We start from the raw sequence: 72,089 nt of genomic DNA, 5'->3' as shown, positions 1-72,089 counted from the left end.
CTAAATCATACAGCCTCAGCTGACTGTAGACATATGAGTCAGCCCAGTCAAGATCAGACACACCCAGTCTAGATGAGAACTATGGACCTGTGAGAAGTAATGAATGAATTTTGTTTTAAGCAACTACATTTTAAGGTGACTTTTTATGCAGCATTATTGTGACAAGAGATCACTGATACACAAATTGATGCTGAGAAATCAGGTGCTGCCATAAACCAAACCTAAACTAAAGCTAACTCTAACATACATAGCTTTGACTTTGGGAATGGGAAGCAAGTAGAGTCTAAGAAAAGATGGCAAAGAAACTGCCACAGCAGGTTGGAAAATAAGGTGACCTATATTATGTCTGGTCTAATAATTGGTAAAATTGTTGTCTGAGGTAATTTGTAAGATGAAAGTACTTAATGAACTCATAGATTTGAGTAATGAGATTTCAGATAGAGTGTTGAAAGGGTCAGAGGGCTCTTACTAACTGAACTTGACGAAGTACTTGAGAGACGAGCTGAAAAGGAAATGACCAGTTTGTTAACAGAATTTAAGGGAATATTAAGGACTCAGAACTTGCTGGATTGGCAAAAATGACTGTTCATCTCCAGTTGCCTGAGCCAGTAAAAAATACTTAATGTGGCAGAGACTTGAGACTTCTACTGTGACATTGCTGTGGTTTGGATCTGAAATGTCCCCCAGAGACTCATGTGTTGAAGACTTGGTTCCAAATGTAGCAATGTTAAGTAAGGGATTTTGGGAAATGATTGGATCTTGAGGGTTCTGACCTCATTAATGGAGTAATTCATTCTTGAGTTCATAATTTGATAGGCTATTGGGAGGTGATGGAAACTTAGGAGGTAGAGCCTACTTGAAGGAGCAGGTCCTTAGTGGAGTGCCCTTGGGGCTGTATCTTATCCCTAGTCCCTTTCTCTTTTTCTCTCTTACTCTCTGCTTCTTGGCCACCATGAAGTAAGCAGTTCTGTCCCACTCTTCCCTCTGCCATGGTGCTCTGCCTGGCCACAGGCCCCAAAACAATGGAACTGAGTTAAGCAGCCATGGACCAAAGCCTCTGAAACCATGAGCCAAAATGTCTTTCCTGCTTTATGTTGCTTTTGTCACAGTGATGGAAAAGCTGACTACACAGGCATTAATGAAATAATAGGGACTGTATTTACCCTCTTATCACAAGCAATTAAAGGAATACAAAAATTTCCAGTATCAACCAGGTAAAGTTAGCAGTCTGGAAAACAATAAAAAATGAGACACAGAGTAACAGGAAAATACAATTACAATGTAGAAGAAAATCAATCAATGAAAATAGAGCTAGAAATTGCACAAGTGACAGAATTAGTAGGCAAGAATAGTAGTCTATTAGTTAACTAGTAAAGGCTATTTTAATTATATTTCATATGTTTAACAAGGTACAGAAAGACATGAACAAAATAAGAGAGACATGGAAAATGTAAAAAAAAAAAGTCCCAAATCTAGCTGCAATGCAATTACAATGTCTGAGATTAAAAAAATATACTGGATGAGATAAACAGCACAGTAGATATGCAGGAGATTAGTGACACTGAATACACAATAATATAAATCAACTAAAATAAAGCACAATACATCAAGGAAAAAAAAGACCAAAAAACAATAAGAAAAAGAGGGCAGAAGAAAGGAAGATGGAAAGGAAGAAAGGCAGAGAGAAAGATAAAAAAGAAGAGCTGGAGTAACTCAGTGTATGTGTGTAGACGCTCACTGACTTAGGGTGGCCTTGCATGCTGGTGTACTCAATATTATAAATCTAAAATGCATTGAATACCCTTCACCTGATGGCCATTATAACCTGACCTATCTTACCTGAAACATGCTCAGAACACTTTATTTTGCAGTATTAAGGCTTAAACCCAGGGCCTCTCTGCAAGCTCTTGTTTGTGATAGATTTTTTTTTTTTTTGAGATAGGATTTCATAAACTATTTGCCCAGGCTGGCTTTGAACCACGATCCTCCTGATCTCTGTCTCCTAAGTAGCTAGGATTACAGGTGTGAGCCAACAGTGCCTGGCTCAGAACACTTATATTACTTACAGTTGGTAAAATCATCGGATTCAAAGCCTATCTTATAATAAAGTGCTGAATATCTCATGTTGAATACTGTACTGAAAGTAAAAAGCAGAATGGTGGTCTGGGTACTCTTTTACACCATTGGAAAGTAAATAAAATCCTAAATTGACTCATAAGAGTCAAGTACTGTCTATAATTGGAATTCCAGAAGTAGATGGGAAGTGGGAGGAGTAAAATATTTTAAGAAATCATAGCCAGTATATGGGTGTATGAAAATATCAGTGAGCTCCCTTTGTACAATTAGTGCATGTTAGTGAAAATAATTTTTTAAAAAATCACAGCCAAAACTTTAAAAAATTCAATAAATACTACAAACCCACAGATTTGAGAAGCCCAATGATTCCCAAAGGCAAGAAATGTGATAAAAATAACACTAAGACACATCATACTTTTTTAAAGCTAGCGATAAAGAAGAAACCTTATCAGCAAGAGTATAAGGACACGCTATGTATAGAAGAAGAAAGATAAGAAGGACAGCAGGTTTAGTTTTGAATAATGCAAGCCAGAAGACAGTGGAGCAGCATATTTAAAGTTTTGAAATAAAGACATTGTTAGCCTAGAATTCTACACCCAGCAAAGATACCTTTCAAAAATGAAGACAATATAAAGACTTTTTCAGAGAAACCAAACCTGACAGAATTATCACCAACATACCTGAGCCGTAAGAATGCTTAAAATACGTCCTACAAAAGCAAAATTGCATGGGGAGATCTGAGTCCACACAAAGGAATCAAAAACTTCCAAAATGGTATTTGTGAAATTGTAAAATATTTTTTTAAAAAATCTATTTAAACTATAGCTGATTATTTAAGGCAAAAACAAAAACATAACAATGTATTACAGGATTTCTGTCATATGTAGAAGTAACATGTAGGACAGTTGAAGGATTTAGGACAGGCTACCTTGGCCATAGAGGAAACAGCCAAAGTAGGCCATAGAAACTAAAAAGAATTCCTCTTGCCTCTTCTCTCCTGAATTGGCCATAAAACGTAGCTGACTATCCCTTGAAAATAGATAAAAAGATTCCTGTTTTGGAGGGATCCTCCCTTTATGGGAAGGAAAAGAATGTCTGGTCACAAAGGGAATTGAGAAGAATCCACACAAGCAAGCAACGCTGTCTTCCTCCGTTTGTTACATGCTTTGATCATGCTTTTTTGTCCTCCAATCATACTTCTACATGACTGTCCATGAAAATAGTGTTCCTTGTTTCTTTAGGTTTTCATTTCTGAAGGCTCCCCATCTTGTAAAACTTACTTTAAATAAATTTGCATATTTTCTCTTGTTAATATGTCTTTTATTATTGACCCCTCAGACATGAGCAACCTTGCAATAGGTTGAAAAAAATCATCAATGAAACAATAGGCTAGAAAGCCAGGTATAGGGTGCATGTCTGTTATCACAGCACTAAGGAAGCTGAAGCAGGAGGATGACAAGTTCGAGGTCATCTTGGGCTACATAGTGAGACAAACAAACAAATAAACAAAGAACAAAAAACAAAACAACAAATAACCAAAGGTTACAAGAGAGGAAATGGTAGTATACAGTAATAAGCTTCTTATGCCAGGCACGAAGAGAAGTGATACCACTTGAAGGCAGATAAAGGTAAGTTAAAATGTGTGTTATAAATTCTAAAGCACTCACTAAAAATGTAAAGTTATACCTAATGAGCTAACAAAGGAGATAATGGAAACCATAAAAAATATAGAAGGAAAAAAAAGAACAAAGAGCATATTAGACAAACAGAAAATAAATAGCTTGATATCTAGTATTTAAACTTAATTGTTGAGGGGGTAGGGGAGGTGTCCCAAACAATGTATACACATGTGAGTAAATGTTAAAATGATAAAATAAAAAAAAATACATAAACTTAACTGTTATAGGCTGAGTTGTAACCCCCTCCCCCAATTAATATACCAAATTCCTAACTCCTAGTTCCTCAGAATGTGACTGTATTTGGAGGTAAGGTCTTTAATGAGGTCATTAAGTTGAAAGGTGGTCACTAGGATAGGCCCTCATGCTATGACTTGTCCCAGTCATATTTGGTCACAGGCACACACGGAAGACCATGTGAAGACATAGGAAGAAAATGGCCATCTGCAGACCATGGAGAGAGGCTTCAGAAGAAACCATAGTTGCTGACACCTTGACCTCAGACTTGAGAGCCTACAGAACTGTGAGAAAATTTCTGTTAAGCCACCCAATCTGTGGTACTTGGCTACGGCAGCTAGTACACTAACCTCATCAATAGTCATATCTAATATAAATATTCTTAACAACCCTCACCCTGCCACCACTGCCCCAGCCCAGCCAGGCCATAGCCAACTAATCTCTTTCTTTCTTCGATCTCTAGATCAAGGGCAGCCACATGTGAGATGTCCTGGTGCAGAACTCAAGGTCCTGGACTCCCAGCCTGATGCAGTCATTGGATGTGTCTTGGGATGAGGTATGCATATTTTGGATGTGTTTGTTACCTTTTCTGGTTGCTGAAAACTTGAGGAACAACTTATTTTAGCTACAGTTTCAGAGGTTTTGATCCATCATGGTTGGATCCATTGCTTTGGGGCCCACAATGAGGAAGAACTTCATGGAATGGCTGCATGTGGCAGAGGCTGTTGGCCTCAATGTGGACAGGAGCAAAAGCTGAGGAAGGGACAGGGAAGTAGGTATGACCTTCGAAGTCACACCCCCAGTGACCCACTTCTTTTAGCTAGGCCCCACCTCCTAAAGTTTACAGAACTTCCCAAAATAGTGCCACCAGCTGGGAGCAAGAGTCCAGCACATGAACCTGCTATGGGGAACATTTCACATTCAAACCACAATGGAGGGATGTAAATCATTGTGGCCAGAGGGAAGCCTGTGGTAAGATGATGTCATTAATGACTCCAATTTTCATGTGTCTCCATAAAGGTGTGCTCAAGTCCAAACCTCTGGTACCTGCGAAGGTAACTTTAAATAGAGCCTTTGGAGGTACAGTCAGGTGAAGATGAGGTCATACTGGATTGGGGGGGTCCTAATCTAACGTCTAAGTACAGTACAAGAGGCAGAAACAGACTCAGAGAAGAAAGTTGTCGTGTGAAGATGGAGGCAGATTGGAGTGATGCACCTGTATGCCAAAGGACACCAAGGACCAGTGGCCATCAGAGGAGGCAAGGAAGGACCCTTTGCTAGCTAGAATCTTTAGAGAGACAAAGCCCCTTGAGCTGGGGTTTCCTGCATCCAGAACCATAAGAGGAGAAATTTATGTTGGCTAAAGTCACCCAGATTATGGTGTTTTGTTGTGGCGGAGCCAGGAAACCCATGCATCTCCTCATCCCTCTGCTTTCACTTTTCCCTTCTCCTAGAATATTTGTCCCTTGCATGTTTAGCTGTACATTCCCTCCCTTTGAGATATCTGTTCACACAGCCCTTACCAGTGACACCTACCACAAACAGCAGTGGCTCCCCCTCCTGGCATTTCCCTTCCTTCACCCTGCATTACTGTTTTTCCTAGTGTTTCCACCACCTGAGAGTTCATGTATTGATCCACTTACTGCTTGTCTCCCTTCCCTGAAGTCTCTTTCAAGAATCTGGAAGTCAGCAACTTTTGTCTATTTTATTCATATCCATATTCATATTAAGACAATAGCACTTGGATTAAAGGGTTAGCTTGAGGATTTGTTGAATAAGCTCTTCAACCAATAAGTGGTTCAGTTTTCTTTGCATGACAATATATCCCTAGAATTAATAAATACCATCTATGTGTGTGCTGCTGTGCACTATGCAAGATGTGAGGCACACCCTCTCATCTTAGAGGCACTATAGCTTAGTGGGTGAGTGTCTGGCAGGTGGAATTGCTACCTGGCTACATGCTAACCAGCTGTATACCTTAGGCAAATGAATAAACCCCTCTGTGCTCGCTTGTGAAACGGGGATCATAATACTACGTAGTCATAGGATTTCTCTGAGGATTATTTAGTTAATCCATTTTTAATGTTTAGAATAGTATCTGTCAACTACTGAGTGCTGAAAAGATTCTAAAGACTATCACAGCCTTGAATCAAATAATGATGCTTTGGACCACATATATTAGGGTGGAGCTGTAAGATTCGAATGAAGCTGGTGTAACAAACCTCCTGCCTTGCCAGTCGTGTAGTACAATTACATATAGAACATCATACTTGGTAATGACAGTAAACAACTATGTTACTGGCTTATGCGTGTACTATACTGTATGTATTTTTTTGGTTACTGGGGTTTGAATTCAGGCCCTTGTGCTTGCTAGGCAGGCACTCTACTGCTTTACCCAGGCTCCTGACGCTTATACTGTACTTTTTATTATTATCTCAGCGTACTCTTTCCACTTATAAAAAAAGTTAATGTCAAACAGCATGCCATGTTACACTGGCAGCAGCCTCCTGCTCACGTTTACCACATCTCTTGATTGCATTGCAAGGCCACATGGAGTGATTGCTCTATATCAGCTAGATTTGTGTAAGTATACTCTACGATGTTTGCACAATGGTGAAATTGCCTAAAGGCACATTTCTCAGAACATATCTTTGTTGTTAAGCAAAGCATAGCTGTATTTCATGTAACTTAATCTTCTAAGTATTTCTGGGACAGTTCTTGGCATATGGTGCTCCAGGAATGCTAACTTCCCTCCCCTCATCCTCTTCTAGCCATCTGCAAAATTAAGTCCAGCCACTCTTTTATCACTTTCCTCCATGTTCTCAAATGAATTCCATCTTAAACAGTCTTGGCCCAGACCTCAGAGCACTCCTGTTACTTGTTTTTCTTTATTTGCAATGAAGTTCTTGTAAATGTTACCGAATAGGTGGTCTAAGTAGACCTTAGTCCAGAAGATCTCAGAAGCCCTGCATCTCTGGAACAGAGAGCTGGATAGAGTCACAAGTTGCAAAGCAGTAGCATAGCAAAGTGTTATTGAAAGAAAAGGAAAGAGTAGATACCATGAGAGAGAGAGAGAGAGAGAGAGAGAGAGAGAGAGAGAGAGAGAGAGAGAGTGGTGGGCCTTGGCCGGGTGGCATAGAAGCATTGAGTTTTTTCAAGGGCAATTTATAAGTTGTAAGGCAAAAAGCAGGAAAAATCTGGGCGGTCTTTGCAGGAGGGACTAGGGTGATGACAAGGTATTGTTATCCTGGGTATGTACTTATGCAGATTCCCAAACGATTAATTGTGTGTTTGAGATGTGACCAATATTCATAAGGTGTTAAGTACTGGGCTTTACATGAGAGATCAAATTGAGGACAGAGTTCCTTTTACGTGGTAAGCACCATTTTCCAGTCTTAATCTGGTAAAAGACTCCCTTGTCTTTTGGGGAATTTACATCTGCAAAGGGATTTTCTGTTGAAAAGGAATTTACAACTGAAGACATGTTCAAGGTAGTCCTGGGTGGAGAGAAGGAGGAATTTCAGCATGGGATGACCTTTTGCTGAAGAGGATAGAGTCCCATGGCCAGTTACTTTCCCTGTCACTAACCTGCCTCGTAAGAACAAGTCACCACTCCAGGCAAAAGAGTGGTCTTGCCTGGTTACTTTAGCCCCTCACTACCTGCCCAGATAGCTCCTGCCTCTTGTGAGGCAATATCCACACAGGGGTCTCATCCTCTGACAATTTCACTTCAATGGTCAATGGAGGGAAACACTTTTTGGCTACTCTCTCCTCGTCTCAATAATTACTAATACTCTTGGGGAGTTCACTTGTGAGTTAGCTTTCCTCAGGTATGATAAAAAAAAAAAAACAGAGAAAATTGACTGAAAGAGGGAACAATTTATTTTGACCCATGGTTTCAGAGGTTTCAGTTGATGGACAGGTGGCTCCATTGCTTCTGGATCTGTAGAGAGGTAGAACATCATTGAGGGGTGGGGTGGAGCATCTCATGGTGGAAAGGGGCAGGAGGGAGGGAGAGGGAAGAGGGAAAGAGGAAGGGCACACCTTTCAAGGGCATGCCCCCCAAGAGCCCACTTCCTCCAATTAGATGCTGCCTCCTAAAGTTTCTATTGCCACCAACAGTGCTACTAGCTGTAGACTAAGCATTTGCCATGCCTTTGGGGGACATTCCAGGTCCAAACTGTAACAATGTGTGTGAATTCTGTTACATGCTTTACCTCTGTTTTCCCTCCAACTGATAAATAGGTATGTGCCAGAACTCTCCTACGAAGCTAGCTCTAGATACAGCTGGTTAGTTATGGAGTGTCACCCTGCACTTTCATCCCTTCCTTCTGTCCATGTTTTTCTTAAAACTCTCCCTCCTCTGGCTTATATACACTGGTCCTCTTCAAGTGCCCCTTATTTCTTTTGAACCATCTCCTTTGTCCTCAGTGGGTTTCTTTTCTTTTCTTTTTTGCAGTACTGGGACTTGAACTCTGGGCCTATACCTTGAGCCACTCCACCAGCCCTTTTTCGTGATGGATTTTTTTCAAGATAGGGTCTCATGGACTGTTTGCTGGGGCTGGCTTTGAACCATGATTCTCCTGATCTCTGCCTCCTGAGTAACTAGGATTACAGCTGTGAGCTACTGGTGCCAGGCTAGGCTTCTTCTTTTGTCACCCTCTTTTATCAGGTAGCTATCTCTGCCCATGGCTTCCATCATCCCATGAAGGTGGAACTTTCATTAAAATTTTCTTAGGCCAGAGTGGTGGCTCATGCGTGCCATCCCAGCTATAAGGGAGGAGGGAGGTAGGAGGATCAAGGTGCAGGTCCCAAGAACAAAAAACAAAAGACATATATGAAAAAGTACAGCAAAAAAAGACTGGGATGTGGCTCGAGTGGTATAATGCCTGCCTAACAAGCATGAGATCCTGAGTTCAAATGCTCATACTGCCAAGAAACCTTTTTCTCTTAGCATTGAGACAAGTGTCTTTAAGTTTCTGATCCAAGACTTAGTAAACAAGCGTTTTTTTCTTTTAATCCATTGCACAGCTGCCATGTGCAAAGCGCTGTACCAGGCCTCTGGGGCCCTGGAGGAGCCTTTGTTTTATGTATACATTGTCTCTTCAGAGCGTAGCACAGGTCCAGGGGATGCGGCAGGTGCTCAGCATTTGTTGGATGACTGACTTAGTTGGGAGGAAAACTTGCACATTATTGCCTCTGATTCAAGGTTGAATGAAGAAAGAGTGTAATAAAGTTTCTGGCAAGTGCAGAGAGAAAGCCAAAGGAGTGGGCAAGCAAAGCGAAGGCTTCATGGAGGTGACATTGGCATGGAGCCCCAAAGTGTTTGTGAGAAATGTGCTCGCTTGTCCAAACTCAAAGAATGAACTCAGAGACGGGTGAAGTCCAGCAAAAGTGAGACTTTAATGACAGTCTTGCAAGACTGGGTGTCTGGTGAGCCAGGTACACCCACAGCGGTCACAATAGGCATTTTATCACTAGTGCGCAGGTAGGTCCCTTCCCTGGTTCTTCATTGGCTGAGGACTATAGGGTGGACAATCTACTCCCCACCCCGCCTTAAGCTTTATTATTTCCTATTGAGTTATTTTAAAATATGTCTCTCTTGGGATTGGTACAATTTTAGATGTGGACTTAAGTCTCCGCCTCCCTTTGTCTCTTTGTGGTGAGAAGGCCTTCCTGTGATAACTTACTTTCTGACAAGTACATAGTTTTTACCTATTTCCTCATGACCCCTCCCCAATATCTTGTTTGTGACTTTATGTCACCGGAGGATGGATGAGGAGGTTCCCACAACTTCCTAGTTTCCACACAAAATCTCAGGTCCTTGAGATCCACAAACATTGAAAAGCATTTCAAGGTGTCTCACAAGGTGAAAGTTTTGGCAAGGATTTATTTTAGTATAATGGGATAAAGCATAGACAAGGGGGGTGGGGAGAGAAACATTTCCTGTTCCCCACACAGTAAATGGGAGCAAAGACTCAAAATGGTGGTCCCCAACTCTTAGTTTTATAGTGGAGAGCTGGGGGAATACAGTGGTCAAGGATAATGGGTCCAGGTGACTGAGATGGCTGATGGGGAGGAGTCACCCTCCCAAATTTTACACCCTAAATCAGAGAATAGGATGCTTTAAAACTTCCTTTTCCTAGACTTGATTATTTCTCCATCCATCCAAGGATTCTAGCAGGTTTTTAACATCTCATAGAGGAAATCAGAAGCAGGTAGCTCCTCTTTGTCTCCCAGTTTTTATAATTTAGCATCTAAAAGATGGGAGGGAGCCAGCTTTTCTGGCTCTCCTTGTTCCAGTGTCAGAGTTTGGCCCTTTAAATATTGATTAAAATATAATTTCCCTGTCTCCTCATCTATCTATCCTGCCTCATTTCCAGGTGCATGCAAGTAATCTACCAGAAATTTTCCATTCATGGTTAAATAAATGCTTTGCCTTGAAAATGGACCACCACCGAATTTATTTCTAATATTGTTCAAGAAACAGCAAGTGGTATGGTGTGCTCAGGGGTAAGGCAGGAGGTAGTGAACAGTGTATGAAGTGACATAATCCAAACTGTGTTTTAGGAAGTCCAATGTAAAAAATAACTTTTCTGGTGAGCAAATGCAAATGGGAAGGACCAGTAAGATGACTTTTGCACCATCTGCAAGGGTGGTTGTCTGCCCAGATGAGGCCAATGGCAGAGCAAAAACAAAAGGATGACGATGGGTGCAAGGATACTGTGGGAGTGGAATCCATGAAGCTTAGCAGTCACCTAAAGAATGGGGTATAGGAAGAAGAAGGAAGAAGCAGGAACTTGAAGTGGTTTTGAAGTAACTTGCCTGGGCAACTCTATGTTGGTGGTAATGTTTCCTGAACAGGGAAGAGTGGAGAAGAGGCAAATTTGATAGGGACAATGGAAGAAACAAAGCTTTATTTTGAGGTCTTAAACTGTAGATGCTTGTGGAATATATAAGTGGAGACAGCAGAAGCAGATGATAAATCTGGGAACTTTCAGTGCCAGTGGAGGAAACTGGTGCTATGGAAGTGATGTGACTCATAGGACAGAATTTTCCTTGAAGCAGAGCAGAGGACTGATGGCTGTGGACACCTGTTGTATAGTTCCATGTTTTTGTCCTGTGGAAGTCACAAATTGAGAATGTCCAAAATAGAATTAATCATCTTCCTGTCAAACCCGTTTTTCTTCTTGACTTCTCTTGCTCTGCAGATGACACTGATAAGTCTGTCACTCTGGCGCAAACCCTCAGTTATTTTTGTCTCCTCCTTTAACTCTTAACACAATAAGTTTCACTTACAGAAAACTCTGGAAATCCATAAAAACAATAGATTGGAGACATAGGCACTTAACTTTGAATATTGTACAGTGTATCATTCTGGTCATATTCTCATGCAAGCACAGTTTTAATTTCTTTTGTGTATGAATAGAGCCAAACTCTACATTTTAGGCTAATCTTCATACTGAAATGTAACAATCATACAGAAATATATACAATCATAAATCAATAACTTTTCATGTCATTAAACATTCTTCCACAACATCAATTTTAAAAGGCTGTGAGTTATTTTAGCCAATAGACAAATTTAGTTAACCCCTATTCTAGCACTTCTGGCTTTTTCTAGTTAGGAGATAATGCTGTAGAGATGAATTTACCTGTACTTAACATTTTTGTGCCCATTTTCTTTCTTTCTTTTTTTCTTTTTTTTACTATTACAAAAGTTTATTTAACAAAAGGATAATAAAATGTACATGACCCAATTTTTACTTCATAGTAAAACAGGCCCTTTGGAGAGCAGACATGGATTTCTCTGCTGAACTGTCATTATTTAAACTTGTTCTAAAGCTTCTAACATGATGATACTATTTTCTTTTATTACTACCACTCCAGTATTGTTCTATTGCCCACTAGTTGCCATCCCCACACATTTCATCTATCACAAGGTTCATAAAGGGATCAAATCCCGGCAATATTTCTTGGACATGTCTGCCACCATTTAATTTCAGTGACAACTTCTTGTCCATAAATTTGTTTTTAGCTCTGGAGGGTGTGCTTTACTTATGGTGTCTTTTCAGCAGGCTAGGCGATGCTTTGAAATGGGCTTGTGCCCATTTTCAATTTTCCCTTAGAATAAAATTCTTAGAAGAAATCTGAGCCAAATGCCATATGCATTTTTTTTAAAAAAACCTTTTTATTTTTATTGAGTGGTACTGGGGTTTGAACTCAGGGCCTCAGTCTTGCTAGGCAGGCACTCTACCACTTGAGCCACTCCACCAGTCATTTTTGTGTGTGTATTGGGTGTTTTTGAGATAGGGTCCTCAAACTGTTTGCCCTGGCTGGCTTGGAACCATGATCTTCCTGATTTCTGCCTCCTGAGTAACTAGAATTACAGGTGTAAGTCACTGGCACCCAGTCAACCTTTTTATTTTAGAATAGTTTTAGGTTTACAGAAAAATCATGAAGAGTCTACAGTTTCTATATAACTCACCTACTTTCCCTTATTAACATCTTACATTAACATAGCACATTTGTCTTAACCAATTTGTAATACATTATTATGAACTAAAGTCCACTCATTATCCAGATTTAGTTTTTTCCTTAGGAGTGTTTTTCTATTTCTGTCTTCCACCCATTCTATCATATTACGTTTTGTTGCCATGACTTCTTAGGCTCTTGTAGGTGTGACAGTTTCTTAGACTTCCTTGTTTTTGATGATCTTAACAATTTTGAGAAATATCAGTCAAGCATTTTGTAGGCTGTTCCTCAATCCAGGCTTGTCTGATTTAAAAAAAAAAAGTTTGTTTTTTTTTTTCCATGTGATTAGGTTGAGGTTATGGGTTTTGGAAGGAAAGTACCATTAAAGTACCATTCTCATCATATATCAAGTTCACATACTATCAACATGATTTATCACTGTTGATGTCAACCTTGATCACTTGGCTGACATAGTGTTTGCCTGGTTTCTCCACTGTAGTTACTCATTTTCCCCTCTTTCCATACTGTATTCTCTAAGGAAGTCACTATGCACAGCTCATAGTTAAGGAAATGAGAGTTATGCTTCTAGTTGGACAATAGACATAAATTACTTGGGATTCTTCCGTGGGAGATTTATCTCTTCTTCCCCACTTATTAACTTTTCCATTCATATCAGTATTGGCTCATGAATATTTCTTTTATACTTTGAGTTATAATCCAATATTACTTTATTTGTTTTATTCCTCAGGGCATTTTTTTTTTTTTTGTGGTACTGGGGTTTGAACTCAGGGCCTACACCTTGAGCCACTCTACCACCTCTTTTTTGTGATGGGTTTTTCCAAGATAGGGTCTTGCAAACAATTTTCCCGAGCTGGCTTTGAACTGTGATCCTCCTGATCTTTGCCTTCTGAGTAGCTAGGATTACAGGTGAGAGCCACCGGGCCAGGCATGTGCATGCATATTTTTAATGCTCTGAGTAACTTATTGCAAAATTACCCCTTCCCAAAGATTGTGTCAATTCTTATGGTTATGAAGTGGAGATCCCTTTCTCCTCAACATCACAAATCCTCAGCGACCAGCTTTTAGACACCGGAAGGGAGGTCCTCATAGATGGACACCTGAGTCCTGACAAGCCTTTGCCCCGCCCCTACTCTCAGCTCTTCCTTTCTTCGGGCTCCATCTCCAGCTTCCCCAGGGCTCCGCCCACAGTGGGGCGGAAGTAGGCTCGCCGCGGGGCGGAAACACTGGGTTGGGGCGGTCCCCTGCGCAGTCAGCTCCTCCCACTCCACTGCCTCCCACTCCTCCGCCCCAGACCGGAAATGAGGTCAGAGAGGGAAACCCCGGCGGGGAGACTCGGCCCAAAAAGCGGCGCCCGTCGGAGGTGGCTGCGGCAGCCGGTGAGGGGCTGGAGTGGGTTGAGAGGGCAGGGGTCTAAGGCCAGCGCCAGAGGGGATCGGGGCTCTGGGCTGCGGCTGGCCGGCTATGGGCACCACGAGGCCGCGGAAGCCGGCGGGAGGAGCGTGGGTGGCGGGGCCTTGCTTCAAGGCCCATCTCCCCCATCCCGGATCATGAGGGTCGGGGCGTCTCTTGGGCGACATTCCCCTCCTTTCTGTCTCCTTTTGGCCTGTGACTACGTGAGTGCTTAAGTGTCCCGAGCTGTGGTCACCCTAGTCCTCGGGGATGGGCCGGGACAGCTGGAGTCTTTCGGAAGACGGCTTTTCTCACAATTGTGGCCCTGTTGCGACCCTGGATCGCAGAGGGAGCCCCAGTTGCCAGGACTTGATTTTAGGCAGTTTCTGACCTAGCAGGGCTGACCTCCTGCCCTGGGTTAGCTCAAACCAGAAGTTGCCTTCTGCCGCCCCACCTCCCACCCCTCCTACCCTGCGACTGGCTTTCTTACTTGCTGTCCACCAGCTTCCTCACAGCCTTACCTCTCCCCGGGCCTGCCTGGATCCGGGGTCCTCTCGCGGTGTGCACCCGAGCCAGACTGGAGGTGGGGAGATCCAGGGTTCTCCTGTCACCTCCGTTGGAATTGCATTCTTTGAAACAAGAAAGGATTCTGCATAAGCTTTCGACTATACCATTGGTAACTTCCTTCCACGTTTAAAGTTTGTGCAGTTCTGCTTGATTTTTTTTTTTTTTGTAGGACTGAGGTTTGAACTCAGGGCTTCGCACGTGCAAAGCCGGTGCTCTACCTCTTGAGCCACACCATCCAGAGATGGGGGCGGGGGTCTCCTGAACTATTGGCTCTGAGCCAGCCTCACACTTCCATCCTGCTGATCTCAAGCCTCCCAAGTAGGTAGGGTTACATGCTGCAGCCACCCAGTTCCTCACTCTACCTGAATTTTTAAGCAGTAGCTCCTTATTAGGGAATGAGATTTAGACATGTTGTTCACACTTGTTTATTTATTTTGGTCATAGGGACAGTTGTCTTCCAAATGCCAATCATGATGTTTCTAATTTTTTTGGTGGGACTGGTGTTTGAACTCAGGTCTTCATACTTGCAAAGCAGGTGCTCTACCACTTGAGCCACACACCTCCAGTCCATTTTTTTTTTTTTTCCTGGAGATGGGGTTTCAAAAACTGTTTGTGAGGGCTGGTCTTGAACCTTGATCCTCCTGATGTCATCCTCCCAAATAGCTAGGATTACAGTCGTGAGCCCCTGAGGCCTGGCATAAACTATTCTAATTGCTTAAAGGAATGTGGTCTTATTATGTGTGTGGCTCTTGACACTGAGTAGTTTTGCTTGGGTAGTAGTTTTAGAACTAGGTGTTCCATTGCTCCCACAGATGTGACACATAAGTCAGAAGACTCCGCTGCCTGTGAATTTGTTGACATAGGTCGAGTGTGAGGATAGGTTTTAGAAAGCCCTTTTGTAAAATGTAAACTGCACAAATGGAAGTATGGTCTGTGAGTGTTGCCACACAGCACTCTAAATTCTAATTATGGTCTTGAAATCCTTTTGGGATTAACAAGGGCTATAGAGAAAGTGCTAATTTAACAGGCATTTCATTAGGTGTCAGTCAGATTAATATATTACACATTTCCCTTTAAAAGAAAATTTTGAAAGTTGCCTCCACTATTGTCATTCCTTGAAAGGCTTACCTCTGAAATGTGATGGTTTGAAGAGAACAAGTAGAAACATTTTGTAGAAATGAATAGAAAATTTTGGAAAGCAATTAACCAGAAATCTTAGCGACTACATTCCATTCCTGTCATCTCAGTTTCTTTTTTATTTAATTAAATTAATTAATTAATTTTTTGTTCATTTATTCACGTGTTCATACATTGTTTGGGTCATTTCTCCACCCTGCCCCCCGCCCCCACCCTTCCCCGCTCAGTTTCAGTTACATCCTATTGTGTGATTGTTGGGCACTATGGCACATAATTAAGTTGATCAGGATGAGGAAAGTCTAAAAGTTGCTAATTATTCAAAAAGGACAGGCTGTGTAAGGTTCTATACCTAGTAGCTTTTAAATGATGGTAGGTACCAGGAAGATACCAAACTAAGGCTCTTTTTTCTGTTCCGAGTACAAACCTGGGTCAGTACAGATTCTTGGATCACCAGTACTGCAAGCAGTCTTCCTCCAAGCGTGTCACTCTTCTCTTTCAGTTCCCTGCCATGTGCATTCTCAGAGCACTGTGGTCTAGGATGGCTCAATACCGTAGTGTGACTGGATCCCACCCTGTGTTCTCCCAGTTCTGTGGTTTTGAAGTTGTGATTTTCTGTCCCTATCTGATGAGTCATTTTCTAATCTTTTTGAATCTCATCATTAGGTAATTTAACAATTTTAAGTCAAGAAAAGGGGAAAAGGGGAAGATGTATTTCCCTGAGTTTGTTTGTTTTTGTTTTTGCTCAAATTCCAATTGTTGAGGTTTTGTACTTAAGGACATTTTGACTTGAGGCATTATTTTAATAAGGACCAAACACCTATTTTTAGTGGCTTAAGGGAATATGGATGGTAGGAACAGAGTATTAAATGTAGTCAAATTAAAGTTGTCTTTATTTTCCATAGACAGGCAGGACCCTGCAGTGCCAAGAAAAACAACAGATCCTATTCAAGCTTTCTTTCTTGTTTTCTATTTTTTTATTTTTGAACTTGGTTTTTTTTGGCAGATGTGGCCTCATGGATGAGCTGGTACATGACTTAGCCTCAGCCTTGGAGCAGACATCTGAGCAGAATAAGCTTGGTGAGCTGTGGGAGGAGATGGCCCTGAGCCCTCGGCAGCAGAGGCGGCAGCTTCGCAAACGCCGTGGCCGGAAGCGCAGATCTGACTTCACACACCTGGCAGAGCATACCTGCTGCTACAGTGAGGCCTCTGAGTCAAGTCTGGATGAGACCATTAAGGACTGCCGAGAAGTGGCTCCAGTCACCAATTTCAGTGACTCTGATGACACAATGGTAGCCAAACGACACCCAGCTCTCAATGCCATTGTTAAGAGTAAGCAACATTCTTGGCACGAATCTGATTCCTTTACTGAAAACGCACCTTGTCGACCTCTCAGGCGCCGGCGGAAGGTAAAGCGGGTGACATCAGAGGTGGCTGCCAGCCTTCAGCAGAAACTGAAAGTATCAGATTGGAGCTATGAGAGAGGCTGCAGGTTCAAGTCTGCTAAGAAGCAGCGGTTGTCCCGCTGGAAGGAGAATACTCCCTGGACCTCATCAGGCCATGGATTGTGTGAATCAGCAGAAAATAGAACTTTCCTAAGCAAAACAGGAAGAAAAGAAAGGATGGAGTGTGAAGCAGATGAACAGAAACAGGGCTCTGATGAGAACATGTCAGAATGGTGAGATCTCCCTATCTTTGCCCTTTAAGAATTGTGGCTTTAAAAACTTGTGGGCTTTAATTCTGTTCTCTGCTACTTATTATTTTGACTATATTGAGTGCATTTTTTATGACAGACATTCAAGTGATCTGGACACATGGAGTGTTAAGTCCTATTAGTCTTACACCAGATATGATCAAGCCAGAGGAAATTGTCTCTAATGGGTGCATCTTTAAAAATGTTGGTGTGGTTTTTGCTAACTTTTAATTTAATTTGGTAAATTTTTAATTCTCCATCTCAAATAGTCCTACAAATAATATAGTATTATTGGTGTTAACCTGTGATCACTGTTTTTTAGTGAGAATGCTGTTGGTGTTTGGGACAGTTCTTTGTGGTACAAGCAGGACAGTTAGCATCTCTACCTTGTTCTTACCTTTTTTCTTTGTATCACCAGATGCCTCCAGGGGTGGCACCTAAGTGGGTTTGGAGTATTTCTGTATTTTATTATTATTAATATTGGTCAATATTAATTGTTAATATTAATTGCCAATATTGTTAATATTGGCAGGCACTGCTCCTCAGGCTTAATGGATATTCTTACTTAATGTCCAAAGTTCCACTGTGTGGTAGAATTCCACTGTTTGTAAAAGGAAACTGAGTTAAGAGAGTTTAGATAATTTGCCTAAGGACACCTAGTGCCAAAACTTAGAATCAAACCTGATTTCAAAGCTCATATTTCACCATGTTTTACTGCCCTTTGAGTTTGTCTTTTCCATGACCCTTTTTCTGTCTCACCTTCTGTGTCTGTAGAGCATAGGACCTTTCTTAGGACTTTTCTTCCTCTGAAGTTTATCTTAAAAACAAGGACATAAATCAATCTTAGGTGCTCTGAGGTGAGGCTTTGCCGGTACCAGGACAAGCTGTGTAGGTCTATATGCCTTCACTTTTTATGAATGGTTTTCAATACAGCTTTCAACCTTTTCTTACTAACTTTGTATTTGCCAGTCTGTTCACCTTTATTGGTAGGCTCACAATTTGGCTTTCCTAGTTTCCCTTTAAGCCTGATTCTTTCTAAGGCTTATTTACTCACCTCATATGTATTTTTTGGATTATAAAGGCATTTACCCCCCAGTCATGCTATGTTTAATCAAACAAGAATTGCTTAATCAACCTGTAGCCATTCATGATACTGAAAGCCTCTGCTGAGGCATTCAGGTTTTAATATCAAGCATATATACCTTGTAATCTTCTTACCATTCAGAATGTGATTTTAAAAGTAGCCTTTTGGAATGATAGCTTGTTTCTTCCCAAGAACCTCTAGGTAAACTACAGAATAATTGTGTGTGTTTAGAGACTGTTACCTCTGTTTTCCTTGAGATACAGCTCCAAATGCAGACCTGTGGTCTAGTAGTGTGATGCTTTAGTCTTTGTTCCTTCCTACTCCAGACCATCTTGTGGTCAGGCTGTAATAATACAAGTTCCAGTTTTCGGAGAGCCTGAAGAAATTGAAGTGGGCAGGAGTTCTTCTAAAACGCCTGCTCTTTTCATGTTGAGACCTTTTTGTCCCATTTGGATTATCACCCTGGGCTGTGACTTCAGAGTTCTTAGGGTATGGATACTAAAGTCCTTGTAGCTCTGAAGGAATAATGGGTGGAATGGTAGTAAATGTGGGATGAGAAAAATTCTTCTTTAAAGTCTTCTAATTATTTAGAAGTCCTAAATTCCACTTGACTTGTCCCCCTTTACCTAGTACAGATAGAAGTGCTTTGGTGGTACTGGGGTTTGAATTCAGGTCCTAATTCTTGAGCCACTCCACTAGCCCTTTTTTGTGATGGTTTTTTTTGAGATAGGATCTCTCTAACTATTTGCCTAGGGCTGGCTTCAAACCATGATCCTCCTGAGTGGCTAGGATTATAGGTGTGAACCATTGGCTTCCGCTTCTCATTTCTTTAAGTTCACTTTCTGTTCACTAAGCATGAAGTAGCTGTAAGCTTAATCAGTTTTGTTTTTTTTTTTCAGTACTGGGGCTTGAACTCAGGGCCTTCATCTTGAGCCACTCTGCCAGCCCTTTTTTGTGACGGGAATTTTTGAGTTAGGGTCTTGCGAACGGTTTACCTTAGCTGACTTCAAACCATGATCCTCCTGTTCTCTGCCTGCTGAGTAGCTAGGATTACAGGTGTGAGCCACCTGCGCCTGGCTAATCAGTATTTCTTTTTGCTTTTCTTTTTCTGTTCTTTTAATTCTATACCAACCAGTCTCTTACAAGTTATGAGGAAATGAAAGTGGATTTGATGTAAAAGCTTTTTATTTAATGCAGAACAAACTTATTTTAGATCTTTTTCTATGTGTGTGTACATTTGTGGATACTTTAAAATAGGACAACTCTTGTAAAATTACTTCCTACTAGTCTTTATTCAAATTTTTCTGTGTAGCAGCTATTAATTAGGTACCTACAACTTAATTTTGCTTTGTTCTTCACTAACATATCATTTGTTTGTTCACTTGACTATAATTTAGCTTCTTTTTCTTTTGTAAGTGAATTGGTTGGGTGATAGCCTGCAGTCACATTCAGAAGCCTTCCCAGGGTGATGTATTAGAGGCCAATCTCACAGGAAAGAAAATATTCCCTTTTCTTGGAAGGCAAGTGACAGAGATAGAGTGCTAAACTTACCCCTCCTTCTTCAGCCCAAGCTGACCTTCTGCGGCCCCTTGGTGCCTCTTGTTTTCTTATTTTTATAGAAAATCAATATCCCTTCTGACACAAACAATAGCTCAGAAGCAAGAATAAATGGGAGAAAGCTGAGATCTCTGTCCATCACCTCTCACTTTAACTCCCCCAAACTCTTTAATTATGAGTGTGCTTTGCTCCAGGTGTTTGTGACAGTGAAATTGCTAAATGAGGACCATTTTAACCAAAGATTGGGTGATCAATAACACTCTATAGCAGTAGCTTGTTGGATCAATAGCATTCATTATTTCATGGTTAAGGTAAGTAGCCTCCTTTGCAAGTGGAGGTCATTAATCAGGGGTTACTGGAGCTGTGGAAAAGAATACATGTGGCAGTTTGGGGATGTTCTGTTTTCTATTCTGTAAATAGAGATGCTGACCAAAATTACGAACATTGTTGTGATTGGTAGTATTCATTGGAGTGTATTGAGTAGCTAGCATAGTGTGCTTACATATATTTATTCAAAGTTCTGCTAGTATATCCTTTATATCCTGAAAAATACAACTTGGGAGGTGGATATGATATCTCTTGAAAAAAAGGTCTACCTCTTGAAAGAAATGTCAGGCTCCATAGAAAGGAACTAGGACTCAGATAGAAAGTGCAGAGTTAAATGTTGCCTTGGTATAAAATATAACATTCCAAAAATTAGTGCTCTGTAAAAATGAAGTGAATTGTTTCACCAGGTGATGAGTTTTAGATCACTGGAGGGATTCATGCATGAGCCTGACAACCACTTACCATTCCCACAGAGTTGAAAAGGATGAAGTAAAATACTTAATGATCCTTGCAACAGGATGCTTCTTTACAGTCAGAATGTCCTTCCCACTATTTTTTTTTCTTCTTACTTTAAAAGACATCTGAGAAGCAGCCTCAGCTACTTACTAGAATACTTAGGAAAAAAGTAAAACATTTGTACCCTCACATTACCACAGACTAGGTCTTAGAGTTGGCTTATTGCCAAGATTTCATCACACTGCAAGAAATCTGCATTGGCGATGCAGTCAGAGGCTGATGTTAGCAGTGCTGAGCCTGTTCTGAAGGTGTAAGGAAGACCTTGTGTCGTTTTCCCCAGACATCCTTTGGTTCAGAATCGCAAGGTCTGCTTCAGGCAGAAAATGGGGTACCTGCATTCTAGGTAGGATGCTGTTCCATCCCTCAGTTTCTCTTTTGGGGGCTGTGACTCCCAGAATACACTTGGATAGGGAAGTCTAGTGTTTTCTGTGTGTGTATTTATGTTTGGGTATAAGAGGTAGTCAAAGGCTATTGAGTCCTGGGATGTGGAGCCTCCAAGAATAAAGTTCACTACTAGTATGGCCAGAAAGGAAAACAATCCTCTTCATAGTGCATTATGGAGATTGTATTATTTTATGTGCCTCTGTTTACTGCAGAGTCCTGGGGTGGCATTAGAATCAGGCAGTGAGGATTAGGAGATGATCACATTTAAATTTAGCATACCTGTATGAGACAAAAGCCTGTGAGTAACACTGGGATTTAGGCTAGGGACTCTGCATTGCCCCTTGGCCAGCTGTAAATCTGAGAAGAGCATGCTACCCTTGTCCATGGGAGTACAGAATGGGACCAATAGTAATTAATTTGTGTATTCTCTCTGTTGGCAAATACCAGTAAGAGGCCTTTGAAGGCATTCTGCAGCATAAGGGAAAGAAAACATTGTTCTGAAAGTTGAGACAAAAACACATCTTTGAAGATGATTACCAGTGGGAACAAGAATAATTTAGAAAATCTTTGTCAGAATATAAAAAGATAACCTGGTGTGGTGGCATATGGATGGGTAGACTTCTGGCCCAGACCCCAGTTCACTGGCAGAGTCTTGAGGATCTCGGCAAAGTATAGCTGATAGTACTGTCACGTTGATGAACTTGTAAATTGAAAGGTTGCTGCCTTTGTTCATGGCACTGTCTGAGTAAAACTGAAAAACAAACTTCATTATCTGTTCTGCTAACTTACAGGAATAATGTTGGCATTGAAGTGAGAGATTTCTGAATGACCTCTTGGTTATGTGTACCACCAGGTTCAGAACTCCGATTACATTTGATTATAAAGGTTCTACCTCTACCCAGGAAAAAAAGATGGGGAAAACAAATATTAAGAGCAGAGATTTGGGCAATGGATGCAGGAGTGACATTTTTCTGAATTTTAAAGTTTTTAATTTTGTTAAAGGTACTATTAGTTAATAACGCAATTGAGCTAAAAATCCTTAGTCTTTAGTACAAAGACGTAAGAAATAAACTTCATCTAATTTATTTAAAAAACATATTTGATTAAAAAACAATTCTCAGTAAGATTCTTGGTTAATAAGATCTTTAATGGGGAGAAACGAAACAAGGTGGTAACTTTTTTTTATTATTTTATTATTGTGCTGGGGGTACATTGTGACATTTATAAAAGTTCTTAAATACATCATAGTTGAATTCACCCCCTCCATCATTCTACTTTATCCCCCCTCCTCCCATTCCTGGAATAGTTTCAACAGGTCTCATTTTTCCATTTACATACAAGCGTACACAATATTGGTGACCATGGTCACCCTCCTACACCCTCTCCCCGCATCCTTCCTTCCTCCCACTGGTACTGACCCCCCAGAGTGGTAACTTCCTAATACCAACTTCTGATTACAGGTGATAAATGGATTCTCTGCTTCGTTATTGAAATTGAGACAGGTATAAACTATTTTCTCAACTCTGAATGTGCAGTGTTCTCTGGTTAGGAATAGGAAAGGGTTAGTAAGCTCTCAAATCAGAGGAGGAGCCAACCTTTCTTTTTCCTCCCAGTTGTGGGAATTTGGAGAGAGTTGTCTTGTTGAAAGTAGAATATGCTATTTAGAAGTGGAAAGGAGGTGATTCTTTTTAGTAAAAGAGTTCAGAAAGACACTGTATTACCGATTGCTGAGGAATACGTGGTCTGAAAAGTATTAGCTCTAAACCACAGACATCACTGCCTTTCACTTCCTGAGGTCAGGAGTCTGGGAGTGGCTCGGCTGGGTGGTTTTGGTTCACAGTCTCACGAAGTTGCAGTCCCACTGTTGGTAGGGGCTGCAGTCCTCTGGAAGCTCTAGAGTGGCTGGAGGCTCTGCTCCAAGCTTGCTCACCTGGCTGTTGGCAGATCTTACTTCCTCACAAGGCTGTTGGGCTGAGACGTGGCACTGTCAAGTGTCCTCAAGACATAGTAGTTGGCTTCTCTTGAGGGAGTAATGTGAGAGAGGTGTGCGGGCAGTGCTGGGGAGTACAGTGTGCAAGCTGCAGAGTGTGTGTGTGTGTGTGTGTGTGTGTGTGTGTGTGTGTGTGTCTGTGTGTGTGTCTGTGTGTGTGTCTGTGTGCTGTGAATCAAACCCAGAGCCTGGCACATGTTAGGTAAGCACTTTACCACTGGGCTATCCCCTCAGCTCTGGAAGCCGCAATCTTACATCACGGAATCTCAGAGTTTTCATACTATAACTTCTGCCATGTGCTGATGCTGTTGGTTACACAGACCACCTCCAGCACAATGTGAGAAGGACTATACTAGGGTGTAAAATAGCAGGAGGCTGGAGTCTGGGAGTCTGGTTACCACAGATGGCTTACTGACTGACTGAAATTTTTTCCTGCCTAGTGTGATGCTAAATTCAGGAATAGAACAGTAGTTCTCGTTGTTCCCTCCCCACTCCCCCAATCTATGATGATACATTTTCCATGACCTGTAGTGGATGCCTGAAACCATGGATAATACTGAACATTAGACAGACAGACAGACACACTCATACACACAGAGTGTCTTTTCCTATACATTCATACTTACTATAAAGTTTTGTTGTTTTATTCATTACTCTAGGTCAGGTTCCTTGGGTCTCCTGACATCTTGTGTGAGATAATTCTATGTAGGATGTTTAGCAGCCTCCCTGGTCTCACCTCTCTGTATGCCAACTCTCCCTTCTCCCTTAAAGTCATGACTATCAAAAATGTTTCCTAGGGGTTTGGATGTAGACTTGTGGTAGACACTTGTGGAGCGTGTGTAAGGACCTGGGTTCGACTCCCAGAACTGCAGGAAAAAAAGTTTCCAGACATTGCCACATGACCCCAAGAGGACTATGCAAAATTGCCTCCAGCTGAGAAGCACTACTGTAGATGTTTCTGGTACTGAAACTGAATTTTACTTCATTGAACTCTGCTTTAGCTGACAAGCATGAGTTTCAGATTAGATAAAAGCATTGATCTATAGGATATAAACTATATGCTGTGGTTTTAAAACTGAAATTTATTTTTTTGCTAATTTAAAAATGATAACGTTTAATTGCCCTTCAAATGGACCAATAGTTTATTTTTAGAATTTGGAAAGAAGAGCCTCTAAGAGACTAACACATTTTCAGGACAGTACCAGGCATTGTAATGTTGCTTAGCAATGTTTGTCCTGGAGTTGTTTTCCTGGAGGGGTATCTAAAGTGTTTTCTCAGGCCCTGGTTCCTATGATAAAGTATTTCTGTGAGAGTGGATCCCTGGCCCAATCGTCTGGTTCACTGTGAGTGCCTCTAATTATAGAGATGCTCTGTGGGAACATTTTACTTGCAGAATTGCAGTGATCCAGTGTGAGTGTTAACTAACTTCTTTCAACTTTTTTGTGTGTTTGAAAAATTTTCATAATACAGTGTTGCTGGAGGATCAGCCTTTAGAACTGCTGGTGAAGTTGTCTTTCTTTACACTTCTGTTGTTTGAGTTGGATGTGGCCTAGTAGCTTTTCTAACAATATTGTAGTAATTAGGTAATACAATTGGTAGTCCAGCACCAGGCTCTAATTTGGTTAGTGTCCTATTTAAATGGTGAGTGGGCCACTTAATAATGTATAGAAAATTTTTGAGTGGAAGACATTAAGACATTGTAGAGAAGTGTGAAGTAATATTACTTCTACTCTCATGTGAATATTTTCATTTTCTAGCTTCTAAAATGAGATCATTTTCTCAGTATTGTAAGGCTAAATTCTAGGCTTACACCACTGCTTGTTAATTGCAGCATTATCCCTGCCTCTTTATTCCTTTTTCCCACTGTTTTGGCTGATAGTTTTTATAAAATACATCATTTAAATTGTGATTAAAATGTTTCTCGTTAGTTTTGGTGCTGGTTAGAGCAGTATATGGTACATGGTAAAGAGTTAATAAATGCTTCCTAAGTGAATGAATGAGGGTTTAGGAAGAATAGGGGAGAAAATATTTCCTGCTAGAAACTTTTTATTCTCCCAGTATGGGACTGGATTTTTTCAATAATGGATAGATTATTTGGAAGTTAATATAGTTTCCTCCAAAATATTTCAGAAATAGTCTAGGAAGATTTTTGTAAGCAACTTATTTATAGGTTAGAATCTCAGATCAGTCAAAGACAGGAGGCATTAGTACTTCTAGGAGTTTCTGTCATTTTAAGAGAGGACAGGATTCCATTATCTGCCACCTTTGTAGGTCTTCTTGTTCTGTTTGATTTTAAGATTAATTGATCTGAAGATTAAGGTTGGATTTCTGTCTTCTTGACTAAGCTTAACAGGGCTACAGTGAGATGAACATGAGTTGGATCAATTTTTATCCTACCAAAACGAGAACAGGCGGAACAGGCTGAGGATGGTGGCTAGTGCCTATAATCCAGCTATTTGGGAAGTAGAGATTGGGAAGATCAAAGTTCTAGGCCAGCCTGGGCAAAAAATTGTGAGACCTCATTTGAATCAACAAGCTCAGTGTAGTTTCTCTTGTCTGTAATCCCAGCATGTGGGAAACTCTAAGTAGGTGGATCATGGTCTGAGGCCAGACCCTGAGCAGAAAATGTGAGCCTTTACCTGAAAAATAACCAGAACAAGGAAATAAAAAAGGGGGTTAGGGGTGTGGCTTATGTGGTAGAGTACCTCCCTAGCAAGCACAGTCCTTAAGTTCAAACCCCAATACTGTTGAACAAAACAAAACAGATTTGAAGGTTTGGGAATAGGAAAAAATACACAGGAGCCTGACATCTTTTAGCTTTTGGACTTGTAATGTACAAGGTTATTAAAAGAAAAAATGCCTTTTGTGTGTGTGTGTGTGGTATTGGGATTTAACTCAGGGCCTGCACCTTGAGCCACTCCACCAGCCCTTTTTTATGATGGATTTTTCGAGATAGGATCTCACAAACTATTTGCCTGGGCTGGCTTCGAACTGTAGTCCTCCTGATCTCTGCCTCCTGAGTAGTTAGGTTTATAGGCGAGAGTCACCAGCTTATTTTGAACAGACTATTAAATCAAATTAGCTAAATTAACATTTATAGTTAACCAGATCATTACTAAAATCCTACTGATTTAATAGTTAAAAATTAGCTCAGCCAGAAATGAGTGAGGGTGCAGGACTAGAAACCTCTAGGTTGTAACTTGGCAGGGGAGTATTTGCCTCTCTTCCAGCTTGCACTACATTTTTGCAAGCTGCATCGTAGTGTTTATGTGTAAGCATGCCATGAAGCGCCCACATTTTTCCTTCTTAGCAAATTGTGCTAGCAGTTTTTTTGAATGTGAGTACATTTTCTCCGTGTAAATGATTCTGAGGGAATAAATAGAATTAGCAAATGTCATCAGATAATACATTTGTTCCCAGATATTACTAGAATGTGATATTTGTATGTACTAGGTGTTCTGAAGCCAATTTTTGTTCATGAAGAAAATACATGTCTTCCCTGGTCATAGCCTAGAAGTCCTGAGGATATTTCCATGACATCATTGTCATTTAATTAACTATAGATAGGAAGCTCTTTTAGACAAGTTCATTCCAAGGTCTTTCAAGAGCATTGATTCTCTTGAAGTGCTGTTGATAAAACAATAGAATATGTGCATTGACAGTGTACCATCACCTTTCTTGATCCAGCAGGTATTCTTTGAACCTTCCCTTTTATTTAGAATATGAGAGAATGGATTCTATGTTAAGAAAAAACAGGAAAAAGATCAAGGAACCACTTTATCTTACAGTGCCTACAAGTGGCTGGAAATGAATAGAATTAATAGACTTTATGATAAAGCAACTGTTTTAATTTTTCATTGGAAATAGTCAAACGGGGCCATCATCATTGCAGAATAGAGCTTATAATACATGCAGAACAAGGATCTACAAACTTTCCCTGTAAAGAGCTAGACGGTAAATATTTTAGGGCTTTGTGAACTATGCATTCTCTGTTGCAACTACTCACCTTTGCAGTTGGCTAAAGAAGCCATACAGCATATGTAAATGAATGGGCATGACTATAGTCCAATAAAATTTTTTTATGTACACTGAAATCTGAATTTTACATAATTTCTACACATCCAAAATACTCATCTTTTCATTTTTTCCCCCAACAGCTCATAACTAAAAAATCATAACTCTTAAGTCATATAAAAAAAGGTGATAGACTAATTGCTGATCACTAAATCTCAGTAGTGATGTTAACCGATAAAGCATGTAACATGGTTTTAGAGTCTGTCCCACGACCTATTGTGCTTTGTATCTCTCCGTAATATCAAGAGAAGTACAAAAGAAAACACAAAAATTGTTTTATCCTTGAGATGAGATAAGAACAAAGTAGTACTATGAGAGACTAGAGTAAGGCTTGATGGAGCTAGACCTCGAAAATAGTCTTCAGATTTGCTAAAAATATGTAAACACCACGATTGAGTTTAGCAGCTATGGTTCCTTAAACTTAGAATGCAATAGTTGATGAGGGTGTCTTCTGAATTTCACTGCAGAGCTCTTTGAAGATTTTAGTGTTACAGTTTTATGAGACATTTTTTCCAGTGACTGCTGAGAATCTTTCTACTTACTTGTACACAAGGAAAGACTAAATGAAAGAACCTATATAGAAATACAGCTCTTGCTGTGACAACTGTTTGCATCTGTTATTCAAAGACAACTTTAAGTGAGGAAAACAGTGCTATTTAACCAGCATTTTGAGGATTTAGTTGGCAAGCTATTTGGAAATGTTGCAAAGCACAAAACATTTTCATACTCGTATTCCCAGAGTGTAGATTGGGGTTTCTGCCGAGCCTCTTCTGCAGCAGTGTGAAAATGCTTTTGTTTTTTGCTTTGGTTTCTTCCATCTTCTAGAGCAGGTGGAAAAAAGAAATTAGCTTGGAAGGAAGTACTTCCAGTCAAGGAAAAGAGCTAATATTATAAAGGACAGAGAAATTTTTCTTAGGTCAGATAAATCAAATTCAGTGAAGGTTAGTGAGAAGAAAAAAGCATAAGAAGCCACAGAATCAGTTGTTAGAACAAGTTTTATTTCAGTGAGTCAAAACAAAATTTGTGTTTATATTTTTAATGTTTAACTTTAATTCCTTTTTTCAAAGTGAGTTGTGTGTATCTGCTTGATATTAAGGAAGACATTACATTTTAAAAAATAAAACTTTTGCCATATTTTTTTTGTCTTCAGAGATTTTTGTTTACTACTTTGTAAGGGAGGAGGAAAAAGGTACTAAATGTCTTAAAGCTGTATATATTCATTTGAAACTGATAATTGGCAATATTTTAAAACGAAATTGTTTGGCAAATTGGTAAATTTGTGTTGTTTAATATACCAAACCAGGTCGAGATTACTTTATGAGTTCCTTAACAGTGACTTTAGATATTTTAAAAGAACTTTGAAATACAAGTAAAAGTTTTCACATTCTCCTCTTATTTTTTGGTGGGGAGGGGTCTTCCCTATGAAGCTATGGCTTCTCTATGAAAGTTACATATCTGATTGGTTAACATGTTGGAATGGTATTAGGGAAACTGGATCTTTCAGTTTGAAAAGCAGAAGAGTATACAGTGACTTTTGACTGGAGTTGATGCATTCTCTTGTGTCTTACTCTTTTTCAGTGAAACCAGCAGTGTGTGCAGCAGCAGCGACACTGGGCTCTTTACCAATGATGAAGGACGGCAAGGTAATCTTAATCCCAGTTTTGGGACACTGGTTCAGTCCTTGACTTTAATAACTGTAGGAGTGACCCATTGAGAATATGATGGATGTATTAGAGCTCCTTGGGGAACTATTAAAGCTGCAAATTCCTTATCTCCTAGAAATCAGATAGATCTGGAGTTGGCCCATGGAATCTGTGTTTTTCACAAGCACCTGAAGTGGGTCTTATATAGTAGTTCGGGTTTAGGGGTTTAGAGTGTAAAGGTTGGGGCTTGGGGAAGTTCCTTTTTATTAGAACCAAGAAGTATCCTCATACATTACTCTTTTTCTAAATGAGGTACTCTTTTTTTTTTTTTTTTTTTTGCGGTATCAGTGATTGAGTCTAGGGCCTTGCACATACCAGGTGCTGTGCCACTGAGCCATTATCCCCAGCCCAAGTTGAAACTCCTGAAGATTAGTTATAGAGCCTGTGAATAAGGCTGCTTATTTGTCAGTTCTTTATTTTTATTACCTAGGTAGTAATTTGAAACTTTGCATTGGTGGTATATAAAGGGCGTGTAACAAAATTTTGTCCTCTAGACTTGGCTTAGGGCTACACTACTTGTGCACCAATAAGAGTTTCATTTAGCCTTTTTGGATTATAGTTTTCTTAATCTACATCAGGAATTTGTAAATCTCTAAAGTTCCTTTTTTATTTTTACCAAGGGAGAATTTTATTTATTTAATTTATTATGGTGGTACTGGAGTTTGAACTCAGGGCCTCATGTTTGTTAGGCAGATGCTGTAAGAATTTTACTTATTTGTAAATAACTATAATATTCTAGGTAGATGTATAATGTCTTCTTAAGTTAAGACTTTTTTTTTCTTTTGATTCTGGGAATTGAATCTAGGGCCTTGCTCTGAAAACAGAAGATTTTCTCCAAGGATTAAGTGATTTAAAAGACAAGGGCCACTGGCCATATGTCTAGGTTGGTCCCGTCAGGTACCCTAGTAACTCAAGCATCTAAGCTCTGACTTTGTAGAGACTGGGGGCTGGGAATCTCATCTCCACACATTAGTGTTACAGGCTGCAGACAGTTCTGTGCCCATAGAGTGTTGAGCTTTTTATTATAATGGAGGTTGTGAGTACATGCCTCTCCTATTCTAGGGAAGTAGGGAACTACCTGTACACTCTGAGAGTACAGGTAGGCTCTAGCTAGGGTCTTTTTTTTTTTTTGTATTTTTTGGAGATAGGGTTTTGTTTTGTAGCCCAGGCTTGTCTTGAACTTGCTGTCCTCCTGCTTCTGCCTCCTGAGTGCTGGGATTACAGGTACATACCACCATGCTTGGTGTCTAGCTAGGGTCCTAGTTCTGTTATCTCATATTAAGAAAGTCTGGTTGTCCTCCGTAAATGATCTGGTGCTTACCATTCAGTTACTAGCATTTGACTTTTTCTTTTGCTTTTACTAGTGAAGTAGCATAATGTACCTTTATTTATGTTTTTTGGGGTACTGGGGTTTGAACTCAGGGCTTAATTACATAATGCCCTACCACTTGAGCCACTCCACCAGCCCCATAATGTACCTTCTAAAGGTTATGATATGTCATTATACAGAGGTGTCTGGAGGCTTGTACTTACTGCAGCAAATTATGTTTTTGGGCCTTTGTAAAGTCCACTAATAATGATTGTGTGATTTTATCATGAAAGATTATGGAATATTCTGTAGGCTGAGCTCTCCTTTTTTTTCTCTTAACTTTATACATTCTGTGATGTTTAAATGCTGAGTTCTTAGTACAAACGTGTTGTTTCCTGCTTTTGTACCTTTGTTCATGTTGGTCTCTGTTTGAAATCTCATCCCTCTCCCTTAAATTGAATGACTGGTCATTCACCAACATACAGTTTTCTTCATGCCTCTCCAGGAATGTTGATGGACTAAATCAGTGCCTCATTTTTGCCCTCAGTTTCTTGTTGGGTTTGGCCAACAGAAGGTAGAAGATTGGCGAGAGGTGAATGAGATGGCTGTTATTTGTCAAGTTTTTATTGTGATAATGCTGCTTAAAAGCCCCCAGATTTCTGTGGTTTACCACATTTATTTTTTGCTTTGGGGCTGTGGGTTGGTTGGCACTAGCTTGGGCTCAGCTGGTCTCTAGGCTTCAAGTTACATCTACTCATTGTATCTTACGTAGGCTAAAGGAACAATGGATTTCTCATGGCAGAAGACATAAATGCCAAGTGACCAAACTAGAGCATGCATGTGTGTTTAAAGCCTTTTGTTCTGCTAATGTTCTGCTACTTATAGCAAGTCATATGAACAGGCCCAATATCAGCAGGATGAGGAAGCATGATTTGCCTAAAGGACAAATTTGCCTGTGGGATCCAGTGACATAAGGCAAACGATGTGGATGCATCACTCTGTTATAGGGAGTGGTAAAGACCTCAAATGAAAATGCAGTCTACCACGTTGGATTATAGCTTTCTCTGTCTAACTTTCTGTTGGCTTGTCTGTTGGCAGTGGTTCCTCTGCAGAAAGTTACACTCCTGTTTGGTAGCCTTTGCCCAAGGTTGCAGTTCTTTTCCTGGGTTCTGATAACCATTCTTTCCCTTGCCTCTCTAGGTGTAGAAATGGTAAAAACTCTCTGCTGCTGGCTCCAGGGTTCTGCTTCCCTTGTGGGTTTCCTTGTCTATACCTTTATAAATAGTCACTTCCTTAAAATCCCCTTATTCTTACCTATTTTGAAATAAACTAGTGGAAATTGAGATGCTGTTATCATAGCCAATAGGAAGGAGTTTGAGCCAAGAGTCTGGATATATAGGTCTAATTGTGACTTTGCCATTAATGAGCAATATGGCCTTAGTAAATGGCATAGCTTCTTTTTTTTTTTTTTTTTAATTGTTCAGAACTTTTTTTTTTTTTCATTTTTCTTTTATTATTCATATGTGCATACAAGGCTTGGTTCATTTCTCCCCACTGCCCCCACCCCCTCCCTTACCACCCACTCCGCCCCCTCCCTCTCCCCCCCCCCAATACCCAGCAGAAACTATTTTGCCCTTATTTCTAATCTTGTTGTAGAGAGAGTATAAGCAATAATAGGAAGGAACAAGGGTTTTTGCTGGTTGAGATAAGGATAGCTATACAGGGCATTGACTCACATTGATTTCCTGTGCGTGGGTGTTACCTTCTAGGTTAATTCTTTTTGATCTAACCTTTTCTCTAGTACCTGTTCCCCTTTTCCTATTGGCCTCAGTTGCTTTGAGGTATCTGCTTTAGTTTCTCTGCGTTAAGGGCAACAAATGCTAGCTAGTTTTTTAGGTGTCTTACCTATCCTCATCCCTCCCTTGTGTGCTCTCGCTTTTATCATGTGCTCATAGTCCAATCCCCTTGTTGTGTTTGCCCTTGATCTAATGTCCACATATGAGGGAGAACATACGATTTTTGGTCTTTTGGGCCAGGCTAACCTCACTCAGAATGATGTTCTCCAATTCCATCCATTTACCAGCGAATGATAACATTTCGTTCTTCTTCATGGCTGCATAAAATTCCATTGTGTATAGATACCACATTTTCTTAATCCATTCGTCAGTGCTGGGGCATCTTGGCTGTTTCCATAACTTTGCTATTGTGAATAGTGCTGCAATAAACATGGATGTGCAGGTGCCTCTGGAGTAACAGTCTTTTGGGTATATCCCCAAGAGTGGTATTGCTGGATCAAATGGTAGATCGATGTCCAGCTTTTTAAGTAGCCTCCATATTTTTTTCCAGAGTGGTTGTACTAGTCTACATTCCCACCAACAGTGTAAGAGGGTTCCTTTTTCCCCGTATCCTCGCCAACACCTGTTGTTGGTGGTGTTGCTGATGATGGCTATTCTAACAGGGGTGAGGTGGAATCTTAGTGTGGTTTTAATTTGCATTTCCTTTATTATGGCATAGCTTCTTGAAAAGGCTTAGGGAATTACATTGTTTGTTTCTGTGGTTAGTTTTTTCCTGGTAGCTTGGAAAAATGATTTTCTCTCCCATTAATGAGCCACCAAGGAAAAAACAGATATGGGCATACATTCATCTATTATGAGAAATGAAAATATAGCAAAAATTCCCTCAGGAATAGCTAGTTTTGAATTGAGGAGCATTTATGGCTTTGGACCTCTAAGTTTATACAAATAAATGGTGAATGGTAAGGAAGATAGTTTATTTTTTGTGGAAAAGACTTCAGGCTTTGTTAATCAGACTTGGATTTAAATTCTGGCTTCATCATTTACTAACTTAACCTTGGATTCTCTGCACATTAGTTGCCTTATTGTAAGCTGGAGTTTATGTAGGGCTTGGAAGAGATTACATGTTTAGAGGATTTTAGCATGGATCCTGGTGGGTTGTAAGGCCTAATTAGTTTTCGCTATTAAAGCAATCTGATCTAATACAGGTGGACATCCATGTGAAACTAATTTGATATTTTAGTTTTCATAATAATGTGTATCAAGAATACCAGAATAATTTTTTGTATTTTGGTTTATTTAAAAATAAAATAAGAACTATAGCACTGAGAAAGATACCCTCGTATTTGTTTATTTTTAGTACATGTTGAAATTACAATTTATGACATAATCTGTTTGCTTTAGGGGATGATGAGCAGAGTGATTGGTTCTATGAAGGAGAATGTGTTCCAGGATTCACTGTTCCTAATCTTCTGCCCAAGTGGGCTCCTGATCACTGCTCTGAAGTAGAAAGAATGGACTCTGGATTGGATAAACTTTCAGATTCCACATTCCTTTTACCTTCCCGGCCAGCTCAAAGAGGTGAGTTTGGAGGAGGTTAAAATATAGTTCATACTTTTATGGTTCTCTTTGGGAAGAATCATCATCTCATACTCAAGCACGCCTCATAGCACACATTACTGTCTGAATTGTGGAGTTAGCTCAGGGATTATCTGGAGGACTCAAGGGTGAGTCTGAAAGCTTAAGATCTTCCCCATTCCTACCTAAATCATCTGTGGATACTCTTGACATATATTAGTAGTGCATTCCTTCAGCTTGCCAGTGCCAGTTTGTGCCATTTGAGGAAGCCTGGCATTATGTCTTGGATGCTCAGCCTCCGGTAAAGCTAATAGAGTGTTTTTTGGAAGTCTAAAAGATTGGATCTTGGAAAGGAACAGGTTTTAGTAAGAAAGTTGGCATTTTTTTAAATGGATGATTTAAAAATATTTCTTTAAATTAATGATCCTCTTATTGCCTACTTTAAAGCAAATGTATATCCTTTCCCTTGGTATTTATTTCAATTGTTAAGTAACAAAGTAGGATGGAAAGTGTTTAAGATAGGGAGAAGAAAAAGTGGTGATATTCTGGTATTGTCTGTTGACTCTGTGACTGTGTCCAAGTCACTTTATTCCCTTGAAATGTCAGGGTCATTGCTTAAGATATGTGACATTTAATAAGACTGTTTTACAGGCTTCTTTATCTCTGTAAATTTACAATTCTAGGATTCCCAGTAACCAATAATCAGTTAACAAGTATTTACTGAGCATTGTAGGTGATCAGAGTTACACTAAGAGCTATAAACTGCTATCATGTTTTTTTTTTTGGTGGTATGGGGTTTGAACTCAGGGCCTCACGCTTGCTAGGCAGGCACTCTACTACTCAAGCCACTCCACCAGCCCTATGTAGGATTTTGTTTTAATGAATTTGGGTGTTTGATAGGCCTTCTTAAAGCAGTTAGTTCTTGGTACAGACTGCCAGTTGTCTGGGGTACATTGTTGCTACCGTAGTAACTTTTTATCAAACATTTCAATGAATATCTGTAAGTTTTACAGATATTAAAGTAGGCATAAAAATGCAAGAATAGCAAGGAGAAACTTCAAGTGGCCTGTAATCCCAGATTCAGAGACCAAGTCATTGGTAAGATTTTTGTGTCGATTCTTCCAGTTCTTTCTGTATATGGAATACACGTAGCAGTTGGAAAAAAGGTATTATACTGTGCATTCTATTTTCACCAGTGTTTCATGAATTAGAATGTTTTTGAGATAGTAACTAGCATTTAATTTAAAATTGAGTGGTTAATGATAGCTAATATTTATATAGCGTTCACAGTTTATAAAGTATCTTCCACATGCTATTTTATTGGGTCTTTAAGATAGCCCCATAAGGTAGGACTGAGCAAGTGGTTCTTTTATAAATGAGGATGTCAAAGGTGAATGGCACACCTAAAATCATACTGCTGGTGACCAAAATATGGGAAGAGTAAGTCCTTGGCAAATGGCCTTGTGAAGATCCTAGGGGTAGGGACTCCAGTGTGCTATGCTGACTGCATATGGATTTCCTTTTCTTTTCCCTCCTTCCTTCCTTTTCTTTTTTCTTTTTGTTTTAGAAACAGGGTCTTACTGTATGAACCAGGTTGGCCTCAAGTTTGGAACCTTCTGCCTCTATCTCCCAATACTGGGATTACAGGCATGTACTATTTATTATGCTTGGCTGCTTATGGATTTTCTGTGTTCAGTAACTGAGGCATTTTTTCTTTCTTTAGGATATCATGCTCGCTTGAATCGTCTGCCAGGAGCTGCAGCTCGATGCCTCAGAAAGGGGCGAAGAAGGCTGGTTGGGAAGGTGACAGCTTTCATGGTTTCCTAGGTGTTGTGGGAAGGTGGTATTCCCTGTGGGATTTGTGTGTCGTATTGACAATCAAAGGCACTTCAGAACTCCTAGAGTTAATGAAGCCAACTGGAATGTTTTGGGAGTTTACAAGAGTGAGCATGACGTAGGATTTGAATGGATAGGTAATTAAAACTTAATGTACACAGAAGTTCTGACATGGCAAACACTGTCATTGCAGTTTCTGTTGCATATAAATCTACAGGCCTGATTTCATTCTTCACTTTTGATTAATCCTATATTATTGTATAAGTCAAAATACTCTTGGTTTTTTTTTTTTTTTTAAGAACTCTTTTGAATTTAGCAATATGTCTTTGTTTTATCCTAACTTTGGACTTTTCAACTAAGAATTCATTAAAAAAAAAACAAAACAAAACTGAAAAAGACCCTTTTGTTACTGAATTCCTGTGTCCTCCTTGGCCACATGTCTGCCATTTATCCATTCTGCCCTTGCCAGGGACTGTGCTGTGCCAGGCATTCACCCCGCTTAGTCCTCCCAACAACCTTGTCAAAAAGGTGACAGTCGCTTTAGCAGATGAGAAAAACACAGGCTCAAAGAAGTTAAGTTATATTTGATGTTACCTGGATCAGAGAGGCAGGAATAGAGATTTGAACCCAGGCCTCCTTTATTCTTTTTAAATTAATTAAATTTTTTACTCCAGCTTTGAGATTGAGAAATAGTCTAGACTATTGAGAAATAGTCTAGGGCACAGGCTCATGTGCAGAGAAGGTGGTGGTGGGCAGAAGTGAGGCATGCAGTTGTACTTGAGAGCATGGATTTGCTCCTTCACTCAATGAGCATTGAGAATGCTACTATGTGGCAGGTTCTGTTCTGGGCCAGGTGTGCAGTGGTTATCCACCACCTCATTCCCTTTAAGGGGCTGCTGCTTATAATATACTTAGAGAAATAGTGTGTGGAAGTTTTAGGCACGCAAAAGAAATGAGGTTGTTTATTTTCGGGTGAACTCAGAGTCTTATTTCTTTTTATCTTTAAATTCCAATTTACATCTCTAGGTTGAAGATATTTGATTATTGGAAGAGTGATGCCTTGTTCCTTTTGGATCACGCAGTTTATAGATGATAAAGGGCTGTTTTTGCTGTTTGGGGAGTTTATATTTAACAGTACAGCTAGCAGATAGGAATGTTTGGGGTTGAAGAAGGCAGTAAACTGGAAGTGGGGAACAGAAAGATGGTTTTACTTTTTCCCTCTACTGGCAAGGCCAAATAATGTTCTCCCTACTGTCTGCTTTCCTTTCTTTTAGCGCTTATAAAATTCCACTCCTGTGGCAGGCAGTCGGTTCATCTTGAAGCCTCCCTGGAAGCTCACCTGGAAGGGATCTAGGGTCTATTGGATGTGCCTGTAATGATGTCACATGAATAGGATAATATTTACTTGTTTAATTCTCCTTCATCACCTTAAAGGGGTATTTGTCATTTCTACTGGAGGTCACTGCTCTTCTCCCCCTTCCCCCCTCCTCTGTCTCTCTTCTCTTTTTTCTAAATTGTAATCATAAATAATGAGTTTCATTCACAGCTCCCTGCCAGCAAGCTGCTAATTACGCAAAGTACTGCTTGTAATTTACACAGTAATAAACTGTAAATTTAAACATTATGGCATTTTAAGTTAATAATTTTTCTGCTGTAACAAATAGCTCATTTTTCACCCATCTTTTCCCTTCGTGCCCCTAATTCTGTGTCTGTAACCAGGAGACATAGCCATAAGGGATGAGGAAGATGAAGAATGTGGTGTGTGAACTCCTTTCATTTAGCTCCACTCCCGTCTAGAATCTAACCTCAAATTAATTTTTCTATAGCCAGTGGTTCTGCTAAAATGTGTATCCTAATGTTTAGGCTAATCCATACACGTAGATGAATACAGATAATAACATCTGCCCAGAAACAAATGTGTTTGAGTAACAGGCTTGACATTCTTGACATTCATGCCTGTGACTTATGTTCTCTCTTCTTAGCCCTTACTCATGTGTGTGTAACTCTTATTCATATATGGGTTAGTGTGCTTTCCCACATACTCTGATAGATATTCATTATAAATGTGCTCAAGTTAAATGAAGGGTGAGTGCCTTCTGCCACTTTCCAATTTTTTGGAGATGATTAGTTTCTGAATTGATTATGGTATTATGGATAAGCTTTCACATTACAATCTTGAACCCTGAATTTACGAATCAATTTATGCTTCTATTTTTACTTTGAGATGATGTGGAAGAAGCAAAATATAGGGTGATAATTTTTGTAGGACACAAAAGCCCTTGGACATGTATACATTTATTCAGCAGATATTTAGGATTCAGTGTCTCGGTGTGAAGGTTGTTGGGGCTATAATCACATAGCTCAGGGATATAGTGTGCTGGCATGTGAAAAATTGACTGCTGTTGGCAGGCGTGGTGGTACATGCCTATAATCCCAGCATTCAAGAGGCTGAGGCAGGAGGATCAAAAGTACAGGTCAGCCTGGGCTACTGTGAGACTCTGTTTCCAAAACAACAACAACAAAAAAAAACAAAAAAACTTGGCTATTGTGAATTTTCTGAAGAAAAATTTCTGCTCCTTTATACTTCAGAAACTCCAGAAAATATTACTTTATATGTATGTATAGATGTGTGTGTGTGTGTATATTTATAAATATATATATATACACACACACATATATGTATGTATATGAGATAAATGTTTGATTCCATTTGCTGGAATTACAGATGTGCTTCATCATGCCCAGCTCTAATATGTATAATTTTTATACTCTTATGTATCAACTAAAAAAATTTAAATGTAGTATTAAAAAATATCATATGCAATAAATGTTTTAATGATTTTTTTTTTTTTTGGATCACCAGAGAATAAGAGAATAAGGTTCACCTGTAATACTTTTAAAATATATTCCCATAAAAAGAGATACAGTTGTTGGTTTTAAGGGTTGGCATTTGACATGTGCCTTTGAGATTGGCTTGGAAAAGTGAACTTGGTGACAGACTGTACTGTATATATTTACTTCTGTAGTTGGGTGCTACTCTTGTCCTTGTCTTTTTAGGAGACCAGCATAAGCACTCTGACTACTGAGAGGATAAGCCATATCATCAGTGACTCCCGGCAGAAAGAGTAAGTGTTTAAGTTGTTACTGGCTTTTCTACCCTTACCTATACATTGGAGAATGAAGCAGTAAGGAATTTTGTGAAGCATCTTAGAAACTGGACTTCAGAGCTGAAAAAGGAGAGCTTAAAGATTTGTACTTCATAACGGTTAAAAAGGCTAGAACTGTGACAATTTTCTAGACTAGTTTTTATTTTCTTCCTTTTATAACTCTAGTGCTACATAGTAGACACCACTAAGAATGTTATATTTTAAGTTCGTTTTTCTGTCTCATAAATTTTTTGTTTTTGTTGTTAACTGGGTGATTGCCTCTATTCTATAGATTGTTTCCCCTGTTTTAGACCTCTTTGTAAAGAAATCTTCCTGTCCTAATTACTGTGGTGAGTGCAGTGGCAAGCCATCTGCCCTTCTCATGACAGCTTTGTCCCTGCATGGGTGACTCTTTTGTGTGATTATAGCCCAACAGCCTTTGAACTGGTTGAAACTTAAATGTCTGCTGACATGTATACATGTCAAATGACTTCCAAAAATTGCCAGCCTTTGTTTTGTCCTTTACACATCAGAGTCAGTGCCCAGTGATGCTCTTGTACACATCCAGCCAAGTCTAATTTTTAACAAATAGGCAAGATGTGCTTGTGGTTTATGCACTCATGGAGTTGGGGTCCTCTTGTCTCTGCATAGCTGAGAATATGCTGGCATCACATTGTGATCTTGGATTTTTCCAGCCTGTCTAGTTGCTGACATTCCTTTGTGAGACTTTTTCCTTTGAAGAGTTACTTTTAGCAAAATCATTCACACACTGTAGTATTTTTCTCCTTTTCTCCTCCAGTTGCTTCTTTTCCCATTTCCTTGTCTTTGCTTTATTATTCTGTCCTTTTATCTTCTCCCCTCTGTAAATTTCCTACCACTTTTATTGCTTTATTTCTTGTTATTCTCTCCCTCTCTTTAGCTTCTGGTTGCCATCAACTGGGAAAAGAGAACGAAATCAGGTATGATCACTTTTCTTTGTCATTTTTATTTTATCATTTGATTTTCTTTTCTTTAGAAAGAATAAAGTGTTGGCTTCTGATTTTCCCCACATGTCTGCTTGTGCACATGAGGTAAGGGTCCTTGTTGTCCATGTTGATCTGATTTTCTTGGAGGACTATTTTCCAAGAATATCCAATACTAATTGATAAGAACTGTAGCCAGTTCCCATCTTTGGTTTAACTGTATTTGTTAATTCTTACTTGTAACACATATTTCAATGGAATCCTGTTTTTGTTTTACTTGTGAACTTTGCAGTAAAAACCGGAATGAATCTCATAAATAGTCCCATTTGATCCTTGCAACCTCTTTTTTTTTTGGTGCTGGGAATTGAACTCAGGGTTTCCTGCATGCTAAGCATGAGTTCTACCACTAAGTTATACTGCCAACCCCCTCGCAACCACCTTTGGAAGTCAATAGATTTTTTACAGATGAGAACCTGAAACTGCTTTATAACCTGAAAGCAATATTTCAGTTAGTCCTTCTGTAAAATAGGTAAGACACTGCAGATAAGGATATATAATTTCAAAGACTAGTCAGTGGTAGACTGGGATTAAGAGACAGGTAGTCTATTTCTAGTCTACTTCTGATTCCACTATACTATGCCACTGTAATGTATTCTTAGAAACATTTGCCAGGATAAGAGAAAAAAAAAGATAATTTCATGCTTATCTTGAGAAAAAAGAACTGATAGACAACTGTTAATCAGGAAGCATAAATCCCTATTATATCATCTAGGAAGTTCATCTGTGCCATTTAGGTGATTATTACATATTAAAAGTTTTTGGAAAATTGTTTAACAAGGAATAGGGTTTTTTTTGGAGGCATGCTAGATTAGATATAACACATTCATGGGCACACTATTAAGTATGCACAACTTTATTGAATAGAGTGTGTTTTTTTTGTCAGAAGAGTTGGACAATCAAAGAGAAAAAATTAATCAAATAGTTGGTTACCCTTTGGGATCATTCTGTTTCGTTTAAGCCTTACTGAAACAATCTATTTATTTCCACAGTTTAATCCCCTTTCTCCCCTGTACTCCCTGGACGTTGTAGCTGATGCTTCTCACAGAAGGTGTTCTCCAGCACACTGCTCTGCCAGGTAATTGTCTTCTGGTGACTGCTCTTTTCTTCTGTATAGGATCCAATGGAATCCTTACAACAACCTTCAGGGGTAAGTAGATGTTTTACAGCTACAGAAACAGACTGAGTGCTGAGGTATTTTTCCTGTGACCACATGACTAGTATGTGATTAAGTCTCAACTGTGACCTAAGCCTTCTGGCTCATATTTCACATTATTTTTGCTATTAAAAGCCCTATCTTCAATGACCATTATTAATGGCCCTTGCCATGACCTGCAAAACCCTGCATTATCTGATTTCTGCCTCCCATGTCCAGCCTCCTTTCATATAGTTCTTCCCCTTCTCTTGGGGGAGATCCAGCTGCACCAGGAAGCTCTATTTTGTTCTTCAAAAATAGCAGCTCTTTCCTGCTTTAGACCTTCACTCTTGTGGCCTTTGCCTGGAAACCTCTTTAAGCTCCTTGCTCCTCTCAACTTAGGTGTCACCTCCTCAGAGAGGACCACTCAGACCATCCTGCCTAAAAGACCACATGCAGTACTCTCCACTCATTATACATTTGTTTCCTTTATAGCTCCTATCACAGTCTGTAATGAATTAGTGTATTAGTTAGTTGCTTCCTCCCCCCACCCCCAATACCTCTCTCACTAGAATATAAGCTTCGGAGTTCAGGGACCTTCTTTCACTCCCTGATAAATTCCTAGCACTTGTGTTTGCCACTTGTTAGGCAGTCAGTATATATTTGTCAAATGGATGAATCTTATGCCTCATTATAAATTCTCTTTATTTAGGTGACATGAGAAGTAAGTTTGGTTTTCATGATAGCCTTCATTAGTAGGGCTGTTATCCAGCTAACAGACTAGACCATAGAACTTTGATTAATTTCTGATAGCATAAAGAATTTATTTTCAAGGTTCTGATGATTTTCTTTCTTCTTAATAAACTCTTAAATAGATATGTTCATTGATTTGGGGTGCAAGCTGCACAAAACTGCCCTTTTATGGTCACATTTAAAACTTCTATTATTTCGGACCATAACCTACTCTAAGATCTTTCTACTAGACAAATAGTATTATAATTGGGAAAGTTGTTTGGCTAGAGAGACCATCATAAGTGATCATAAGTGGTGTTACTAAGAAAATTGTGAGGTGATGTAAACTGCCACTCTATGGCCTTTTTTTCTTTTTTGAAGTACTGGAGTTTGAACTCAGGCCTCTCGCTTGCTAGGCAGGCACTGGTCTCACTGAGTGGCAGGCTGAGCCACTCCCCAAGCCCTTTTTTGTGGTGGTTTTTTTTTTTTTTTTTTGAGATAGGGTCTAAGAACTGTTTGCTGGGGCTGCTTTTAAATCTCTATCCCCCTGATATCTGCCTCCTGAGTAGCTAGGATTATAGGCGAGAGCCCTCGGCACCTGGCTAAGACCTTTTCTGTAGTAATGTAATGTTTATCTATCATCCATTCAGATTCTACTGAGTGCCAGGCTTTTTGGTTAGGTAGTTCCTGAAGGAACTTGCATTCAAGAAAGGCAGGTATGGACACTGACAATTGCAGTAAAAGTGTGCACTTGAATAATGTGAAGCACAGAGGAGGGGATTTCTAACTCAGGCTCAGGAGAGGCTTTCTTTGTGATAGCCGTGCTCAAAAAAGACCTAAAATTTCAGTGGATAGGAGAGCAGTCCTATAGATTTTATCTTGATACCAACAAAGTAATGGTGTGTATACTCTTTGAGAAGATGGTATGAGTACTGTTGTACCAGGTCCAGTGCTTAAAGTGGATTTGCCCCCCTCCCTTTACCTCTGCTGTCTAGAGCTGTGCTGTGCTGAGGTCAGATCAGTGCTTCTGCCGGGTTTTCTATTTCCTTCAGAAGCCTCCATCCTGTGGCTGAACTTGGTGTGAGCTACTTGTTTTTTTGTATATCTCATTATCTATATCATTATTGTCCCTCTCTTGTTTGATGGTGCTTGTGGCTAGACTTGGAAACATTAGGAAGTCTCAGCTGAGCTCCTGGTATGCTTGGCTCTGGGGAAATATTGCTGCTGGTTTAGACTGTCACTAAAAGCAGAGGAGAGAGAATGTGGACAGTTATGGATTGTCTTTGTCCTTACTTGTACACAGCATTCCCAGGATAGTGTATACCAAACGAGTTGCATGCATGAAGGTTCATTGAGGTAGGGGAAGAAAAGAATTTTAAACTTAACATTTATTTATTATCTTACCCTTGAAAATTTTCTTTGATTTAATTGTGTGTGTGTGTCTGGTAGCACATATTTATATTTTATGTGTATATCTTAAATATATAATGACTGTTTCCTCACAGTTTTTACTCATTGAAGATATGCACTAAAGTCTCACAACCACTGTTCTATGGGAAATGTTCAGTGTAGGTGACCTTTATGCAGGTTATAGAAAATATGAATGAGGAAGCACTGAGTTCTTGGAACCTTTGAAATTCTAGGGTTTCTGTGCAGCAAGGGGTAAATGGAGAAGAACCAGTCTAACTCCACTGTGGGGGACTAATGAGATTGGTTTAGGAATTGGGCAGTGAGTTTTGCAGAGAGTGGGCCATTTAGCAAAAGCTTGGCATCAAAGAGGGAATGTAAAGGGGTAGGGGTGGTAGGGAAGAGGCAGCCAAATGACTGTATTAAAAAGTGTTTCTAATGGAAATTTTTATCTTTTTCTTGTCCCATTTTATTTGTAATGGGAAAAGATTTCTTTCAAAGCATGGGAATTTTACACCCATCATTAGAACGTTTTCTGTGTGTGTGTGTGTGTGTGTGTGTGTGTGTGTGTGTGTGTGTTATGACTGTGTTTTCATTAGTGGTATAATTTTATTTTGCAAAGAGAAGTGTATCCTGTTTTATCACAGCTTTCCCTGAGGAGGGCTGGTGTATTAATTTGCTGTATTGCCTCCTGGCTGTTCCCAGGCTGTTTTTCCTCTTCATCATGGAATTTTTAATGGCCCTCATGCCTCTTGGGAAGCATGTGAGGAAGAGTTCCTCAGGGAGTGCTTCCCTTTTTTCACATGCCTATAATTACTCTCCTTTAAGAACACAAAGAGGTTGATAATCATGCCTGAACTGTGAAGGTTCCCTCCTGCCAGGGTACTGAGCTGAGGCTGCTTCTTGCCTGGACACTGCCAGTTGCACTCTGGCAAGCACTCAACTTCTGCATGTCAACAAGGCTACCTCAAGAGCCATATGCAGCTCAAGTTCTCAGAATAAGCTGGGAGCTAAGGGGAAACAATGAGTGAACTCAAGGTACTCTCTTGTTTAGTATTGTAGTGCTATCAACAAATAAATAATGGGATCAGAATTTTGAGGTTACACTGTATTGAGGTATCATTTTAATACAGCTCAGCTGTCAAAGTGAGTTTTGTGGTCTTTGTACCATCTAATAGATTTGTGGATTAAGGTTTTCAGAAATATCACTCTAGAAATTAAGTTTGGTGGATTTCAACCCTGGGTGTACTTTGGAATTGCTTAAGAAGCTTTAAAAAACATTCGTGCTGGGCCCACCTCCTGATACCATTATGTAGTTGGTCTGGGATGAAGCCTAGGTATTGGCATTATTTTAAAGCACCTCAGGTGACTAACATGCAGCCAGGGTTAAGAACCACTGCTCTAAGTGCATGTGGTTTTATGGCTGGTGCTTTGTAATTTGCTTAACAGGGACTCCTGTTTCGTAATTGGCACAGGCTCTGTGCTTTGGTGTTGAGAACGTGACTCCCGTGGGTGCGGGGGACAGCTCTGGCCCTCTAGCTCAGGAGAAGCTGCAGCAGGTGAAAAATAGGGTTGGTGTCCAGCACAGCGCCCAGCATGCAGTTACTGATAAATGGAGAGGGCATAGGTTTGTTGGGGGGATGGACAGTTGGGTAGTTGGCTGGGTATGTGGATAGAATTTGTAAACCAACTATTTTGGTTTTGTTACTTAAGTTGATAGTATTGGAATTTGCTGTTAAGGTAGAAATACTTGGTGTTAAGAATTGCTGCTGTTCAAACAGCAGATGGTGTGATTGGTGTTCTGCTAGAGGCGGTGGTATTGTCGTAAGGCTCAGTCAAATTTGTGGTGAGACTAGAGCTGTAGGCAGCTTTTCCCAAAATGATTGCGAAAGATAGCTTTTCTTACCATTATTGCCTGTAGGAGACTAGAACTAGAGCTCAGCATTTTGCTACTTCTCTGGATGATGCAGCAATCATTGCTTACCATTTTTAAGTGCTTCATGGCAGTTCTGGTTTCCTCCAGTTTCTGTGCTCTTTCCTCGTCTTGTGCAGTGACTTGGTGATGTACTGCCATTTCCATTTCAGTACTTTTTTTTGAGCAGCATGGGGTTTGAACTCAGGACCTCATGCTTACTAGGCAGGCGCTCTACCACTTGAGCCACTCCACCAGCCCACCATTTCCATTTATTCTTTCTTTAAGATCTCAAATAGCAAAGTGCATGTTTGGTATCTTTTCTTATAGGTCAGTTTCTTTGTAAATAAACTGTTTTTTATTTAAAATGTCTTATTTTCAGTTCTAGTAAAGAGAGCAGATATAGCTTGTTAAGCAAATACTATACATATTCTTTAATGAATGAATAAAAAGTCTCATAGTTTCTGCTGTTTTCTTTGTTGTCCATTAGATATTGCCAGAGACAGTATTAGATTAAGAGCCACCCGGGTATTAATGGAACCACTTGGGTAGGAATCTTGGCTTTACCTGGGCAAATGACTTAAACTACCCATTCTTCAATTCTCCATGTTTAAAGTGGAAAACTTTTCTTATTGAGCTAATGGGGATCACAATGAAATAGTCTGTGTAAATATTTTGGCAGCCTGGTAGCTAATATTTTGTTATGTAGTTACTTCCCTATCCTGTCCATAGGGTGATTGCAATTTTAAGACCTTTGAGTTGACTCCCAGAGTCATTTGCTAATAAGATGGTGTTCAAATTCTTGAGGGCCTTAAATGGCCTCAGATGGGCCATCATAGGAGGCATTTGGATAATGTTTGGTTAAAAAAAGAGAGAGACCTTTCTGCCCCATTAGAGAGTTGACATATGATAGACCTAGCTCATTGTAATTCATTTTATCTGTTCACAAACGTTATGATCTGCATATCAGAGTTGAGTGCCCAGCTGGCTGTGCCACTTGACAAGGAGTTTCAAAGAACAAGAAGACGACTCAATTCATGCTATTAATTTTGACCTTTGGAGCCATAATAAACAGCCTCAGGTTTTACCCCGGGGCTTGGGGGAAAGCACCTTTTTTTAGTCCTCTTATCTGGCAAGGATGTTGTGATGAGCAGCAGCTCTTGCTCACCTCTTTAGTGCCTTAGTTTCCACCATGTGTGAGGAAGTGCCCAAGCCTATTGGAACCTCCCATTATATAGCACATAGTCCTCCAGTCTTTTGTCCTCTGTCAGAGGGTCTTGTTTACAGCAGTTCTCAGCTACCTGGCATCTTATTGCCTACATGAAGTGATGAAAGTACTCTTTCTGTTTTTTCATTGTAATATACCCATCTTTCCAACTGATGCCAAGCCATTCTGCTCCTGCGGGTGGCATGACACAGCTTTATAATATCCTACCTTGGCCTGACTGAGGGAAGAAGACAGGGCAGTTTGTGACAGATTGCTGAGGGTTGAATTTGAGTGAGAACCATTAGGAATTGCTAGGGTCTCTTCTGCTAGATAAGGTGCCTCTGTTCCCTATGGTAATTGTGAAGTGGTTTTTCTCTCCCTAGCTGATGCTGGTGTTGCAGGTCTGAATCTTTTCCCTTGTGCAAGTTTGAGAAAATCTTTCCCCTACTGGGTGTTTAATAAATGTCACTTAACCCCAAAGATAAAAATCACAGGTGAGTGAGGGTCTCTCTACTTTTAGATTTAATCCTCCTCTCCCTCATTTTATTCTAGCACTTGACTTCTTCCTTGATTACAGCTTACTGTCTCAGATTATTAGTTCTCTATTTGTGAATGAGACTTCCTGCCATGTTGTGAGCTCCTGGGACAGGGCCTTGGCTCAGTTGTCATGTATCTACCTTTTTCACCTCTAGCATAGTTTTTTACACAGGACAGGGCCCCATAAATTTTTGTTAAAAATCATTGAGGTGAATGGATTAGTAATTAAGGAGAACAATTGGAATATATGATATATGTGACCTTTGGTCCCTAGAAACATCAGTTTTTTCCCCTGATGTTACTTAAAGAAAAAGTATAGCAAATAAATATCTTTTCTACATTAAGTTTTGTTTATATTTCATACAAAAAAAAATGAACTTTTCTATAGCTTTTAAAAATGAGTGCTTTTGAAGGTAAACTATTCCTTAAATTAGTTTGCCATTGGCAGATGAAACTTTTGCTCCTTAAGAGCAACTCTCAGTATCTTTTTTCTAATGTGAAAGCAGTCTCTGCAGTTATTTTTGCCAGCATCGGTTCTATTAAACATGCATGTACTTCTCAAAGTAATTTTTCCCCTAAAAGTACATTCCTGCCCCAGGGACATAGTGATCTGCCTGGTTTCCTAAGTAACACTGCAGTTTGAACAACTCACCTGATCTTTCCGTTCCCTGCAGTAAAAATAAAATAGAAATGTGTTTATTCATGGATATAAAGAATACTCTCAACTAATTGTTAATTTTTAGCATTCACCTTCACACTTAAGAATTTAGTGACTTTCTAAAGGAATTATTTTTTTAAAAAAGTGTATTTATTGCTTTTAGTGCTCATCCCTTCCCTAATCCTTCTTGGCAAATGCCACTACAGTCCACAGTAGAAGAATGTGGCAGTCAGGCTGTGAAAGATATTTGGGCCCCAAATATTCACTGAATGGAGGGCAGATCATCCCTGAGGCCCCACTTAGAGGAAACAAGAAAGCCTATCTTCTCTCTAAGTTAATTGCTTATATACCAGAGGGCAATGGCTTTATCTGTGTATTCATCTAACTGTTTATCTAAATATATTAATCATTTAGTTATTCCATTTTTCGTTGGCAAATGTTAAATTGCACATAAATAGGGTATCATGACATTTCCATATATAAATTATATGACCATATTCACCTCCTCTATTACTCTTTCTTATCCTATTATTCTTTGACTAAGTGTTTAGATAGATCTCTGTTATTGACTAGAATGCCTTCCCAACTCATCCCATTCCTACCCCTCATCCCAGGGTTTCTGCTATGTAGTCCAGGCTAGCTTTGAAGTGAAGATCCTCCTACCTCTGCTTCCTGGGTGCTGGGATTGCAGATGTGCTCTACCATGCTTCAGTTTGGTAGGTTATAAACTCAGTAATTTCCACAGCAAGTAGGTGCTATCAAAATTATCTGGGGACAAATTTTGTTGTTGTTGTTATTTTTGGAGGGGAGATACTGGGGTTTGGGGTAAAAAGTAGGCACTCTTCTACTTGAGCCACACCTTCAATCTAGTTTCCTCTGGTTGTTTTGGCGATGAGGTCCCATGAACTATTTGCCTGGTTGACTTCCAGCAGTGCTCCTCCTGATCTTAGCACTGAGATTACAGGCATGAGCCGTGGGCTCCCAGTTTGGGGACAAATTTTAAAATACACATTTTACTGATTCTGCTCTTACTTTAGCCCAACCCACTAAATAGGATCTTGGTGGGCTATGTGTAACTTTTAGAAACTCTTTATATGATCCCAGTAATCATTTGTCAGTCTGATTGAAAATGACATTTTAACTTGATAGAGATGTTAACTTCTGCTTAGCCTCTAAATAGCTGAAAGGGTCCTTCCTTCAACATACTGCTCTTGCAAAGGAATTTTCAAAAATCTGGTTAAATCTTCAATACTTTCTACCTGTAGGGAGGGGTTCTATGCATTGGGAAAGATAATTCTTTTTCCCTGTCCTATCTCTTACCTTATTCATACATTGTTCTTTCGTTTCCATTTTATGAGTGGATAATGATACTGTCACAGCAAAATAACACACATGAAGTAAGTAACACATTAAAAAGAAAGGGAGCCAGGCAGTTGAGTACCCCTAAATGAAAATTGGGGGTGGGGAAGTTAACCTCTTTATTTTTCCTTCCTTGCCTTAATTTTTTAAATCTGTACTTGATGATATGGAATTTACTTTGGGATAAACAAAAACCCCAGGACTGCCTCTTGAATGGGAAGCAGAGGCTATAGCAGTTCTACCCACATACAAGGTTGTCCATAAGAGCATAAGGGGCCCTTCCAGCCCCGCCCATCCTGTTCCTCACTCCCAAGCAGGGCTGTCCTATTGTTCTGAATGTGCTCTACAGCATGGCAGGTTCTGCTTCCGGTCTTCTCTCTGTTGATTTGCTCCAAGCACCTAGCTTCCTTTGTATTTTCTCCAAGCTTGTTCTGAGTCCTCTTTCTCTGAGACTCCTCCCAGGCAAATGTAGCTCTCACAAGGATAAAATACTTTTTCCCAAGCTGTAAACTCTGCTAGTACTAGTGTTTACCTAAAACCAAAAAGAAGAAAATGTCTTACTGGCTGGGAATAGTGCATACTTGTATCCCAACACTTGAGAGGCTGAGGCAGGAGGATTGTGAGTTCAAGCCAGCTTGGGCTACATACGAGACCCTGTCTTAGAACAAAACAAAACAAAAGAAACCAACAAGCGCCCCCCACCCAAAAAAAATGTGTTACTGTCCTCTCTTAACTATTTGATTGTTTTTCTTTCCCACCTCAAATTTTAATAAGAAAGGGACATAGAGAAAAATAATATCCTTCATGTACTCAGCCTGAAGACATGTTATTCTGCCTCTAGTGAAATAGCTCTGAAACTGGTGATGATCTTAGAGAAATGTTTTAGCAAGGAGTGTGTATTTAAATAGAGTTTTAGGAATGAACATGGCTTCTCTTTATTGCTACCTCAGTTTCTGTGTTATTTATGTTCTATAACCAGAAAAGACATGCAGCTACAGGGACTCCTTTAGAAGACCCATCAAGGCAGAGATTGTTTTGTTTATCATTGGGCCCTCAGTGTCTACTGCAGTGCTTGAAAAAGAGTAGATATTCAGTAAAAACTAAATACTAACTATGATAAACACAAAAAAAAAGCAAAAAGAAAAAATCCACACAAAATAGCATACTTTTATAATGATAGAAGCAAAAACAACAAAAAATAGTAAAAGGAAGCCATCCAGACAAAATAACATACTTTTACAACAAAACATGGTTATTGACTAACAAGCTTTATTACTTGATTTCCTTAGGAAGTCTTCAGTTCTTTCCTAAGTTTTAACCAGAGGGAGTTACAAAAGTTGAAGGATTTAGAATGTTGAGGGCAACAATTAGAAGGAGTAGGGATAGTAGAAGTAGATCATTTACTGCAGAGTGAAGTGACAGGCTGCAGGCTTAGCAATTGGGGGTCATTTAGTATAGGGACAGTTAACCCAGAAGTATTTGATGTTACTGAGCAGAGAAGGGACGGGGACTGAAGAACCATTACCTGCAGGAACAGAGAAGTGTGAAGCCACCTAAGAGGGTTGCACAGTGTAGTGTAGAAACTGCTGTGCTTAATAATAAGTAATAAGTACTTCCATTTTGCTAAAATAAGCACTTAAAAATACCTTATTTTCATTTTAAATGGTTAAAAATGCATTAACAATTTCATCTCTTTACTCAAAATATGTTATTCCTTAAAAGTGTGAGAGAAGTTTTATTGACCAGATCCATAAAGGAGGTGGTAATATGGGTCCTTACCCTTGTTGCTGGCATATAACAGACATGCACAGCTAGGAAAGTGATGGAAGAGGTGGAAGGAAAATGTAGTACTTACTTAGCTCAACCCAAGTTGATAGTCTGGGAATTAATATCTTAAGACTCTTCTGAGTACTTTTCTTTTTTTTTTTTTCTTTTTTTAGTTTTTAAAGCACTGGTTTTTTTTATTATTATTATTCATATATGCATACAATGCTTAGGTCATTTCTCCCCCCCTCCCCCCACCCCCTCCCCTGAGTACTTTTCTTAGGGTTCTTGTTTTGTGTCTGTCTTACAAACTCAGCAGATTGTAAACATTGATCTTGAAGAAGCAGTGCTTTTTAATTAAACTTTTCATTGAAGGATAATATGCACACAAAGAAGTATACAAAGAAAGATATACTTGACAAAGTGTCACAAAGTCACAGCCAAGGTACCAGCATCCAGATCAAGAAAATGAACATTACAGGAAGAACCCCATCCCTCTTCTGGTCACCATCCCTCCTCCCACCCCCCCATACGCTACTCTCCTAATGTCTTGTAGCATAGTTTAGTTGGAAGCAGTGGTAGTAATGCTTACTCTGTAAAGCTTTGGAGATTCTTTAATAAGCTTAAGATAAAAACTGTTATCCTTTGACTTTGTCTCGCCTTCTGAAGTACTTGTGGCTAAGCCTGATTGAATTAGATCAGAGCACTTGGGAAGTTTGAGTTGGGGTCCTCATGTACTCAAGTACCATCTTCATGGAAAAGGTAGAAACTGTTCTGTACATATCTTTCTCTCTCTTATTTCTTTTTTTCTTTGATAGTACTAGGGTTTGAACTCAGGGCCTTGCACTTGTTAGGTAGGAGCCATGCCCCTAGCCCTTTTCACTTTAGTTCTTTTTCAGATAGGGTCTCATACTTTTTGCCTGAGCCAGCCTTGGACTGTTATCCTCCTACCTACTTCTTTCATATAACTGATATTACAGGTGTGTACCACCTGCCATGTCTCTTGTTTTGATGAGAAATGCAATTTCGTAATGCCACTTTCTTTTCTACCTGTTTCTTGGTGTCAAAGGGAGTTGCTATCTCTCTATTGAGACAAAAGTCTTACGTACCTTTGACTCTTACATTAATTTATTAAGTCAGCTACTGATTTAGATCCAGTCCCTGGATTTACATATAGTATAAGAAATGAAATATTTTCCCTACTTTACACATTTATCCAGAATTGTTTCAGCTTTCAGAATTAACTTCATGGAGTATGTAACTTAAACTTAACTCCTCTGGAGAAGAAAAAGAGTAATCTATAAAAGGTGATTTAGATTAAATTTTCCAAACCAGTAGCCTTAAATTTCTCAGCCTCCTAGTCAAATTCTTATAGTTTCCTATTATAAATTGAATTGACTCTTAAGCGTTTGCTATGTAGAGGGTGTGTGTGTGTGTGTGTGTGTGTGTGTGTGTGTGTGTGTGTGTTGTGGAAGTTGCCAGATTGAGGGTCCCCTGTCTCTGAATAGGAAAATCTGTCTATTCAACAGTTGTCTTATTGCTTCACTAACTAGGTTCTATTAGGTTTGGCTGAGGTTCCAGATTTTAGACTATTAACCCTCACTGGGCACTGGTGGCTAACATCTGTAATCCTACCTACTTGGGAGGCAGCTGTCAGAGGACCATTGTTCAAAGCCAGCCCTGGGCAAATAGTTCGTTAGACCCTATCTTGAAAATACCCAATTTAAAGAAAATAGGACTGGTGGAGTGGCTCAAGAGGTAGAGCGCCTACCTAGCAAGCATGAGGCACTGAATTCAAACCTCAGGACTGCCCTAAAAAAACCAATGAGAAATTCATCTTAGGCTCCTTTTTAAATGTCACGTATAGAAATTGTGACAAAATGTACATAATATAAAGTTTGCCGTTTTATCTACTTTGAAGTGTCCTATCAGTTGGCTGTTTGATTTTTAGAGTTCTTATTCTTATCAGTATGGTCAACGTGATTAGCTGTGTACCTTGTGTTGAGGTTGGCAGATCATTGGAAAATTATGAAGGAAGTATAAATATGGTTCATGTTCTCAGAATCCCTGTTCTTAATCTTAAGGAGAGTAAGCCTCATTAGGGAATCAAGATATATGTGCACCAGTCAAATAATGATTCATTGTAGATGAGGCCTCAGATGTTCAAAGAAAGCATTGTGTAAAGGTCAGACTCAGTTTGGTCCTTAATCAGGGGCAGAATCTGTCCATTTTGTGAGAAAGGTAGAAATAGGGAACAGTGTGGAACTAAAGTAACATACCAGCTATTTCAGTGTTAAGTTTTTTGTCTTTCGAGAATCTTTTGCTTTTCTAGCTTTGAAGCTGCCAGTGTTTTGTTTTTAAAAATAAGCTGAACAATGTTCGCATATTATGGGCACAAAATTCATATTTAAGAAACCAAACTTAAGTTCTGATATAGACAGTATTAAAAATCCAGATATATGGTGGAAAAAGGTTTAACTTCCTATTAAAATTCTATGCAAATATCTCTGTCCATGCAGCATTGAACCTTTCAATATATAATCACTTGGGAATAGGTGTTTCATTAGTGAGTTTAGAACAATTGCTGTTACAGTTTTTATGAAAAATAACTGTGCAGAAATCAGCATGGGAAGAAACATTTATTTGTGGAGATTATTCTTGAATGTCTGCTAAGTTTGAAAACAGGTGAAAGTTTAGAGTGGTGTATACCCTAGGTCTTGATCAATTCTTGGTAATTGTGTACTGACATGTAGTGGCAAAAAATGGTGCCTATTTTGTTAGTGTATGTCTATAATGGGTTAAGGATTTCATCTTGGCAGATTGTAATGCCTTATAATCAGAATCACAAAGTTAAAACCATTTTTTCTCTTTTCATTTCTGTAGACAGGCAAGCATTCACTGGGGACCACCATGTTCACGTGACATCAAGAGGAAACGGAAACCTGTAGCCACAGCATCTCTGTCTAGCCCCAGTACAGGTGATTATATGTAGCTGTCATTTATTGAGCATCTCTTGTATGCTAGGCACTAAATTATGTGTTTTATGTTATCTTTGTGATAAGGTAGATTTTATTCCCATTTTAGATAGGAAAACTGAGGCTGTTAGAAGTAATTTGCCCAGTTGTCTATGCTTTTTCACTCTGTCACATGGCTTTCTAGAATTTGAAACCCATTATTCTATATCAACAGTCTGCAGTCATCTGAGCTTTTCTTTTAGTGCTGACAGGAAATTAGGCCCATGTTAATGGAAACCCAGCTGGGAGGCAGTTTGTCCAGTAGTCAGGCAATCATGTGGGTTCATTCACTTGCTTACTTCTCACTGGTTTTGTTTATCATAGAGTGACAATACTTTACCAATCAGGAAATTTCTAATGAAAAACAATATAAGTTTTTTGTGTAAAGCCAAAATATAGTAGTTGTCTTTGGTGGGAGGTATTGACCTAGAGAGGACACAAAAAACCTGGGGCATTTCCTATTATGCCCTGGGTGGGGTTTACATGGGTGTTTACATATGTAAAGGTTTTTGATCTGTACACTAAGATTTATGTACTTTACTGCATGTATGTCATCAAGAATATCGAATATCGACTATATTAGAGATTCTGTCTTCCTTAGAAAATACAGAATTCCTAAACCAAAAATCCAAAATCTAAAATGTTTCAAAATCTGAAACTTTTTGAGCACTGATAGAGGCCATAGGTGGAAATTTCACACCTGATCTTATATGATAGGTTGCAATTAGAACACAGAAGCAGTAAAAATGCTGTGTAAAATTACCTTTCAGGCTATGTGGATAAGGTGTTTATTATTTTTTTCATTTTTATTTTTTTGGATAAGGTGTTTATGAAACATAAATGAATTTTGTATTTAAACTTGGGTCCCATCTCAAGATACTTCTTTTTGTATATGCAAATATTTAGAAGTACAAAAAAAAATCCCAAATCTGAGATATTTCTGGTTCCAAGCATTTTGGATGAGGCATACTTAGCCTTTACTACATATTATGTGTCTCAGATCAGTTGATAGCTAAATAAAGAGTGAACTTCAAGCAGTTATGGAAACCTTCCCCTTTCCTGTGCTTAGTGAGTTTCAGCATACTCTGAAATTGATGATCTTTGAGCTTCTGTTTGGGATGACTGCTTGGTGGTGGTTTATACTGGACAATCTTAATCATAGGTCTAATGATTATTAAACATTTTTGAAGTGAAGTGCTTTCCACATGACCAGGCCCTGAACTAAACACTTTGCTTCAATAGCTTTATAAGATAGATGCTGTTTTTATTCCCATTTACATATGAGAAAATTGAGGCTTAAACTACTTCCCTAGGTTACTTGTTGATAAGTGCTAGAGTCTAGATCAGACCCTGTTCCCTTGACTCTAGAGTTGTTCTTTACACACTACTGGTGTTCAGGATTGGTTCCAAGCTGTGACCTTGCATCAAAACTTATGTTCTCAGCCAGTGTGTGGTATTCAAAGAATTAAAAACAAAACCTTCCTTCTTTTTGGTGTTTTTCCTTAATACCCAGCTTCTATTTTTAGCTTTTAGTATTTATTTGTTTATTTATTTGTTTGTTTTTACAGTACTGGGGATTGAGCCCAGGGCCTCATTCATATATGTGAGACAAGTGCTCTACCCCAGAGCTTCCCAGCCCAGCTTTTAATTCTTCATAAGAAAGAACCACTAGGAAGAGTTTAATATGCTTATTCCATGTTCAAGTTGGGAAATGTACTGGGGTGGGGTATTAAGCAAGACTTTAGCATTAAACATCTCCCCTATTGAGCCAGTTCCTCTCCTCTCACTTGTTGACTAAGCCCTGCTTCGCCGAGTCTTTTTTTTTCTACCCACAACCTGAGTGCCCCATGGAGGTGAAGGACATAGCCTGAGCCTGCGCCATCAGTCAGTAGAACAAATGGGCTTGCTCTGCCTAACATCGGGCCATCTCGGATTCCACCTCTTTTATAGAAATGAGTGATGAAGAGAGGTGCGTCTCGCTTTGCCGCTGTATTAATACACATCGGGGGCCAGCTCCTGGCAGTAAATCATGCTACTGCATACATCTGTTATCGGCTCTTCACCGGTGTGATGAACAAGACTGCAGATAGAGGCTTCCTTGTGTCATTCTTTATAGGATTTTCCTAAAAGAATAAATAGCTCAGATCTCTGCCAACACTCTCCCCTGTCACTGTGATGAATTCTGCTTCCTTCTTAAACATGCAGCCACAAATCTCTTCCCTTTTCCCCCTCCCCCACTTGAAGAAAGTTTTGAGTTGAATTGACTGAATTTAAAGATGTTAGTAAGGCTAGAGAGGTGAAGAGCAGGAAGGAATGTTATATCTCCTTGTCTTTTTGTTCTGATAGTAACAAAAGGCCAGAGAAAAGGTCCCTTTTAGAGGGTTGTTAAGTAGACCCATTGCAAAAGTGTAGCACCTTTTTTTCTTCTTTTGATCTCCTCTCTCCTCTCCTCCTCTTTATGACTTTGTAGCATGCAGTAGTACAGAGCTACACCCTGGAGTAAATGTGCAAACTTATATCTGAGACTGGTACCCCAAGATTGGGGTTGGGGATTTCCCAGCCAGTCTACCTCAGGCCATTTGTTCTCTTAAAGAATGCACTTGCCAAAAAAAAAAAAAAAAAAGAAAAGATTATTTTCTCTGAAAACTTGAGACTAAGCAACTGTTAAGACACATAAGGAACTCAGATGAAAACCAGGGTTCTTGAAATGATTTTATTCATCAGAGTGGTAGATCAGAGTTATTGGCATGCCAGTTCCAATCCTTCAAAAAGTAAACGCATGGCTTTTAGTATAAGGGGATGGGCGGGGGAGGTCAGAGATTCTATTCAGAGCTGGATTATTTTGGCTATTCCAAAAGCCTTTCTTGACCTTCCTTTGCCTGAAATAGGATTTGTGTCCTTAGCATCATACAGAAGGATTCTGAACAGTTAACCTGTTAATTAGTCACATCAGACTTTTTAGCCAGTGATGCTAGGAATGCATTCAGAAAAGCAGGAATCCTTTTCTGTTTTCTCACCACTCTACCCTCGGCATCAAAAAGACTTCGTAGCACAGAGAACAGGTTCACTAGATACTTGTTGTATGAATAAGTTCATAGCGTCTTAGAGTTGAGACACAGTTGCTCTTGATACTATTCTAACCACAGAGTGTCTGTAAAAGGACATTTGTAGCAGATATGTAAGGTGAAAAGAAAAACAATACAGCTACCACCCACATACCCATGATTTGCTTTAAGAAAAGAACACTGTTAAATTCTTCTTCCCACTCTCCTTAGAGGTAATAGTTACCCTGATTTTTCTTTTTGTTTATTGCTTGCCATTCTTTCGTTTTTTTCAAAGAGTTTTAATAGATATGTATCTCTGAGCAATATATTGTCTGGTTTTGCATGATTCTGATCCTTGTGTAAAACAATTCAAACTGTGTGTCATACAGGTTTCTCGAAGTTTTGTTCTTTAGATTCATTCAGGTTTTGTTCTGCCAAAATTCATTCATCCCTAGTGCCATATAAATGGTACTACATTGTATGAAGTGATGAGTGCATTGCAATTATGTGTTCTTGGTGGGCATTTGGATTGTATCCTGCTTGATACTATTATGAAAAGTGCCATATGACTCTCTGAGAGAACAAGTGCAAGTGTTGTTCTAGGCCACTTCATGCTCATTAGGATGGTTATGCCAAAACCCACCATCAGGTGGTGGCCAAGATGTGTTTGGAATCCTTGTGCATTTCAGAGTTGGAGGGGAGACAAGCAAAATGAGATATAACATAGGAAACTGTATAGAAGTTCTTTAAAAAATTGAACACAAAACTGCCATATGATCTAGCAGTTCTGCTTCTGGGTATATACCCTAAAGAATTAAAAGCAGAGATTCAGATAGTTTTTTATACACCCATGATCACAGCATCATTATTCACAATAGTCAAAAGGTAGAAACAACCCAGATGTCCATCACCAGGTGAGTGAATAAGCAAAATGTGACGTGTACATACAATGGAATACTGTTCAGCCTGAAAACCTTCATTACTCAGGAACAATGGATAAAGGCATTCCACATGAAATAAGCCAGACACAAAAGGACTAATGTGTTAGGATTCCACTTTTATGAGCTACCTAGACTAGTAAATTCATAAAAATAGCAAGTAGAATGGCGGTTGCCAGGACAGGGGGAGAGGGGATAAGGAGTTGTTGCTTATTGGGTGCAGAGTGGCCATTTGAGGTGATGAAAGTTTTTTGGTGATAGATGGTAATGATGTACAACAGCATCAGTGTATTTAATACTACTGAGCTACCCCCTTAAAATGGTTAAAATAGTAACTCTTATAGAAAATTTATCATAATAAATTTTGTTAAAACCCAGATTTTCAAGGGTAGAGTTTTTTACTGTGACTTGGTGATCATGTGGTAAGGATAGGTGTGGTTTTGTGAAGGTTACTTTTGGTTAAAGTTGAGCAAGTACATGTGTCTGAATTTTTGTGATGTGTGTATGTGAGAGGGGTAGTTGAGTTGTCAAATGTATTTCTAGCTGTTGTGGTTGTGATTCCAAAACATCTCAAAGCCATTGCTTTAAGGAACCTGTATATGTGCCATAGAGTAATAGCTTTCAAGATTTTTTCTTTTTACCTTAAGCTATGGTAAGAAATTCAAGTACAAGCCAGGCATGGTGGTACAAACCTGTAGTCCCAGCACTTGGGGGCCAAAGGAGGAGGTGTTTGACTTGTAGACCAGCTTGGGCTACATAGTGAGACCCTATCACAAAAAGAAACAAAACAAAAAAAGCATGAAATATGCTCTGGGTATACGCTTATATTTTCTCTTTGCTTGGTTTTTTTGATTTTTGTTTTTCATAAGGGAAAAAGAAATAGTGCTCATAACCACTCAGTTGATTTTTGTGACCTACTATTTGAAAATTAATATTCTAGGGTACATTTTTTGTTTTTAACATGGCACTGCAGTTCGAACTCAGGGCCTCATGCTTGCTAGGCAGGCACTGTTACCACTTGAGCCACTCCTCCAGTCCTTTCTTGTGATAGGTATTTTTGAGATAGGGTCTTGTGAACTATTTGCCTGGGGCTGGCTTTGAACTGTGATCCTCCTGATCTCTTACTTCCTGAGTGGCTAGGATCACAGGCATGAGCCACCAACACCCAGCTTCTAGGCTACATTCTTGAGAAATTATTGAGTGACTGGGTAAAATCTAAACTAGTGTCTTTTGCTATTTTTAATGTATATGTTTTTTTCAGCGGAGTGAGTGGTGGTTTGTACTGTACCACTTGGGGGCATTGGGAAATAGTGAGGGGGATGCTATTGGCCATTCAGGCGATAGAACCCAGAATGCTGTGTTCTAAAATATACAGCCCTGCATAAGCAATGATTATTCTGCCCAGAATGTCTTCAGTAACTTTGTTGAAAAATATTTGCCTGATACTTGTTTTTCATACTGGAGGACTGGGCTGTGGCAGAAGGAGCGTAGGGGTTTGAGTCTAGTATCTGAGTTTGAGTGTTGCTCCTTTTGATCTCTCCATTTCTGTTTCCTGATCCAGAAAATGGAGGTGACAATATCTGTTTCCAAGGAGTTTGCATTAAGAAATAAGGTCTTGCAGGTGTTGTAGTGCAAACCTGTAATCCAGCACTCAAGAGGCTGAGGCAGGAGGATCATGAATTCAAGGCTAGCATACAGCGAGACTTTGTCTCAAAAAAAAAGAAAAGGAAGTGTTTAGCAGGACAGTGCCTGGCACATATGTGCTCATTAGGGGATTTTTACTACATTGTGAATTTGTACTACTGAATTTACTTATTCAGCTAAACCAGTTTTCTTAGATGGAGAAATACTGAAATGTTGCCTTTATTTTTCATAAGGAAAAAAGAGAAAACTTATATGGCCACTTAATAGAACATGAACTATAAGATTAAGCAAATTTTATTTCTAAGTGTCTCTCATTCTAATGTCTTATTCTAATTTGTCTCCCTTTGATTGTTCTGCTCCTGACTACAACCAGTTCACACAGAGTCGACAGAGCCAGCTACACCAGCAGCACAAGCCCCGCCATCTCTAGGCTCTGACTGGTTGGTCAGGACCTCTGCAACTGAGAAAGACACTGGCTCGGCCACAACTACATTTTTTAAAACGCCACAGGAAAAGACCCCTGGATGCTGCTAGAGAGCACTGTGTCACTCCCAGGAGCTACCTGCGTGCAGCTGAACCTATTACACAGTCACGCTTGTCCTGACATTCCTACTCTCTTTACACACAGCAGTGGACTTTCTTATAGAAAATCATATTGTGGGAATCTTTTTTTAAAATTAGTAAAGTATTGAGGCAGAAATTTTCTTTTGAAAAAAAAGGGTCATCCTATTGCTATATTTGTTGTATTATTGCTGTTCCAGTGTTTACCTGTAACTGCCTTTACAGAGCTGTTGCTTTTTTTGCAGATATGTCTTTGTTCCTGGAAAACTAGTAGCACCTTTGCATACCTTTTGTGTAATGATATTTGAGGAAGTTCCAAATTTGCAGCCAGTTCCAAACAAATTCCTAAATGGAATTGTGTTTGCAGGAGATAAGGCTTGCTCCTGTTGAGTTGGTTCTTGGTTCACTCAGTGCCAATAAGATATGTCAACCAAGGTCTCAATTTGGGGTCTCCAAAGAGACTCCAGCAGCACGGGTCTTAGGAACTTCCTCCAGGCCTACAGATGTTGTAGCGGGATCACTGGCAGCTGCATTGCACTTTGACTCATCTTCAAAGTTCAGAGTCTACTGAAAGAGGACAGATCCATACCCACATGTTGGTGTGATGAAATGAAGAAGATGCTTTAGCTGTGCAATGGATGATGTCTTTACCTTCAGGTTTCAGAGTAAACCTTATGTCCTAAGTGGAGCTACATAGGTAGTGTTATAGATCAATAACCTTCAGCAGAAACTCATGCTGTATTAAAATAATGGTTTCTAGGGCCCATGCTTTGGGGAGGAAAAATGTCCTTTTGACATGCCTTTATACTTAGTGTGTTTATGGCTACTCAGCTGCATGTAGAGTTATATATATAGTCATGCCAGAAGTTGGATGCTACTTTGTCAAAATGAGGAATAAGTGACTGCCTGGAGCTGCTGGAGAAAAGCTGCTCTTTCTCAAAGGTATTATCGAGAATGTCATTCAGGAGCCTGGTTGACAGAGGACTCTTTTTTTTTTTTTGGTATGAACTGAGTGCTTTTACTCTGAAATACGTGGAAGCTGTTTGTTAAATGCTCACTTCTCTCATGACCTGGGAGAGGAGCGTGCATGTACACTTGTACACTTGGGCCTGGGCATCTTATCTTACATAGGTGTTGGTGGTACAGTGCCTCCTTCCCCAAATGTGCTGGTTCTTTCCTCCCACACACAATGCAGCTAATAGTGGATTGCTTTATTGTGATTGTTTATATCGGCGGACACTCCAGAATTTCGCTATGATTGAGGTGGGCGAGTAAATGGGTGTGAATCTTACTGGAAAGGGGGACTTGAAGCTAAGCTTACATAGCATTTTGGGTAAGACTGAGTTCATGTCAGTGGCCATAACAAGGGATATGGCAGAGGGAGGGCCATAGCGGCTAAAGCCAGCCCTGCCCTTCAGACTTAACCTGGCTCTCACTTAGGAGTGAGTGAACTGATGGGTATCTGTTGGATATAAAATGGCCCTACTGAATTGTTTCAGTGATGAAGGAAGGTTTTGTTGTCTTGTGCATTCTCACCTAGTCCCCATAGTGACCTGAGGCACTAACATTTACCACTAACATTCTTGGTTGGATTTAAGGCAAAATCTGTGGGTGATAACGCTTTTTGGGTTTTTTGGTGCCAAACTCTGTAGCTCATGCAGAAATTGGTCCTGTGACGATGGCCTGTGAAGACCCCAGCAGTTCAGGTGCAAGTGTTCTAATATCTTTCCCTCATGATATGTTGCCTAAAAGTCCTCCTTTCTACCTGTGATTTAAAATAACTTGTACATATATACAACCTATTTACATTTGAAACATCTCTGTGAAGCCATGCCATTTTACCAAGATAACAACAGTCATGGAGTTCAGTGATTTACTTAAAATCACATGATTAAGCCTGGACTAAAATCCTTGCTTTGGATTATAATCTGTTGTTTTTCATTGGTAGACCTGAGTCAGTCTGGGACCCAAGTTTATGAGACAGTTTGCCCTGAAGGCTTATCTTTCTTAGGCATCCTTTATACACATTTTGAGTACTTTCGACAGGGATTACCTCAGTAATCAACATCTACCTGTAATAAATGGGAATAAAATTAGTTGCCTAAGAGAATAGAATATTAAGCACACAAGTACTCCTCAATACAGGGTTGTGAAGTAGACTCATTTTCAGATGCTGAATGTGCATGCTTAAGGAATTACTGATAAACTTAACTCTGCTTGTTTTCTTTATTAACCACTTTCAGAGGCTAACCTTAGTATCAAGTGTATTTTAAATTTTGAATTTCCTTTTTTTATGTCAGGCTATATAATATAAATTAAGAAAACCTGTTACCTTTCAAGATAAGAAAGAGCTTCACAACCAGGTTTTCTATCAATGCTGAAGAGCTGATGGCATGACATACTTTGAGGATGATCATTGAACTCATGTGTTTGATGTGCTCCAAAGTATGACTTGAGCTGAGTTCTGCAGTTTTTGTTTTTGGGTTCTGATTTATCCCAGCTGGTTACACAGAGTATTTGTGTGATTCCTACTCTTGTGGGTTTTTGCCACAAAGGACAAAAATCAAGACATTAGCTTGACTTTTGCATGAGAACCATTTATAAAAAGTTACTTTTACTTATGGTTTAAGGGAATTAGTATTTTTCAGATGCAACATTTTAAGGGAATAACTTCATTTGCATCAAAACGCTTGTCTTGCTTTTTGGTAGGGAGTGATGAGAAGAATGTAGTAGCTGTTTTCATGGTGCCAGATTTGATAGGACAGAGTATAATTTTTACTTTGTGGCATGTGATTGGAAAATAGGCCACATTTAGCCTTGGATTCTTTAGAAATCAATTGTGATTAAAGATTTCAGATGACATTGTTTTGCAGGGCTATGGAATAAGCTCTAAGCAAGGCAGTTCTTGCAGTCAAATGACCCAAAACTGAAATAAGACTTGATCTGTGGAGTTTATGAATGGCACCCTTTGTTAAGTCAACCTCAACAGGTAATTAAGCTAGTGACAAACCTTAAAAAGATTAATCTATTAGAGTTTTGCATATGCATGTATCTGCATATCTTCTACAGCCTAGGAAGCTCAATGCTACCGTAGAATTTGTAAGTTAGGAATTGAGGTTACTGGGGTGGAGATGAAGGAGCTAGGCTGGCATGGTCATTGCTGGTGTGATGGGTTCTTCTCTTGGGCTCCAGGCAAAGGGTTCTGATGACACATGATTCATTTCAGGTCTTTGCTTTATTTTGGCATAGTTACTGTGGTTCTGAGCCATGTGCTTTTTCCTCCCTGGGAAGAAGGCTATGTAAAAACCTCAGCATTAGAAGCTGTATTCAGTGACCTGTATGTTTTGTGAGCTTTGTCTGAGGTAACAAAGTGGCTTGCTGTAGCAGCCATGGATGCAGTCTCATTGAAAGCATAGCTTAGAAGATGTGTCGTGCCTCACAGATGGTGGGAGGGATGGTAGAAGCAGTTTGCTCTTCTTTTCAGCTTCTTCCTTGGCTGATGCTGGAGCTTCTAGTTTTACTTGTCAGTATTTTCTTACCTCCCAGACCTGTTGAGACAGCAGAGTTACTGCTTCTGGCAAAAATTAGGATGATGGGTCCTAACCCATCAAAACACTGAAACAGGACAAGAGCAGAACAGTTCCGTTCTACCACCAAGCACTAGCAGAAGTGGCCGGAGAGGCTTACTCCTAAGTTAAGATCTCAGAAACAGGAAGGTCCCATGCCTGGAGACAGCAACATGGGAGACAGAAGATGAGCAGTACTGCTTAAAGAATGGATTATAAAGTTTTAATAAGCCCAGAAAACCAAACTATGGCCAAAAGAACCTGTCCTGGAAGTAGACATAATCACTTGGCAAAATTGTCAGATTTGGGACTAAAAAATTTTCAAGTACTGACTTGAAGAATGGGTCAGATCCTGAAGGTGTGCATGCAGGGACACCATCTTGGGGAGGTGGAGAAGTGGTGAGGCAAAGGGAAAAGAAGAGGAGATGCATACAGCAAGTGCTCTCAAAGGGTGGCCCTAGTTGCCCCCTAGACCAGCACCCTGCTGAGTCAGAATGGGGATGAGGCCCAGACAGCTTTTAATACCCTCCAGGGGGCTTGGATACAGACTTGGGTCCAGGGTGTGGAAAGCAGACTTTACCACAGTTAAAAACAAATGTCTTCATATACTTGTGTCCTCCTAAGCTCTGAGGTGTTACATTTCTCTTCATAAGTAAAGATGTTTGTGTATGATTCTTTGCAGAAACTGTTAATATCTTTATTTCCTACACCTTCCCTGGCAGGCTCCTGAAAGAGTGGAAAGGATGGTGTGGAAGAAAGCTGATGGAAAATAACATTTAAAAATGGGTAAAAATATACCAATAAATTTTTAGAGTTCAAATGACAGTCATTTTTCACAACCAACAGTGAAAACATTTGTGTAAGATACACCCATGAGTTTCCACATTTGTTCATTAGATCTTGTTTTAAGGGGAAGTGTCACTATTTCCCAGCTTGATGAGAATGATAATGATTATGGTTCAGAAAAATGAAAAGGTAACAAAGAAAAAACCACCCTGGCAGGTGTATAATTGCGTGTTGCATTTTTTAGTAATCTGCTAGCACTTATTCTCAACACTTCAGAGCGTGCCAAAATCAGTTGCCACAACCCCAGTACACTCCCTTGTCTCCATTTTTTTCAGTTCAGCTGGTTGAGTTCTGAGGAGCTCAGAAGCAGGAGCAGTATATTGCTATCTTCGTAGTCTTGCTCATGGGTTCAGTGTTTCAGAATATGGTATTCTAATCTCAAAGCTTTGAAACGAAATCATGACATTTTCTTATTTGTGGTAATTAGCCTGGGCCCTAACTTGTTGCTAAAGCCTATGAGCCTTGAGACAGGAGTCTCAGTGAATATGTATGGCTACGATCTCATTGTGTCTGAGAAGGTAACTGACAGTTTTCTAGCATCGTTTCCTCACATGCTTTGTGTAGGCTGTTTGGCTCTCATTTCAATTGTTGCAGTCTTAAAACATAATTTTTTTTTTCTTTTTCATCTTGAAGACCAATCAAAAGTATCTTTGCCCAAAAGTCAGTGTTTTAAAACATCAGTTAAGTAAGTTAATGTTTTCTCTCTCTAAAAGTTATGACCCCTGTAGGCTTTTCACTCAAACGTTTTCAATTGAAAAATGAAAATGTCTACGAACTTAAAGATGACATTGGTGGTTTTCACTTAAAATCAGCCCATTTCATTGTGTATAAATTCTACATCTTGTTCTTCCTAGTGTGCCACGGAAAAAATCTTAGGACTGAGTAAATTGATGCCACCCCAAAACCATAGTGACAATTTGAATTACACAATATTTACCTCAGTTAATGCCACTTCCTATGTCAGCAGCTTTTGCAAACTGGTCATTCCAATCCTTTGCTATCCCTACCTTCCCTCAACCCCAGCAGCTAGTCTCACCTCTTCCCCAGCCCAATGACAGCTTTAGGCAGAACTTCCATCCACACATCTCACGTAATGCATGTCTTCACCTCTTCACTCTAACAGGTGCCTGTCCTGCCCAAGAAGAGTCCTATGCTCTAGGCCCTGTCCCTTGATCCATGTCTTGGTCAGTCTAGCTACAGCTTTGCATTTCAACAGATTCAAAGACTCCTTCAAACAAAAATACCCTTCCTCAACCCTTTGAACTCCTCCCTACCCCTGAAGTTTAGTGCCCTATCCTCCCCCCCACCACCACATGCTCACCATTAATTCTGCCACCCATCGAAGCAGTGTCTTTTAACCTTGGCTGCACGTTAGGATCACCTGTGGAGCTTTAAAAAATCCTGATTCTCCAACTGGACTCCAGACCAATCACATCAGAATGGAGAGGAGGGGACAGTCTCGGGTCTTACAATCTGCAGCAGGACTGAGAACTGCTAATGCTAAAACTTGTTCTTGCTGGGTCCAACAGAGACTTACAGCGGCCAAAATTTAGTGTGTAGGTTAACCTTTATGATATTGGTGTTGTGTGACCACTTTTTTTTTAAATCTCCCTTTGCTACTCTCCCAATTGTTCTCTTTTTTTACTTTCTTTGTTTCCCCATGTGGGCAGGTCAGTTGCTAGGTTTGTCCAGCACACCTATATGCTAATGAATTCCTTTGCCATACCACCTTAATATAACTACTTAAAACACAGACTTAGAGTGAAGCACTTCTGTTCATTATAATTATCATAAATGAGGAAAGAATACTCAAGGCCTCTGCTTCTTCCCTTACCTCTCTTGTTCCTCCTAAAAACCCCACTAAAGTAGGAGGAATTGCTAATCAGATCAGAATCAAAGATGGATTGCTCTGTTTACTACTGGGCAGCTATTGATGAAAAGTCAGGCCTTCACTATGGTCCCTTCCTTACTTTTTCCTCTTTCCAGGGTCTTGAGCTGGGATGGGGGTCCTGAGCCCACTTCTACATATGCAGAAGTGCCCTAGAAAATGCTTTCTTTTATCTTTGACTTTAGGCTGCTGGTAAGAGTTTGGATTTAGATGATAAGACAGACCCCCTTTTTGGGTTTGGGAAATGAACTTTTTATTAGGATATTAGTAGTAGCTGCCCCTGCTACTAATAAAGTGGAACTTGATTTCCCACTTCACTCCATCACTGCATCCTGCCTTGGATCTGGAGATACAGAGGTTCCACTCTTAGAAGGGATCCTATGCGTTCCTAGCTTCTACAAATCATTAGTATCTAATTCAAATATATGGTAGGTGGGTCTGATGAGTGCTGTGTTCAAGCTGTAGGAAGTAAGGATGAAGTTACATGCAATGCTAAACTCTACTGGGGATAGAAAGATTCCTCAAACACAGGTGCTGGACAGCCAATAAAAACAGCAAAGGGCTTCTAGAGCCATCACCCTAGTCACTGACTCAACGAACACTTACTGAACACTCACACTGAGCCTGTCCTCAGGAACCTCTTAGGGGAGAGGATCACTACCCTAAAACAGGATATTCCAGGGTCCCTTAGATATACTCTCCTTGAAACTACTACATCCTATCCATAGTCCCTAATAATAATAATGACCAATGTTTACCAAGTGATTATTTTATGCCATCAGTAAATAGCATCTCACTTCTTGTCCCAACACCCCAAACCCTGAAAAGCATAGTGGTTCATGGCTAATCCCAGCATTCAAGAGGCTGATGCAGAGAATGATGAGTTTGAGGCCAGCCTGGTCTACATAGAAGACCCCTGTTGCAAAAAAGCACATCTTGTCCTTTGTGTATCGAGATGGGAGGACATGTGTTTTTAGTTGTTAATGGTAGTGATGGACTGCTTTGATCATCTACCAATTGTCCCTTTACTACTAACAAAATAGATGTCTTAGTCTGGGTTTTAGAGGTGCCTTTTAATTAGTAGATGTGTGGAATACATTTTATATCACAGGAAAGGCATTTCTGCTGTCGTGAAGTTGATAGTCTTCTGAGGAAGAGACAAGAAAAGCTCACGTGGGGTGATAACTTTTGGAGAGGAGTATCTGTTTTGGCAGTGATGATAAGGACACTTTAACTCAAACTGGGCAGAAGAAGGAGTTAAGTGAAAAAGAGAGGATGAGGCCCTTCCAGGGGAAGGAGCATGGTTGGTTTACAGCACTGCAGGTATTTTGGTATGGCTGATATATACATGAACAGAGAGAGGTGGGTAAGAAACAAAATGGAGGGTCTTGATCCACTGGCATGCTTGATTGAGAGAGCTATTGCAGTATTCTGCTGAGCTCAGGTGCAGTCATGAAAACCCAACTACAACTGACCTGTGTGCAAACAGAGCTGGAACTGAGATGTGAACAGTTTGTACTCCCTTGATCACGTTCCCTGGGAAATATAACCAGGCCAACCTGTTTGTAGGAACTACTGACTGCTTAGGAGTAGAGTCAACTGGACTGGAAATTAGAGTTTAGCCCTTGGCTGACAGAGTCTCTTACATGGTCTACCCTCTACTTCTACTCTACTGAGTAGAAGCTACTCAGGAAACGTGACAATGTGACGGTCCTGATTCCTAGTACTATTTTTCAGTAACAGAATTGTCGCTACCAACTACTGGCTAAGCATTTTGAGCTTTGTTTCTTAGTAGTGACAAGTCTGTGTTGATCCAGTCACACCTTTTAGACTGAGCACCATTACAGTCTTTGACATTTTGAGCCTATAGAAAGATACTCGTAGGATCAAACACAGCTGGCTCACTAGAAGCTCTGATCCCATGGATTTGGACTCATTGATACCATGTTATAAATAAAGTTTACTAAACCCTTTGAAACTGCAAAAGTGATATGAGTGTATAGTTTTTTTGGCAGCACTGGGGCTTGAACTCAAGCCTTTGAGCTTGCTAAGCAGGTGCTCTACTATTTGAGCCACTCCTCCAGCCCAAGTGTGTGATTTAGAACACCATTTTTTATGGACAGCTCTGACTGACCAGCACTTAAACCAGGAGCTTTTGTAAGAAATAGGTTAAGTGACTTTTATGTTCCAATACTAAAATATTTCATTATTAAAAGTAAATATACAAATTTCATCAGTGTTTCTCATAAAGAATTGTGATATATTGACTGATGAACTAGAGGAAGTAAGAGAATTCTAGGAAGGTATAGTTAGACATTATCACTAGAAGAAAAAGTCAAGCTGCTTGTTATCCAAAGTAACACAACATACAACCAAACTATAAAAGTGAAAGATTTGTAAAACTACAGAATAAGACCAAAACTATCTATCATTAATAAAACTTATCTGTAAATAAAAGATAAAAAAAGCAAACTTGAATTCCATGTCCTATTATTTAGAATGACTCCGAAAGGTTGAATAAGATCAACCAAGCAAAACAAACAAGAAAATAGATTATAGACTTAGTGTCAGACAAATGAAAAAAATTGAAAGGAAAAGAAAGGCATTAGCTAGTACTAAAGTGCATACCTCACAATGAAGCGGTAACAGCTCTCTGTACAAATCACAGAGTAGCCATTTATACATTATAAGCTGTAAGAGACACAGGAAGAAACTATAATGTCAGCTGGAGATTTTAATGCAACTATTAGTTCATGACAGATAAAGTGAATAGAAAAATGAGAACTTGGGAAGATTTAAGTAAGGTAGAGCAAGTTGGTGTGTATGAGACTACCCTAAAAATGGTGCCTACACTACACCTTATTTTCAAGTGGCCTTGAAACATTCCCCTATTTACTGTATATTGGAGAGTACAGAACACATTCATAAGTTTCAGAATGGAGAAAAGATATAGATGGCATTTACTAACAAAATGTAATAAGTTAAAGCCAGAAAACAATGCCCATCTGCAATGTAAAAATTTTTTAAGTTCTCAACTATTCTTGGGTTGAATAGAAAATGTAAAGCATAAAAAAGTACACTTGTGAGATGAGATTCAAATAAAGCAGCACTCAGAGGAAAATTCATAGCACTAAAATTTGCATTTTGAAAAAGAAGAAAAATGGTAATACACCTCAAGATATTAGGAAACGGACAGCAAAATGAATTCTTTAATGGCAGACAAAAAAAAACAGATAGAAATTGATTAATTAGAAAAACGGGAAAAGGTTTATTAAGAGCTGATTGTAAAATATGGTAAAATGTATAACCTTTAGCTAACATAATGACACATGAAGACAAATAAGGTAGAATTACCAAACATTGAATAAATTATACTTTGCTCAACTCTGAATAATTTAAAAACTTGGGCTAATGGATAATTTTTAAGGAAAATATAATTTTCAAAAACGTCTTCAGAATAAAGAAGCCTAGAATACCAATTATCATGGAAGAAACAAAAGAGTTGTTTCAATTAGCATAGCAGGCTAATTACCTAAAATGATCTTCCCATAAAAAACAACCAAATATATTTGGGGGATTAAAAAAACCTTTTATTGTATTAACTTTTAATTTTTTTAGCATGAAATACAATTTATTGGAAGGCGTGTATTTTATAGAATCCAAGCAAAACTCACCAACTAGAACTGAAGTGAGGACAGTCTAGGGGGCATAGCAGTGATGATTTACGGGCCCTCCATCTAGTGTTCCAGTCCACATTACAGTGGCACAGAGCCTCACGGCAACATTCTCTGGAGCGCTTAATCCACACCTTAAAAATTTAAGACTTACAGAAAAGCTTCAAAAAGTAGAGTTCCTGCACACCCTCTCCCAGCTTCTAATGTTCACAACTGTGAGCATGGTACAGTTATTAAAACCAGGCAATTAGTATCAACACAATCCTATCAACTAAACTACATGCATTATTAGAATTATACTAGTTTTCTCAGTAATGTTTTTCTGGTTCAGGATTCAATCCAGGGTCCATATGTACTTGTGTCCTTTTTGGTTTTCAATTCTATTCCACTGGTATGTTTGTCTACTTGAGCACAGTCCCTGTCTGTTTTAATTATGGATACTTCAGTGTATTTTAATGACTGTTAGGGCTTTTCCCTCCTCTAGTTTTTCTTTTTCATCATGTTGGCTATCCTTACATGTTTGTTTTTCCATTTGAACTTTAGTATCAACTTGTCTGGCTACATTAAAAATGTGTTGGTGTTTTGTTAATGTTGTACAATGCTTATTAACTAATGCAAGGAAAGGTCACCTTTACATTGTGCTGCCATTTTATCCAGGAAGAGGGGTGCATTTCTGTTTGTTCAAGTATTTTTATGTTTTTTAGGGAAGTATTTAAATTTTTCCTTGAATAGGTTTTGTGTATTTCTGGTTAAGTTTATCTCTAAGAGTTTAATTTTTATTGCTAGCAAATGAGGTTTCCTCTGACATATCTTCTAACTAGTTATTCTGTATATGAAGGGTATTGATTTTGTATGCTAATTTTATGCCCTGCTACCTTACTGAATTGTTTTACTCTTTGGACTATTTTTATCATCAGTCCTCTAGAGTTAAAAAAAAAACTTCCTAAATGAACAATGGAATGACAAAGAAATGAAACAATCTATAGAGGTTAAAAAAAAATTACATGAACACTTAAAGGGAAGGAAGGCCATCTTTCACCCTGAAGGTATTGCTATGCCCTGATTATCTTACGCTTCTGTGATGAGCCTGGGATAGGTGCAGGAGGCCACGCAGGGCCTGATCAAGGCATGAAGGTTCCCTGAGATCAACAAAGCAAGGACTCTCAAAGTGACCTGAACAGTGTAGGGCTAGATACTAACTAAAGCACTAAGCAAATAGCGCCTTGGAACTCACCTTTTCTTGATCTTGGCCCTGGTAGAAAAAACAAAAAAACTTTGTGTGATTGTTTTTTTTTCCACCTAGAAATATTTAGCAAGTTGTCCTTTACAGACAAATTGTTTCAAATTTCTACTACTTGTACAGTTTGAAATACTGCAAGAGGGAATTTAACTTACAGTGGACCTGGGTCAATTCCAGGTGCCTAACAGAAGCAGACATGAAGTCTGCAAGAAGGAAACTTCGATCTAGGTATCAAAAACTCCCACAGATAAAATTATATAGAATATGAGTAGCTCACATTTAAAAAAAACAATAAATGAAAGAAAGAGATAATTGCAGGTATAACCAAGATTAAAAAGTTAGTAAGATAATTCTATGAACAACTTTAGCTAATAAATTTGAAAGCTTAGCTAAAAGGGACAAATATCCAGAAAAATATAGTTTACCCAAATTCAATCAGAAATAAAAAGCTTGATTAGTCCTGTAACATTGGACAAATTTGTTTTGGTTGGGCATGAACTCAAGGCCTTGTGCTTACTAAGCAGTTACTCTATCATTCGAGCCACTCCACCAACCAACAATAAACAAATATAATCAGTTGGATGAAATCTGGGACTGTATTTGCAGAAGGATTTGGTTTTTTGCTTTTGGCAGTACTGGGATTTGAACTCAGGGCCTCACGCTTGCTAGGTAGGCACTCCTACTGCCTGAGCCACTCCACCAACCTTTTTTTGCTTGGGTATGTTTGAGATAAGGTTTCATGAACTATTTGCCTGGGCTGGTTTCAAACCACAATCCTCCTCATCTCGCCTCCTGGGTAGTTAGGATTAGAGGTGTGAGCCACCAGTGCCTGGCTACAGAAAGATTTTATGTGATTCCCAGAAATGCCATCAGTTCTTTTTCTGGAGTTAGACCTATTGACAATAAGGTTCATTCAGAAGAGCAAATGAGCAAGACTAAGCCAAGAAAACCCTGAAGAAGCACTTGAAAGGGAAAACTTATCCTATTACTTATTAAAGACAAACAAAATGTGGTACAGGCCAGTGGAACAAAAGAGACAATTCAGAAGTAGGCCCAACTGCTTATGAAAACTCAGGATACAATAGGACGGTATCCTTAGTAATAAGTGGGGGAAAGATGGACTCTAAGAATGAATGATACTATAGTAACTGGATGTACTTCTATAGATGACCATATAGAAAAAGAAACTTGGGCCTGTTTCTCACACCACTGCCAGGATTATTTTCAAATTAATCAGAGATTTCATTGTGCAATATTAACTATACAATTACTAGGAAATAACAAACCAGGATGGATTCCTATGTAACAGGAGTCAGCACATATGGCCTGTGAGCTAAATCTGAACCAAGGCCCATTTGGAGGCATTTATGAGCTATGAA

The 72,089-nt window shown here is 39.5% G+C and overlaps 1 protein-coding gene and 1 pseudogene across 4 annotated transcripts; one reads left to right on the top strand and one right to left on the bottom strand.

The window, feature by feature from the left end:
- Nucleotides 1-11,817: 11,817 nt before the first annotated feature.
- Nucleotides 11,818-12,013, bottom strand: LOC109698915 (small nuclear ribonucleoprotein G pseudogene; annotated as a pseudogene).
- Nucleotides 12,014-13,771: 1,758 nt separating this feature from the next.
- On the top strand, nucleotides 13,772-70,059 carry Gpatch2l (G-patch domain containing 2 like). 4 transcript variants are annotated; one of them, XM_074067487.1, is made up of 11 exons: nucleotides 13,789-13,861; nucleotides 14,611-14,763; nucleotides 16,582-17,253; nucleotides 28,779-28,843; nucleotides 33,410-33,586; nucleotides 35,307-35,386; nucleotides 38,477-38,544; nucleotides 39,581-39,635; nucleotides 40,577-40,662; nucleotides 53,179-53,273; nucleotides 59,309-70,059. In XM_074067487.1, the coding sequence occupies exons 3-11, from the start codon at nucleotides 16,592-16,594 to the stop codon at nucleotides 59,467-59,469; spliced, it is 1,449 nt and encodes a 482-aa protein (XP_073923588.1). In that variant the 5' UTR covers nucleotides 13,789-13,861; nucleotides 14,611-14,763; nucleotides 16,582-16,591; the 3' UTR covers nucleotides 59,470-70,059. The 4 variants fall into 4 exon arrangements, with proteins under 4 accessions (XP_020038941.1, XP_020038943.1, XP_073923588.1 ...); XM_020183352.2 differs by lacking the exon at nucleotides 14,611-14,763 and having other exon boundaries at nucleotides 13,772-13,861; XM_020183354.2 differs by lacking the exons at nucleotides 14,611-14,763; nucleotides 39,581-39,635 and adding an exon at nucleotides 39,485-39,524 and having other exon boundaries at nucleotides 13,772-13,861.
- The last annotated feature ends 2,030 nt before the right edge of the window (nucleotides 70,060-72,089 follow it).

The sequence above is a fragment of the Castor canadensis genome, chromosome 3, assembly GCF_047511655.1.
Source record: "Castor canadensis chromosome 3, mCasCan1.hap1v2, whole genome shotgun sequence".
NCBI classification, from domain to species: Eukaryota; Metazoa; Chordata; class Mammalia; order Rodentia; family Castoridae; genus Castor; species Castor canadensis.
The sequence above is the reverse complement of the archived record's forward strand: the minus strand, read 5'-3'. Positions and strand labels throughout refer to the sequence as shown.

Excerpts from the sequence above, each read along its gene's own strand:
- Gpatch2l (XM_020183352.2), top strand. The coding sequence starts at position 16,592 with ATGGATGAGCTGGTACATGACTTAGCCTCAGCCTTGGAGCAGACATCT. Across the intron at positions 17,254-28,778 it reads GATGAGAACATGTCAGAATG|TGAAACCAGCAGTGTGTGCA; the intron begins GTGAGATCTCCC and ends ACTCTTTTTCAG. Across the intron at positions 40,663-53,178 it reads CCAGCACACTGCTCTGCCAG|ACAGGCAAGCATTCACTGGG; the intron begins GTAATTGTCTTC and ends TCATTTCTGTAG.